General features: G+C 42.1%; 4 protein-coding genes across 8 annotated transcripts in view; 3 read left to right on the plus strand and 1 right to left on the minus strand.

Moving 5' to 3' along the window:
• The window catches only part of LOC138594640 (equilibrative nucleoside transporter 2-like), a 9624-nt gene extending 2332 nt beyond the window's left edge, over positions 1-7292 (plus strand). The window contains exons 3-13 of the mRNA XM_069665810.1: positions 1-65; positions 1115-1266; positions 1378-1517; positions 2000-2134; positions 2288-2385; positions 2777-2852; positions 3421-3530; positions 4100-4208; positions 4411-4496; positions 5226-5422; positions 5993-7292. The exon at positions 1-65 is cut by the window's left edge and continues 17 nt beyond it. Coding sequence (XP_069521911.1) covers positions 1-65; positions 1115-1266; positions 1378-1517; positions 2000-2134; positions 2288-2385; positions 2777-2852; positions 3421-3530; positions 4100-4208; positions 4411-4496; positions 5226-5422; positions 5993-6104 — 1280 coding nt within the window. The 3' untranslated portion in view covers positions 6105-7292. The remainder of the gene's footprint in view (positions 66-1114; positions 1267-1377; positions 1518-1999; positions 2135-2287; positions 2386-2776; positions 2853-3420; positions 3531-4099; positions 4209-4410; positions 4497-5225; positions 5423-5992) is intronic.
• Positions 7293-7871: 579 nt separating this feature from the next.
• LOC138594696 (galectin-related protein-like) lies at positions 7872-15118 on the plus strand. Its single transcript, XM_069665877.1, has 6 exons — positions 7872-7926; positions 9550-9700; positions 10746-10823; positions 11701-11789; positions 12331-12514; positions 12849-15118. The coding sequence occupies exons 2-6, from the start codon at positions 9659-9661 to the stop codon at positions 12990-12992; spliced, it is 537 nt and encodes a 178-aa protein (XP_069521978.1). The 5' UTR covers positions 7872-7926; positions 9550-9658; the 3' UTR covers positions 12993-15118.
• A 1258-nt stretch (positions 15119-16376) lies between these two features.
• Positions 16377-28895, plus strand: aftpha (aftiphilin a). Of its 5 annotated transcripts, none has more exons than XM_069665423.1 (10): positions 16377-16501; positions 18658-20364; positions 22536-22702; positions 23285-23414; positions 23724-23780; positions 24133-24255; positions 25298-25361; positions 26369-26452; positions 26979-27102; positions 27383-28895. In XM_069665423.1, the coding sequence occupies exons 2-10, from the start codon at positions 18694-18696 to the stop codon at positions 27522-27524; spliced, it is 2562 nt and encodes an 853-aa protein (XP_069521524.1). In that variant the 5' UTR covers positions 16377-16501; positions 18658-18693; the 3' UTR covers positions 27525-28895. The 5 variants fall into 5 exon arrangements, with proteins under 5 accessions (XP_069521524.1, XP_069521525.1, XP_069521526.1 ...); XM_069665424.1 differs by having other exon boundaries at positions 25301-25361; XM_069665425.1 differs by lacking the exon at positions 26369-26452.
• A 3689-nt stretch (positions 28896-32584) lies between these two features.
• On the minus strand, positions 32585-43985 carry LOC138594356 (SERTA domain-containing protein 2-like). The gene is made up of 2 exons (XM_069665428.1): positions 43794-43985; positions 32585-34859 (listed from the first exon to the last, which is right to left on the minus strand). Exon 2 carries the CDS (start codon positions 34853-34855, stop codon positions 33872-33874), a length of 984 nt encoding a protein of 327 aa, XP_069521529.1. The 5' UTR covers positions 34856-34859; positions 43794-43985; the 3' UTR covers positions 32585-33871.
• Positions 43986-53388: the final 9403 nt, after the last annotated feature.

Consider the following 53388-nt stretch of genomic DNA (forward strand, 5'->3'; position numbering starts at 1 on the left):
TCATCATCTTCGTGCTCGGAGTGGGAACTCTGCTGCCCTGGAACTTCTTCATGACAGCCTCTCAGGTTTACCTCCACACCTTCTTCTTCTTCTTCTTCTTCTTCTTCTTCTTCTTCTTCTTCTTCAAATAGTCCTTTAATTTTTAGTCTTCAGATGCTTTGTTTTAGAGAGCATTGCTGTAAACTGCTTAAAATGACACAAAGAGCGCGGTAACACTTGCTTTTAAAATGTTTTTCAGGAAAATAGAAGAAGTTTGCTATAGTGGTCATAGTGGTGATATTGGACAAAGACTGGACCTGTTTACACTTGTCGTGTCTATCATGCATCCCAAAGGTGTCGAAGGTTCTGCAGCTTGAATGTCATATCACTCCAAGCAAATGTATTATGTCCGACCGTCGCTAGACAATCTCTAAATGTGTTTTCCTAGCTGCTAGTTAGCTAACACAACAATATTCCTGAGCTAATACAGGCTGTTACAACTGCTGAGATTGGCAGAACAAAATCTGTTTGGACTTGCATAAGAGGGAAAGAGATATCTGTCCAGGTTGGGAATGCAGGCAGCGGGAACAGGCAATCATTAATTATCTCTGTTTACAGATTCTGCATGAAAATGTAGAATCCGTTGGCGCAAGTTAAATTATGTCATCAGATGTTAGCCGATGGGCTCTGAGAATGACGGGCAGGTGACATGAAGGCAAAACTCATAAATTCATAAAAGGACAAAGACACCTTGATTGAGCTGGCATTCAAACAAAGGAAACGGTTCGGCATGCAGATAAGAGATTTAGAGAAACATTAGACTCGTTAAAAGTGGTGAAGGGGACCGGAGGCGAAGTCCAAGGACACCCGGTGAAGAAAAAGGAGAATGCTGGAGGAACCGAAAGAAAGACTGAGCGTTTAAACCATGAAAGACATCGAGTCAAACTTCCCCCATCAACCTTGGCTCGTGGTTTGATTGATCCAATTAAAATATGTCTTCGTGGTTGTTTCACTTGTGATCTTTTAAATCTTCGTGTAAACAGGGTCAAATCTCCCCTCCACCAATGACACCATTTTTTTGTTATCTTATGTAAAGACGGTGAATGATTTTCCTTATTTTTCCTCTTTGTTAAAGTATTTCAACGGTCGCCTCAAAGCACCAAACAACGCCTCAAACGTCACATCGGAGGGTACGAGTAAAGACTACAACTACGACAGCTGGATGGCCTTGCTTTCCCAGCTGCCCCTGCTGCTGTTCACCCTGCTCAACTCTTTCCTGTATCAGTGGTGAGTTAAAGGCGTCACACAAAAGTAAACACGTTTAAAATTGATCTGATGGTCTGCAGTCGTGTTCTTGTGTGTGGTCGACGACATGATGATGATATTTTCTCTCTGCAGGGTGAAGGAGCGTTTCCGTGTGGCCTTCAGCCTCGTCGTCATCTTCCTCCTCTTCTCCCTCACGGCTGCTCTGGTCCAGGTCCCCATGGAGCCGGACACCTTCTTCTCGGTCACAATGGCAACCGTCTGGTTCATCAACAGTGAGTTTTAGGTTAAATAGACATTCGGGTTTGTCCCCATAAAAATCCACCAAAAAGCATAAAAATCAAACATAGAACATTTAATTTAAAGCAGCTGTGAGGAACTGTCATCGTGTGGATTTTGGCGCCCCCTGTGGACAAAATGTGTAGTGTTTAGTCTCATTCAGAGCTTGGCAATCTGGATTTGGTAATCCTGAAAAGTCTGTATCGGGATTATCCAGTTCCAGTTTTACTTTGAAAAACCAGGACAACAGGAAGAGGGATTATCTGATCCTGGATAGCAAAATAATTAGGATTTACGAATGTGGATCAGTCTGAAACTCTTTGAACAACTGGGCCCCGGTGATAAAATGAAGGGGAAGTCCACTCGACTGTCGTGCTATTACTCTACAAATAATATTGCTGTCCACAACTGTAATGTTATAAGTTTGTGTGTGTGTGTGTGCGCGCGTGTGTGCGCGTGTGTGCGCGTGTGTGCGCAGTGTTCGGCGCCGTGCTGCAGGGCAGTCTGTTCGGGGTGGTCGGTCTGTTACCCTCTCAGTACAGCACTCTGTTCATGAGCGGTCAGGGTCTGGCCGGGATCTTCGCTGCACTCGCGATGCTCTTCTCCATCTTAAGTAAGTTACAACCTTAAAGGTGCACATACTGATTATTTTCATCTTGGATTAATGTGTGCATTAAAATATATGAATATAAATGTCCTGCTCAATGTGAACTTGGTTAAATTCTACTTCACAGACGAGTGTTTACCTGTTTATTTTCCTCTGCAGGTGACACAGATGGAAGCTCAGACGCGTTGGGATACTTCATCACTCCCTGTGTGGCCACTCTGGTGACTCTGCTGTGTTACCTGCTGCTGCCACACCTGGTGAGGAGACAGACAGACAAAACAGCCGTCTTTAATCCAGCAGTACACCTTACTGAATATCTATAATACCTGAAGCATTACAAGTCTTTGAAATTATTTTTTATTATTTAGAAAATAAAATAACAAAATTGTTTATTTACAAGGAAAAATATTATAATACACACGTCGATGCTTCTGCTGCCAATGCTCAGAACGTAAATGATGAACATCTGCCTTCAGTTATTAGAGCCAGACCGATATTTCATATATAAGGACATGGATCAAAGAATCATTAGCATCATTGGAATCATAGACATTATATACATTTGTATTTTCTTATCATTTAAAATAATTATTTGTAATGAGGAATATTATTATCAGGTCTTCTTACAGTGTTGTTTCTCTCCTGCAGGAATTTGCTCGTTTTTACCTGAACAGAAGTCAGTCTGACAAAGTGGAGACGGTGCAGAAACTCCTCGGCAGAACAGGTATTTATAAATTAGCATCATGCTAACGTTATAGTTGTGATTTAGCTAATCTAGGTCAAAGGTTTCACCATTCAGAAATCCATTACTGAGTCTGAACCCACAGTCCTTCAAGAATTGCTCACAAAGGAACATCTTTAGCACTGTCCATTCAAGATTTAGCAGCTATGTAAACAGGAAGTTGGTAGCACTGTAGCATCAAAAGCTAGCAAAGCATCCATTAAGGTTTGAGGGGCACAAAAGATCTTTTGAAAACAGTAATATAACTTACATACATCATGGTGAAGTCAGCGTGTTTCAGAGATGGTGTGTTTCTGTCAAATGTAATTTACAATATTTAAACAACTTTTGTTACGTTTCAGGGCAGATATGTTCAGTTGTAGAGAGGTCATATGTTAGCGAGCTAGCATTACCTCTTTCAGTCAGCTACACCTGACAGTTAGTGGGCGTAAAAATTGTACTAATCTCAATTTAAGAACTTGTTTGTGATGTGCACCCTGTTTACAGTTTGAGCGATCATGTTATTAACTTATTCACTAAAACATTTTTACTTGTTTTTTTACTTTTAAAGACGAAAAAGTCTCACGCAACAACGCTAAAGACCTCGAGGCTAACGGGAAGCTCTTCAGTGTGCAAGAAGAGAATCAGGAGCGATCCTCAGTCTTTGCCGTCTTCAGAAAGGTGAAAAACTTTTAACCTGTTTTTCTATTTGGAGTATATTGTCCAGGTATTTATGACTCTAGCTGTGTCTCAATTCGGGGCTGCGTCTTTTGAAGGACGCGGTCTACAAAGGATGAGTCATACGTAGCTTGTGTAGACGCTAAGGCCGGACTGAAATGAGACGTCTGGTCTACGGAGGATTTCCTGTTTGCGTCACCAGCTGTTCCCGCCCTTACCTTTGCGTCACATAGTGCCGCTCTGTGACACCTAGCAACAGGTAGCTAGCTATCAAAACTAACGTCACATAACTTAATCTATTGTTTTAAAGATCATTGGTCTCAAGGCCCCCGTATCTCTAGCTATTAGAGTTGAAACCAAAAACTTTTACCTTTTAAAGTGCGAAAACCATCTCATACTTCTGTTTGAAAAGTTGTCTTCTCTTCTAATTCCTAACTTCTTTTCTTTCCTATAATCATTATTATTGCACTTTAGCATTTTAGCACCTCCTCTTGAGCATGCTGCACCCACATCTCACTGCACATATCCACATCATGAGTCTTAATCTTGAAAACTGTCTTTGTATCCTGCAGATCTGGCGGATGGCGCTGTGTGTGACGTGTGTGTTTGCGGTCACTCTGTCAGTGTTTCCTGTGATCACAGTCCGAGTTCAGACCATCTACACCGACAGCAAAGCCTGGAGTGAGACACCACATTATTTATTGTCTCGATATTTTATTGGGTTATCTTCATTATTATGCCATATTATTTGTAAGTGCTTGATAACCAAACAAACATGTCAGCAACAGTCTGATGTTCTATGTAAATAAAAAACAAGTTATTGTTTATTCACTGTATTTATCGTCTTAACTCTGTACTGAGTTCTGTTTTCTGTCTCCAACAGAAAAAATGTTCACCTGCGTCTGCTGCTTCATCGTTTTTAACACCATGGACTTAGTTGGTCGCTCCGCCCCGTCTCTCGCCCAATGGGTGAGTCTGCTGCCTCTTTGCAGTGACTGTATATAAAGATATGGCGTGTTGCAAGTTGGACCCCTTAGGTGTCCTTGGCGTGTTGGACCCCTTAGGTGTCCTTGGCGTGTTGGAGCCCTCAGGTGTCCTTGGCGTGTTGGACCCCTTAGGTGTCCTTGGCGTGTTGGAGCCCTCAGGTGTCCTTGGCGTGTTGGACCCCTCAGGTGTCCTTGGCGTGTTGGAGCCCTCAGGTGGGCTCAGTCTGCAGCAGAACAGCTTCTTGTGTCGGTCTGAAGCAGATATTCACGCTGATGGAAAGTTCAATGACTGTAGTGTTAGTGTTAGTTACGTCTCCTCTCGCCGTTCCTCCTCTACTCTGCTACTCGGGAACAGAACGCTGCAGGAGCCCCATTTGTCAACAGAGCTGTCAATCATGAGGCCACACCCCCTTTTTATAGCATCAAATAACGTGGACATAAATCAGCATGATAAGAACTAACTATAATGACAGAAACCATGTTTGAGAAAAATGTATTTGACGTGTATTTTGATTTTATAGTTTGACTCATGTCCCATCTGTTAACATGGAGGAGGCGGGCTTTATGAGCTATACTGCAGCCAGTCAGCAGGGGGCGATAGAGAGGGTTTGGCTTCACTTTGAGGGAGCTGTCATGTCGTCTGTGCCTCTTTGCTCTTTAAAAAGGTCTTCATGTTAATCATTCCTAACTGACTGTGTTGATGTCCGTGCAGCCTTCGAAGGAGAGCTGTCTGTTTCCTGTGGCCGTGTTGTCTCGTCTGGTCTTCATCCCTCTCTTCATGCTGTGTAACGTCCAAAACTCCAGACTCACCGTCCTCTTCAGTCACGACTGCGCCTTCGCCATCATCATGGCCCTCTTCTCCTTCTCTAACGGATACTTGGCGAGCCTCTGCATGGCCTACGCTCCACAGTGAGTCCTCAGCAGGAAGTGTGTGATAGCAGTGATAGCAGTAGAGCTCAGGCTGACCCAGAGCCCCGGTGTTTTTGCTTTAACAACTGTATAACTGTGCATTCTACCTTACATATTAACAACCATCTCCTCAGAGTGTCTTTTAGTACAAGCTTCAATGTCAAAATAACAATTAATTATGCACCTTCCCAACCAAGCCAGTGCTAGCGTTAGCTGATAACTTAGCATAACCTCTCGCTCCTCCAGCTCCAGCCTCTCGACAGAATATGGTCACTTCTGGCTCCAAAAAAAAAGATGGCGAAGACCAAACTCAAAGCTTAAAAATGTTAGTCAATAAACCAGTGTATGACGTCATCATGGCTACAGCCACTTCTTAGTCTAGTCTCTCCTCTGGATAAACGTACATTTATTGACCCTTAGTGGTAAAAATCAAAGAGTTACAGTGTCGTTTTTTTGTGGTGGTTGAAGTCGTTTAGTTCCAGCTTTGGATCGTAAAACTTTGTTCAAAAAGAGATCAATAAAGTCGTGTTGATGTGTGGCTGGTTGTAACTGTGTGTCTCCGTCCTTCAGGTTGGTGCGGTGTAAAGACTGTGAGACAGCCGGCTCTCTGATGACCTTCTTCCTGGTTCTGGGTCTGGCACTGGGAGCCTCATTCTCCTTCCTACTGGGCAAACTGGTTTAGCCAACTGGAATGGAGGAGTCTCAATGGATCAACAGGGCAGGACTAGGCCATAGTCTTTGATATATTATTTGCAGAGACCCAACATGAATCCACCATGAGCAAGAAAAACCTCCTTAAACAGGCAGAAACCGCGAGCAGAACCAGGCTCATGGTGAACACATCTAAAGAGACCGGATGGACCGAGGAAGAGAACGAGTGAAACTTCCTCGCAGGAAATCTGGCCACGTGATAAAATGTCAGTTTCATCTGAAGATCGAATAACACCAAGTAAAAGCACTTCGTATTTGTAGAAACAATTCTTCCATTTTGAGGCCATTAAAGATCCCTTTCAAACGCATACACAGAAAAACATATCTCCTGGGATGTATACTGTTTAGTACATGGATTATTAAAGTTTTATGTTATTATTATGAAATATAGGGTTTATTAAGGGATTATAAATCACTTCTCTACAGCTGAAAATATGATGAGATATAACTTTATTAAATAAGAGTAACACAAAAATACCAACTAAAATATAAAGTGTAATAGGGTTAAATGCAAAGGAACAATAGAAGGATAGAAGTACAATAAGTTAAGTACAAAATAATCTTTTAAATGCTTTTTAATTAAAGAAAATACAATTAATTTATGTTTCAGTGTGATGAAAAATTGTTGTGATGTCTAACTAATATTGTGGTCTCAGGTGTGTTTAAGGTGTGTGTGTGTGTGTGTGTGTGTGTGTGTGAAGGATCGTGTCTGGTGTGAAAACAGTCACGTGTGAAATATGCTTCACCATTGGACACCAGTACTTTACTTGCCTATTTTAATAGCCTATTTGCTTATTTACAATGGGATCCTGCAGCAAGCAAATATTCGCAATGTTGGGCACAACACAGTGATGACATCACAGCAACAGAGCGTTCCTATTGGTCGCTGATTACAGAGAGGTTTATGGTTTTACGGATTTAAAGGGACAGTGCAGTTGAAGTTAAACATTGAACTGTATAGTTTACTTTGTCTGTTCACTGAACTTAGTTTTTGTGTGTTTTAATTTATCTTTTTTATGTTCTGAATTTTTTATAAGGGATTAATGGGGCTCTTTTATTTTAGTGTTATGTTTTTACATGAATGTTTGTTTATGCCAAACTGCTGTAAAAAGGTTTTGTAAGCTGAAGACTTTCTTTTATTCTCTGTATTTATGTTCTTTTTGTACAATGTTCACTTTCTTGTTTCTTTCACAATAAAATGCTCTAAATCTTCTGTGTTGTGTTTTTAGTACCAGGCTGTAAACATGTTTATTTCTGCTGTGAAGTTTTAACATGGCGCTCTATGGGGACTGACTCACTGCTGCAGACAGCCTCAAGTGGACAAAAGAGGAACTGCAGGGTTTGACTCTTTTTACACTGACAGAAAATAATCACCTGAGGTATCTACGCAGCAGGAGGAAGACACAGCGCTACTACCACTACTACTCTTTATAGCCCTTCAGCTATAAGCACAGTTCATCCTGTCAAAGGTTCATATTTAAACTGACAGTTAAATGACACTAATATCTGCTCTGCCTGCTGCACAGCATGTAGAAACACCTGAACACTTCACACTGAGTGAACATGGAGCCTCTGTGGTTCTGCTGCTGCTGCGTGTTTCCTCTTCCTCCCGCTCGGCCCTTTTCCTTTGACCTCATGTCCTCCTGCTTCCTCCCATTCTTCCTCTCTCTCCACGGGAAAAGAAAAGGAAAGTTACAGCAAGAGGTTACTCACTGGTTTATAAATCAATTTAAAACATGGGAAAGCAGAACTAACGATGGAGCATTTTTAGACATAGCTGCAGACTTGTGAGGGTGAGTTCATTCTTTATTCTGTTTTTAATTTCTGGACTCCGTTTATATCCCCTTAAAGTCTGGTGATATTTAACGTTTATCCTGCTGTCAACGAACTTCATGAAAAGACCAAAACAAACAGTGAAGCCATATAAGCTTCTCTGTGAGGCTGTAATTAGAGAACATCAGCATGCTAACATTCTCACGCCAGCCTGATGCAAAGCTGGTATATTTAACAAGTTCACCACCTCGGTTTAGCGTGTTAGCATGCTAAAATGTTGCAAAACACGGAGTGCTAGAGAAATAAACTATTAATACTATAATACATCCTCAGGGGAACATTAGTGTGTGGATGAAATCTAAAGGCATCTAAAAACTGCTAATTTGAATCTACGGACGGTAAGTCACCGTATTGGAATGTCTGTAAGAAATGTTGTGCGCCAGTTGGTCACAAGTGTAAACCTGCTGGTGGAGCTATAAAAAAAGTCAGAGGATCACCAAAGTCTTCAGGATTCCTTCTCTGGGCATCATGAATATGGGAACCTAACCCACAGTTATGGAGATATTTCGGTCTGAACCAAAGGACATTGGCGCCAAAGCACTCTCTTTTATCTTTAGGCTGGTGGTCGCATGCGTGTGGCTGACTCACTGATCTTTTGAAGCCTCGATTATGGTGGTGGCCATCTTGTTTTTTTTCTTGCCTTTTCTGTCTGATCGGGCCCTTAGGCATCCGTCTCTGAGGTCCACGAAATTTCAGGGAAATCTATCCAACAGTTAAGAAGCTATTTCAGTCTGGACCAAAGTTACGGCACTAGCATAGCAGCTAAAAACAGCCTCTCTTTTATCCATGCATCAATGGTTGTATACCATTACTGACACATTTTGTCGCCATCTTGTTTATTTGGAGCCAGAAGTGACCATATTTGGAAGAGCTGGAGAGTGAGGGGTTTTCAAATGCTATGTTATCAGCTAGCACTAGAGCTAGCTTGGTTTGCAAGATGCATCCATAATTCATTATTTGTGTTTAGTGATTTTTATTTCAACCAAACACTGAACAAGACATTACTTTAGGTTTGCATTGTAGCAGGTGTCAGTCACAGGTAGCCCCGCCCTAACCCCTCCCCTCTTCCTGGTGTGTGTGACTCTCAATGGGAGCATCAGTGACTACATGAACATCATGCTGTGTTGAAGAAGACTTGAAACTAGAGACTGAGACCATAAACTCATTAGGAAGAGAGAACGATAACTATTTTCTCATAGACCTTTTTTTGCAACCAGTGGAAGACTACAGGTTTCAGACACTTACATATAAACTACACGTCCACTTTTTATACATAAATGAGAGAACTAAAGGTGAACATGACGCTTTAATGTGAGCTGTAAACGCTCCGTGTGGACTCTGCTCTCTTTTATCAAACATACAGGTAGATATACGGATTCTCTGTTAACTAAAAGGTTTTAAAAAGTCTGCTGGGAGAAAAGCTGAAGAGGATTTAATATTTGGGGTTTTGCCTGCAGCTACAGCCTCACAATAAGCTCTGTTGTTATTGACCTGAGAGAGCGAGGCATGCAGGGGCAGCTGATTATCAGAGCGGGGTGTGTGTGTGTGTGTGTGTGTGTGTGTGCGTGTGTGTAATGAACCAGGTTGAAGCTGTTACGTCAGCGTGGACTCAGTCGACAGGAGACGTTTGAAGCAGACAAACTGGCCGTGCAGCTCATTTCCCTGGAATTTGTTTGACTTCAGAAAAACAACATGGCTGAAACACACAGAGTGACAGCAGCACCGGGCAGGAAGGTGAGTCCACACACACACACACACCTGAGCACACAGGTCAGAGGTTATAAACCAATCAGAGAGCAGAGGGAGTTGATCAGTCTGACATGTCTCAGGGTCACTTTTGTCTTCTTACTTCAGGTGAATGTTTGGACTGAAAACTAGTTTATTCAAAGGACGCCAACTTTTTACTTGTGGGAAGCTGGCCAGAGTGAAACAATGCAACTTCCTGTCAGATTTAACAAAATAAAAGCTGTATTCTTCTATACAAATTGCAAGCAGTTTGACTCTGATTTTAAGTTGCTCTTAATGTTTGAATATTTTGACCATCAAAATAAAATCTCTCTTTTTAAGTAGAATATTTCTGTAACTCGTAAACAAACACATAAAGTAATAATTAAACACTAGATGTCATTGATTACTTAAAGATCGATATGATGTCTTAGAGCTGAAAGAATAAAACAGGTGTGTAGGAATAAAAAATAACTCATTACATCACTACATTAAAATGTCAGCTGCTTTTATTTTGAAGGCAAAACTAAACTCATTAAATGTCTAGTTTCAGTCGTACTTTTTACGCAGCACGTGCTGGTCACGGGGCGTGTGACGTCACGCTGTGAGCTGCGCAGCTCTGAGTTGTTGTGAGTGTCGATCCAACTTTTAGTCAACATTTAAGATCGTGAATATCTTTGACAGGAACGCGTTTATATCGTTTTACTGCTTCTGCGTGTTATTGGGGGATATTATGATTATATGATTTTTTTAAACTTTGAATATAGACAAAGAAAACTATTTATATATATATAAATATATGTAATCAATGTAAATGCAGTTTAAAGTGTGATTTCTTCTTTAAAGATTAAACAATCAGTTTGATGTGGTGACAAAGTGACAGATAACATTTTAAAATATGATCTGCTTTATTTTCTATTCTCAATATGCCACTTAAACTGAGCTACATTTCAGAGGGAACGTTGACATCCGGTTCATGATCCTGTAAATAAAGCTTCTATGTTTGCAGAGCTTCAGGATACAAATGCAGTAATGTTTCCTCTTCTTCTTGCAGAAATGGGTTTTTCCACAGAGAAGTGAAGAAAATAAACCGAGCGTCGGTTCTTCTGCCAGAGACGCTCACAGGAGTCTGGTAACATCGAGCAGTCAGAAACATTACACAGTGTAGAAAAACAACATTTCATATTGTTTCATTAACACTAAATGAACACAATCATGTTCATCACAAGCCAGATGGGAACAATTATGTTCATGGCATAAAAATGAGGTAAATTAGAAATGTACAAAACCCAAAGACTCAAGATTCTTGATAATAAGTATAAATAATAATATTAGTTTTTAAGTGTAATAAATAAAACAATGTCCTGCTTTCACTCTTTGTTTTAACTTTGCAATGTGACTGTGAATGTGCCTCTGGAGACAACTTTATTGTCAAATTATAAAAATGTGATTTTAACAATCAATGGAAAAATAAGACATTGATAATAAACTGTGACAACATTAGAGGAAAAAAGAAGATTACATGGAGAATAAAGTCAAAATGAAATATCAGATGCATTAGATGCATACTGTAGTCACAACTTATAAAATAATAAATCAGTATAGTACTAAAAAAAAGTTGTAATTTTAAGAGAAAAAAATTTGATATTTTAAAATAATTTAATTTCACAAGAAAAAGTTTAGCCTGATTTGGATCCAGTTTATTTTGAGGTCATTTTGCTGAAGCCTGACGGTGCATTCAATGACCCCAGAAAAATACAGAGGTAAGGAAACATAAATACAACATACAAATATTTACAATTCAAGATATGAAAAATAATAAAGAAAATAAAACACAAAAATATCTTAAAATCAACATTTAGTTTTTATTCTTATTTTTGTTTTCAACTCACCAAGCACTCAAATAAAAAAAAGTTTATGTTGATTACGTTTGTTCTTTCTGTTTATGTTAATGTGTGTGTGTGTGTGTGTGTGTGTGTGTGTGTGTGTGTGTGTGTGTGTACACACAGGCGGTTCCCTTCAGAGGTCACATCAGCGGTGGGATGTGTCCGGGGAAGAAGGTGGTGATGGTGGGCGTTGTGGACCCTCGTCCTGACAGGTGAGATTACCTTCAGGTGACATAAACTTTACTTTATGAATGAACCTTCCTCCTCCGCTCGGCATCAAAACATAACTATTGATTTATTCGATCGTCCTTCCTTTCATTTTCATTCCTTCTTTTCTATCACTGCCTCCAGTGTTGGAATGTAACTGTAATTACTAACGTACTGTACTTAAAGACACATTTGAGTGGCTTGTACTTGATGTTTGGTCAATTAAAGGGGAACTCAGGTATGTTTAAACCTTGGCCCTATTTTTACATATTTTGTCTAAATGATTAATAGGTAGAAAAAAGTGTTTGAATGTCTCCAGTAGATTTCTTTTTGTACATTTTACTTATTTAGACCCTAAAACATGTCAAAATACGACCAAGGATGAAAATACCAGACTTCCCCTTTAAGATTACATTTGAGGTACCTTTAAGGGAAATATTGTGTTTAAGGAATATGTTTTGTGATAAATCAAACTCCCAAACACTAACTTTCTATTCAGTCGGAAGAGTGCTGTCACATTCTGTCTGGTATTCGTCCCTTCTTTAGATTCTACGTCGCGCTGACTTGTGGTCGTGGAACATCCGGGGAGCCTCCGCCTAATGTGGCTCTGGAGCTCTGTGTTCGGTTCAGGGACCGACAAGTCGTGCGCAGGGCCTGTGTGTCCGGATCCTGGGGAGACATCGAGAGAGCCGTGCCTTTCTTCCCCTTCATCAAAGACCAGCCGTTCAAGGTACCAAGATCTGCTCACAAGCTGAGAGTCCTTCCAGTGAAGGCTGTTTGGACCGTAGACTGTATAAAAAGATGGCCAACATGACAGCTCCCTAAAGTGCTGCCAAACCCTCTCTGCCGCCCCCTGCTGACTGGCTGCAGTATAGCTCATAAAGCCCTTTATGTTCAGTCATTGATTTGTACCTTCAGGAAAAATACAGATTCATCTGATGTGGAAAATCAAACTGACACGGCTCTCCTGAAAAAACTAAATGTCTTTGTGGCATCTTTTCTGTCCGGTTTCACTTACATGTGAAATTAAATAACTTCCCTTTTTGCCTCTTCTCTCCTCCCAGATGGAGTTTCACTGTGAACAGAGTCGGCTCCGTGTGTTTGTGGACGGACAGAAGCTGTTTGATTTTTCCCACAGACTCACGTCACTCGACAAAGTGGACACGTTGTGGATCAAAGGAAGCATCACCATCACTAAACTGGCCTAAAAATCACCTGGACCTGGACTTTGTGGAGCTCAGACTACAGGACTGTGTATAAGACGTGATATTTTTCGAAGATATTTTTCAGGTAGCAGTAGTAGCAACCTGTAAATCACAAGTAGCCCCGCCCTAAACCCTCCCTCTCTCTGGTGTGTGTGACTCTCAATGGGAGCATCAGTAACTAAATGAACATCACGCTGTGTTGAAGAAGACTTGAAACTAGAGATTGAGACCATAAACTCATTAGGAACATGTTTACTGAGGGAATACATCAGGAGAGGAGGAGGAGCATGTTCTCATAGACTTCTTTTTGTCACCAATGGAGACGCCACCTGCTGGGGAGAGAAGGCAGGTTTAGGACACTTCGGAGGCCTTGTCTACTTCTTAAATACAGTCTGTAACAGTCTGATTCACTCGGGAGTTTGAGTTCTCAGAAGTTTAACATGAAGAGAAAGTAGTCTCCGTGTTGGTGACAGATGTGTGTTTCATTATTTCTGCCGTACAACAACGGAAACACAACTCCTTAATTTTTAGTCCAATTAAAATAAAAGATCTAAGACTTTTTACTTTGCATAAAAAAGGTTTAATTTCAGTCAAATGTAGTTCTTCTTTGCAAATATAATCCATTTATCTGGCAGGTGTGTCCTCTCAGTTGTTTTCTTGAGATCTCGACTTATTTATCTCGTTTTCTTGAGATAACACAGCTGCAATAGAGGAAATGTCAGATGATCGTTTCCCCTCAAAACAAACAGAAACAGGCTTAACTGACCTCATCAGGGTGGGCGATGGCAGCACGGCATGTCCTGCTCTGTAATATCACAGGGACCAGCCTGATGTTCTGTTTTCTACATCGACAGGAAATGATCCCGTCATCACGAGAAAACCAGCTTTGTTATCTCGAGATCCTTTTCACTGGAAAACAGAGTAAATAAAATGTAAGGATGCATGTCCACTTAGGGCTTCCGTAGTATCTGAAACATCCAAACTGACTCCTCGTCCTTTTACCTGCGCCATCTTCTGAGTCCATCTGTGGTCTTTCTATTATACAGATGAGCACAGGAAAATGTGTTATCCATCACACAGACTTGTGTAGATCTTAAGTTTAGTTGTGGATCATTACACACATATTTGTCACTCATATTAAAACTACAGTTTCAGACTGGATCTTAGAGGAGTTTAGCTGTTTCTTTTATAATGTGTCATCATGTTTGAGTAGCTGAAAAAACTCTCAGGAAATGTTTTATAATAACCTCTGCAGATTAAAGTGCAGCACTGTTCAGTCATTAATCATCACTGTAATTAACCGGTTATATGATGCTGAAAACTTCACTGTTTGTTATTTTTCTCGTCTTGTTTTTTTTTACTTTTCCTTTACAGAACTTTTATATTCTTACGTTTCAGACCTTTTTATTATGACACAGTTTGGTTCATTCATTGTTCCCAGATCGTCCCACATCACACTCTGTCATTGTTATGTAAATCAGTCAATGTTCATTAATGTTCAAACCTGCATTGTATTTTTAAAAACCCATTGTCACAGATTATCTGGGGAACATTCCTGTGCAGCTTGTGTTAGAAGAACCTTACAAGCTGAAATCTATACGTGTGTTTTTATAGCATTGTTTGATTAAACTGGTGACAGGAAATACGACAAACAAGGCAGGTTGAAAGATAGACAACAAAAGAATCAAACAGTGGGTGCTGTGAAGTTTGAGGGTTTAGCAAGTTAACTCTGTAACTAGAGTGGTTCAAGAAGTACTCAGATCCTTAACTTGTGTAAAATAAACAATATATCAAAAGTACTCACAATGTACCGTAGCAATGAGGTGAAATATGTGCGGACTACCTCACACCACATGATCCTGCTGCCTTTAACTACACACTCATGAAGGAAAAATACATCCTTCTGTTTGACCTTAATGACTGTGTGTTAACAGTGTTTAAAGATTTTCAAAATAAAGTGATTCATGACTGTGTTTCTTCTGGGTGAATCATGTTTTAAAAAATGTCTCTTAAAAGAAGTGAAATAAAGCAACAGTTATTGTCCTAACTGTTTTTATTATGAGATTATCTATTTATTTTTTATCATATATAAGTTTATAAAATGTCAAAAATAATGTATTTGTATGAAATGTCTACACAGTTAATACTGCTATTGCATTTGTATGCACATTAAAATGTATTCTGATATTGCAGCGGACTTATTTTAGTTGGATATTCAACAAACACTTTTTGGGATATTTTACTAAAAGCTTCCTGATATTAAAATTTTTGGGGATATTTAAGTTTTGTTTTTTTAAAACAGATATTTCCTGGATACTTTACCATTATTATTATTATTATTATTATTAATATCATCATCATTATTATTATTATTATTTTAGATATTAAACAAATGTGAAATGTTCAAATATTCTAATCATACTTCTTTAAAACATTTTTTTCATATATTTCAATAATCTTTTTGCATAAAATAATTTATTTTGGAAATTTCCTTTTGGAAGTCATGTCGAATTGTTGACAGATACTTTCTGTTTTTTCAAAGATATTTAACCAATATTTCCATTATTTTTTTAGCAGTGTTCACTGATTCATTTTCATTGTTTAGAATATTTTTGTTTGTGCATGTTAGTATAAACAAAATTCATTCTGGTATTACAGTATGCTAACGTTAGCTGGATATTTAACCACTATTTTTTTAGGATATATTAAAAAATGTTCCTGATGTTAATATTTTGTGGGATATTTGAGTTTTTTTTAAAGATATTTCCCGGATATTTTACCTTTTTTTTCTAGATCAAATCGTTTGCAGATAGTTTCTGTATTTTTTTAAAAACATATTTAACCAATATTTTTGGTTATTTAATTTTTAATTGCAGGGTTCACTGATTCATTTGCAGATATTTCCCTAATTTAACAAATTTATAGATATATTATAACATTTAGTCAGATAGGCCTTTATTTTCAAATGCTTTTGTGCTTGTTTCTATGATTAGTTTTTAGTTTATTAGTAATTATTTTATCCAATATGTCATTACTCATTTAATTCATTTGTTTTTTTGTTTTGTTTTTTACTGATAGATTGAATTAAATATAGCAGTCAGTTTTTATTTACAGTTGCAAGGTGGGTAGTAACCAGTCAATGTAGTCAGTAAAAAACAAATATGACGGTAAACGGTTTTTGGATGTCACTTAGCAGAGAATCAGTGCTGCAGTGGTCCTTGCCTTTAACACAGTCTCTGCTGGTAACGATGTTTTGTGTGTGATCTAAACCGGTGTACCTGTTAAACATGGAAAGTTTTGAAAGAACCAGCAGACGACCGACCTGCCACAGCGGTGCATGCTGGGTGATATTGAGGCAGGGTAGCAGCAGCAGCAGCAGCAGCAGCCGGCTGACTCAACCTTTAGTTTGTGCTTCAGTTTCAGCCGTCCTGCGCTGTTCAGCCGGTTTAATCTGACGTGAGGACAGCACTGTCTTTACCTGAGTCATGGAAGCCGATGGACAACATCTCACGGTTAGCTCAACTGTTTCTTCTGGTAACCAAGACACCTGCTGTCAAACCGAGCCGGATGATGAGGATAAGCTAATGCTAAAGCTAAAGCTAGCTTGACGTTCAGGGAAGATGCTTGTTGTTGACGTTAGCGTTAGCTAGCTGCGTAGTTAGCTTAGTAGTAGACTTCTCACTTACTTATATCTGCTGATGTTGCTTTGCTAGCCTTCATGTATCTCTGGTGACCTCATATTGTTGTTGTAAAACAATATAAACGACTCGGCAACGTGACAAGAAAGTTATGACACATTAGCAGGTAACACGGTTAATTTAGCTTGGCTTTTGAAATTCTTACTCCGGCTAACCAAGCTAGGCTAAGTTAGCTACTGTTACAACCCACCTAAGCGAAATGTCTCGGCCTTGTAGTCTAATTAGATGCCATCTAGTTAATGCTAACCTAGCTGTTAGCTTAATGTCAGCTCAATCCTAGTCGGGTCGTTTTCAGTTCTACATAAATATACGACTCAGCTGTGAAGTGTCTACTTAGCTAACGATAGCGCTACTAGCCTGCTAAGCTAGATGCTTAACGATTTAGCTACGTTAGCCTCCTAGCTTCCCTTCAATACCAACCTCAGACAAGTGAGGAAAATGTGTAGAACTTAGCTAACTCCAGAAATTGCCTCAACACGCAGAGCCCGAGTGTTTAGTTTAGAGAACAAACAGCTGTCAAAAGAGGCTAACCTTGTCATGAAGGTGACAGACAGTTCGTCTAAATAGATAACATATTAGCTGTGCTGGCTAATAAATTAACCCAGTTGGATGAGATGTTGGGCTTGTCCAAAACAGCTGCTTTCACTTAACACTCACTTTAAATGTATCTTTATTCAGATTAAGCCATTGGGATGGCTGTCGGCTGAGGAGTTCAGTGAGGTCAGCTCTCAGACACATCAAATGGTTTAGAGGGGATGGAGCCACAGATCCCAGTGCAGTTTCCTTGGGGACACATTATGGACAGGAAAAACATTAATGTTTTATAATAGAAATGTTCCTTCATGTTTGTTAACTTGTCTTTCTGGACTTGCATGTCCAAGTCAGCCACGCCTGGGTGGAGACTACCTGCTCCCAGGTATTCAGTCAGATAAGGCCAACAAAGCAAATACACGTTTCAGACGCCACCCACTGCTCTGGTTGGTGGAGGAGAATGCAAACAGAGTTTCCTCTTACAGTTGGCAAGAGACTCCAGTTAGTTTAGCATAATTTACACAACAGAAACTTTGGGGAAACACTTATATTCTTTTAGCAGGATTGCAACTTCCCAAAATAACTATTTGTCTTCAAATAATTTGTCTCCAATTATGGCAAAATGAGGCAACAAATGAGAGCAAAGTAGGGCTTCAACGACAGAGTTTTTAAAATCATTAGATGATATCTGATTATTTTAATAAATTGTTGATTTACAGGGACATATTTACAAGGTTTGTACAAATAACAGGCAACAGATCAGTAGAGAGGGGAAATGGATGTTTAATGAGAATGAAGGCAGATTAATGATGACAAGACACCTTTAATGAAGCCTTTATAAGCGGGCAGTGTTTCTGTGCACCATGTTGCCCTCAGGTTGATCCTTGCATCATTGTGCACATCACATGAACTGAAGCATCTGTAAATAGAACTAGTTGTGTCAGAGGATGCAGTCTGATCTCAGTCTCAGTTTTATATATCACAGCGCTGGTTTCTTATTATCACTCTATTACTGTCAATTTGACGCCAATCCGTCTCTTTTAGTGCCTCAGTAATTTGATTTCTGCTGTGGCTCAAACCACACATTACGCTAATTGGTCCTGGAGCTCCAATGAGAACAGCCCTTATTAACTTCTTGTGTTTATAAGGCCAGACTGATGTGTAAAGATGGATCGTAGGGTTTTTGCACCAAGGCCTTATTTACATGTCTTCATGTCTCAGGCTTCAGCTGGCAGAAAAGACAGGGCTGTAGTGGGTACAGCTTCCGTTTTCAAGGCAAATGGAGTCTGGTGTGTGTGCAGAGAGCGATGCAACGTCTGTCTGTGGTTAAAACTATCATCTTCCTCTGTAACAGGTTAAAAAATACAGCAATTCCCCTTTAAAAACATCTGTGTTTACCGATTGTTTGTTTCTGATGACGTCTTTTCTTGCTGTCTCAGGTGTAGCCAGGAGGATTCGTTGATTGGCAGAGAATCATGGAGCCAGATGTCATCCGCATGTACGCCTCCTCTCCGCCCCCGATGGAGGACGGAGCAGAGGAAGAGGACAACGAGTTTGGAGACTTCGGCACCTTCTCCAGCGTCCCAAGCAGCATCAGCTTCACAGAATTCGACACCCCGACCACTTTCAACCAGACCCAAGCTTTGACCGCCACCTCCCCACCTGAGCTCATCAACAACAGAGGGGTGGTGGGATTCAGCCACACTTCCTCCAACGGCACCCACAGCCCCGGTAATGAGCTATCCAAGGCTAATGGTGTTGTGCCAGCAGGCCACCTGGGCAGCACCCCCTCAGAAAGAACTGAGATGAAAAAGGTCCTCTCCAGCTCTCTGGATTTCTCAGTGAGCGACACAGCTGGAAGCGAGCCCGCTGACTGCAATGGAGGAGGTACAGAGGTGCTAACAAATGGGTTTGCAACCTTTGACATTCAGGGAAGCCCTTCCTTGCAGAATTCTGTCCACTCTCACATAAAAGGAACGTCCACTGGGGACAATAGCAGCGTCCCCGTCGAGAGCCCAGAGGACGATTTTGCAGACTTTGCTGCTTTTTCAAATGCTGAAGGATACCTCAGCCAGACGGCAAACGAGGACTTAGACAACTCCACAGGGGGCAGCTGGCCAGCAGAGGCTGCCTGCCATGAGGAGCACTGTAATATAGCACAGGGAAAGACTTCAGAGGACAATGTCAGGGACACAAACAGAACTGGACCCGACACATGCGGCTCTGATTCCATATCTGTTCCTGCTGAGGCCCCGGACGGCTCGTGCAACACGGACCGGGGCTCTCACACAGACGCTGACTCTCATCAAAGGGACGTAGCCTTTGCCTCAGAGGCAGTTTGCACTAACGAACCCCTCTCTCTGAACGGGGTGGATGTAGCGGACAGGGACGATTCCAAAGACGCCGCTGGCTGCAGCGAAAACGATCTCTCACCTGATGCAGCTGCCGATGGCGAGGTGGAACAGTCAGACTGGAAGGTCTCCGGTAACGAGACTGAGACAGAAACGGAGACGGAAACATCATTGGGCCGGCCGCTGTCCACAGACGCTCTGGAGGAGTACATAGACATGAGCACTACGGGCTCGGTGCCCTCGCCGCCCCTCCAGGGGGAGACCGCAACGCCCGCCGACCATAGCCAGCTGGCTGAGGACGACATGGATGAAGACTTTGGGGACTTTGGAGATGCCGGCTCGTTCAGCGGTCAGGGCTTTGCAGATTTTGATCAGCTGGACGTTCAGCAGGAGCAGAGCAGATCGCACAGCCCTGCCGCCGCACAGGAAGCTGAAGACACCAAGGAGGAGGACGACTTTGGCGACTTCAACTCCCCAAAATTCCAAGCAGGCGGAAACGAGGGGGAGGACGGAGGCAAGTTTGCAGACTTCCCTGTAAGCGACAGTTTTGGGAATTTCAGTTCGGCTGCAGAGGGAGCAGACGATGGGGCAGATGCAGGGTGGAGCGCCTTCGGGGAGCAGCAACAGCAGGTTGAGGGGGAGTCCTGGGCGGCATTCAGCACGGAGCCGAGTGTTGCTCCTCCTGCAGAAAGCAAAGAAGAGGAGGAGGAGCAGGAGGAGGAGGAGGAGGATGAGTGGCATGAAAGTGAAGCTCCAGCAGTCAGTGAGGACGCCAGCAGGACAGACAGACAGTCGGTAAGCACTGTGGGAGAGAAACTGGTCGCACTGGGAACCTTCATGCCTGCAGAGTTAATGAACCCACACCTTCATCTTTTATTATTTATGCAGAGCTTAATAGCACAGAAACGGTTTGTTTATGAAATGTGTAGTCAGTTAGGGAGTCGTTGCTTCATAGAAACGACACAAAAGCCCCTCACGACTGTAATGGATGTGTCAAAACTTTGCATATTCAAAACATTCATCAGCAACGTTTCTACAGAAACCTCGTCTCTGATACTCCAGATAATCCACCGATGCTGCTCAGAGCTTTTCTTTTTGTTTTGGGGGCTATTTCTGAGGAAGCAGAGGAATTCTCAAAGACAGACGTCTAAACATCCTGATAAATTGTACTGAAACTATCTGCGTGGAGAGATGCCACACACTTATGACTTATCACTAGGCAGATATTATCGACTGATCTTAGTCAGATTAATTTATGTTTTCATGCAGGTAAAATGAGCAGAACCAGAAGTAACGGTAGCAAAAGTTTCTGCTGTCCACAAACCAAAAGACAAAAATATCATTTATATCAGTTTGTTCTTATTCAGCTGAGTCACCGCCCTCACACCAACGTCCACCGTGTGTTGGAAACATTAACTGACCCGTTAATGAAAAGGTGAACTTCTGATTTGATCAGGTGGAACAGAGAAGGAAGGTGTTGGCTGTTCTTAAATGATCCGTGTGATCAGACGCTGTGTGCTGACGTCTGCAGCTGGAGAGCTGTGGAGTACAGTGTCACATCAGTGTGTGTGTGTGTGTGTGTGTGCGTGTGTGTCAGAGAGACTCCTGCAGGCTCCGCCCTCATGTGACTAAAACAGGTATTTAAACTGAAGTACATTCCTGTCAGATTAAGACACAGAATTGAGGTCCCAACTCTGCAGCTTAGTTACGCTGCGTCTTCCTGTTTCATCATGCAGTGTGTAATCTGTGTGACAGCTACAAGAACAGAATTAAAAGCACGGAAGTGTCTGAGGGCACCAGGATCCTCTCTGTCCTCGCCAAGATACAATTTTCCTGGACAGAAACATACGTTAGATTTCTGAAGATGTATAAACACAACCAACCCTGCACTGAAAGGCTTCTTCTGCTGCACCTTTGACGACACCCAGCAGCTGGGTTTGGTCTGTAGCGTCTGTTAAACTGTGATCACACCCAGGTTTACAAGCTGGCAGGGGAAGCTGGGTTAGGCGACTTTATAAGGACATTTAAAACAGTGTCTCCTGTTGTTGTACGGACAGGAAACAGCTTTAATAACACTCTGATGCTGCTCTCTGTCTCTGTCAAGCTGTTGTGCAAAGCTGAAGCATTAAGGGCACAAGTATGCGTGGCATGTACACCAGTGCAGAATGATAATGTCTTGCCAAGCCTACAAGAACTGGTTTCATGGACACGGTGTTTCCTATTCACATTCCTGCCTGAGTGAAGACGTGACTCATAAACATGCTGCTACTTATGGAGAGATAAAGCAAGCAATGTAAACATGTAAATATACGTTTAGAGTTATAATCTCAAAGATCTCAGTTTCTTTGGCGACACCTCATGGTGATCAGCGGTAACTGCGGGAGCACACGTCCCAGATATCCACACAGTGCTTTCGGTCGCTTTCCTTTTCAGACTGTTTGCTTCATCTGAGCGTCGAGTTTGTTTCTTCTTCTTTGGATTTTCACTTCTTGTTGAAGTTGTATCTGTAGTCATCCATCTTTTCTTTGTTTGTTCAGCCATAGTAGATTACTGTTTACTCGCGACACTTGCAGAGAGCGGAAAAGCAGCCGCTTAGCTCCGCCTACCCTCTCTGGCAGACCAACCACTGCTGGCTGATGGAAAACGCGTCACTAACTGGGCGCCGCCACAGACACCCAGCCCATAATAATACTATATACTGCAGATGCAAAGGCTTCCATCAGTGGGCCGTAGGCTCAGTCAGCATGTGTGACCTCCTACAGAGATAGATAGAGACCTAACAGACATTTTATTTTCACCACTAAATTGACACCAGTTAATCTGAGGGCGGCTGACAGCTGCTTGAGCTTCCTCTGAAAGGTGTGAAAGCACAGACATGACACCCAGCGCTCCATCCAAAAGGTGAAAGCTCGAGTTTCTTCTGTGTTTCGTTGGATGTGAGTAAACAGCAGCTTTCCTCTCTGCAGGCGTCGCTCTCGAGTCGCCTGGAGAAGCTGTTTCAGAGCAGCTTCCCTCAGACCTCCGCGGTCCCCCTGGTGGAGGACGTGGTGTCGTCCCTGAAGGACCTTCTGGAGCCTCCAGAGGAGAAACCACAGCCAGGAGGCGAGGAGGAGCAGAGGTCGCCGGGGAGCAGGTGAGTTTGAGCAGTAATGTAAAAGCAGTAACAGAAAGTGTGGAGCATCTTCTCTATTCAAAACCATGAGACATTTTCATCCCCCACCGCTGTGACCTGCCTCTCTGTTAGCCAACAGGTCCATGACTTCCTGCTGTGACTCAGCCATGACAGACCGCTTGTTGCTCCCCAAACATTGGAAGCAAATCTTTCCAAATCCTTTATTTATGAGACCAAATCAGAGGGGAATCTGGTCAGAGCGCCGCACATTTGTCAATCATAATACTGATATTTGGCGTCAGCATATCGATGATTGTACTGCAGGAGTCGGGGTCGTGATGTGTTGCCGTATCGATGTTTTGTCCCACCCCATCTTTATGAACAGTTGATGGTTTAAACAGTCGCCTCAGTGAAGTTGAGACTCTTTCTTTTCAGGCCTAAAAACACTCGACAGAAAACTGCAGAGAACAAACAGAAAAAGAGTCCTGGTGGTTTAAGCTGTTTACGTTTCGCTGTGTTTGTTTGCTCTTGTTTGTGTATGAACGTTTAGTCTCTTTGTCTATCCTGCTCTTTGACTCTGCTGCGTCTCGTGTCCCGGTGCAGGGCCGTGCGAGACGGCGTGTGGACGCAGCTTCAGGACATCCACGAGGCCATCGGCCTCAGATATCAGTGGGGGGGCTCTCACTGCAACAAGGCACTACTCTGCTGCCTGGGCATCGACACCAGGAACATCGTGAGTCCCTGCTGCACGCTCCGTCTCCTAACAGCTCACCTTTACTCCTTTAACTGTCGGAGAAGAGACATAAACAAGAAGTCTTTAGATTATAAATGAAGCTTCAGAGTAATGATCATTTTGACCCTTTCACTGTAGAGATGCACAGATCACCCTCTCTTTGCACAAAGTCATGTAATGATGCATCAAGTAATCTGACCTTTATTAACCTGGCAGATATCAGGGACTGCAACACAAGCTTGTGAGGCAGACAAATCCTGCAGCAGGATGTTTCCTGTTTTCTAACCTTTAATGTTTGAATGTTCTCAGCTGTTCACGGGGCAGAAGAAGCAACCGGTCATCGTGCCCATGTACGCCGCCAGCCTGGTGAGTCTCCGGTCTCTGTCTCCTTCACCTTAAAGCACACACCTTCATCCAACACTTCATATGCTCCCCGTTAGGCTGTGTGTCCACCAAAAGGTCTTTACTCAGCTCAAACTGACGTGATGTGTTCCGGAGCTCAGCCAACAGTCCGCAGGTCGCGACTCAGTGACGTCCTACTCTGGTGTTTTTTTAAATGACAGTCAATAAGACACAAAACAAGACCATCTGTATGAACCAACCCTTAGCAGTCTGTTAGAGTCACTGTAAAGTTAATGTCAGCAGATTGAATGTGTTTGTATGTACATATATTCAGCACAGCGAGTTTGTGATCTGTGTGTTTCTGTGCCGTGTTTAGGGGATGCTGGAACCAACCAAAGAGCCTGTGAAGCCCGTCTCTGCAGCAGAGATGATCGCTTCGATAGCCCAGGCGCCTCCAGTGGCTCCAGAGAAAAGCTCCTGTCCCCCAGACACAGTCCAGGTGGGACCTCCGTGCGGTGCCACTGCTGGTCTTTTTATGTAGTATTTATTAAGAAACCAACCAGCGAGTCAGAAATCTGCTTCCTGTTTGCATCAATGTGCATGCATTGTGCAGCTGATGTTCTTGTAATCTCAATTTACAGATTCTACATAAAAATGTGAAATGCACGACTGGATTTTAGTCCAGGAAGAGTTCTGGTTTCTGTTTGTAGTACGTTTGTAGTCCGAGTAGTATTGACCAATCACGTATCAGCAGGCTGCGGCGCATGCAGGAAAAACATTCGGTGTGGAGAGCCAATCAGACGCAACGTAATCCACCGTAACGACATCCCGGCTCCCACCAGCGCCTGACGACGTTTTATTAATCTCTATAAACAGACGTCTACATGCTAACAGCTAACAGCTAACAATCTGTTCTAGAGCTAACATTCAACTTCATTCGGCTTCATCCCGCTGCAGTAAGCCAGAGTGCAGCCTCTGTGTAACTTCCTGTTTACAGTGAGACTGAGACTCAGCACGGACAGATGAACGGGCGCTCCTCCGGGGAATGGGACGAACCGAGAGATGACAGCGTTTATTTAGCAGACACATCTGGAGGGAGAATGTACCTTTGATCTGAACACACGGTCGCTGCTCAAGCTGCTGACTGGACTGTAAACAAAGCAGCGCACGGAGGAGGACGTCTGGGCTGGAAGTTCGCCGTTGCTCCCAGAGAATATATCGTCGTCAGACTTTAGCCGAGGGTCCGAGATTGATGTTGTAGTCATGTGAGTTTTCAGGCATGTTAGAATGGACAGAGAATCTAAAACGCTCGTCTGGATGTCGATCATTTTAAATTTAAAGCGTAGCATCAAAAAAGCTCAATAAGAAGACGACGCATCACAAGCTACCTCAATGATAAACCGTGTTCACTTCCTGTCTCCTACATGGGCTCCGTCTCATTTTTCCCTCCCTAAAAATAGTTCAATAAAAAAAATGTAATCAAGCAAATACCAGCAGCTTTACTTAAGTTTTAACTTTAATCTCTCTCTATGCTCCTCCAGCAGGAGGCGCTCCCACCCGTCCAGTTCGACTGGAGCAGCAGTGGCCTTACCAACCCTCTGGACGGTAGGTGACCCCCACCACCTCCACCCTGAACCCCCTCCCTGCTCGCTCTCGTCTTCTTTTCCACACTCACACTTTACTAACCCTCGTGGAGTTTCCTGAAGGTCGGTCCAAAAATCCACCCGCCACTTCCTGTGATTCTCAACCAATCAGATTGTTAGGAGCAGAAACAGACTCCACGTGATGGACATGTTTGTGCAGAATTTGGCGGGTGGTGTTTTTACGTCCTGACTGAGCATGAAAACGTCTGATTTTTAACTTCTAACACTTTTCATTAAAGGAAAAATCCACCGTCAACATTCAGACACTGTTGTGAGTTTTCAGGGTTCCAGCGGCTCCTTCAGAAAGTCTTGAAAGGTCTTAAATTAAAATCAGGGAAATTAAACCGTAACGTCTCAGACACACTGCAAGCTTTACGTGTTTACGTGATGTTACAGCTACACACGGTGACGCCTGGCTGCGTGACATCGTCTCGTTGTCGTCAGTCGTGGTGTGTGGCTAAATACAGATGAGCTAAGATGTCCAGATGCAGGTTTAGCGTAAATGGTTGGAAGAAGAGAGGTTTTGGAGGTTGTTGGCGCTACAAGAAACCACAACACAAGGTGCATCTCATGCCGAAAGACATTCTCGTTCGGGTCATGGAGGAGAAAGCTGCAGCTGATACAAGAAGAAGAATTTACATTTGTTTTATTAGAGGGGAAAAGTTGACTCAGACAAACAGACATGCTGCTACACAGAGCATGAAGAGTGTGGAGAGAACAAACAGCATCTTTTAGACCCTCACACACTTAGACCCTCGCTGTGACTCGATGGTGGATTTTTCCTTTAAACCTCTTAAAACCAACATGGCTGCTCTGCATGAAGAAGTCTCATCAAACAGTAGAAACATGATCTAACGCTCATGTAGCTGACTCTCTGATCACTGACACTGCTGCATGTCTCTGGTCTCTCTCTCTCTCTCTCTCTCTCTCTCTCTGTGGTTGTTAACCTCGGTCGCCCCGCGCCTGCAGCGAGCGGGGGCTCGTCTCTGTTAAACCTGGATTTCTTTGGTCCTGTGGAGGATTCAGGCTCCACCAGCTCAACCTCCATCCCAGGTCAGCAGCTGCTCATGGCCTCCTGCTCCTCCTCCTCCTGCTCCTCCTCTGTCGTTCCCCTTCTTTAAATTAACCCCTTCATCCCCGACTCTCGCTTGTAAAACTCATAAAACTGGTCTGTGAGACGAAAGGACCGATCGCTTAATCGACCAGAATATTACTCCACTGTCTGTCGTGCACATTGACTCAGAAAGTACTTTGTTTACATTCAGCGAACAGAAAACAAACAGGTAATGTTTTATAGGGGGGGAAACGTCAGCCAGCGCCCTCTGGTGGCTCTTTTAAGAGTGTTTTTACCTAAAAGGGGGAATTACTCATCAGAAACTCTTGTAAGGTAAAAGAGTGTGGTGGCTTTGAAGAGAGCGATGTCACAAGCAACATGATTAAAAAAGCATCTTATCAAACAAAAGGTGAAAAGCGTAGAACATCAAAGGATAAATTACAGCGCTTTAATCCTCCTGAGGGAAACTGTGCAGCAGCTGCAGCTCAAAGAGTTCAAATAAATCCAACAAACTCTCCTCTTCAGGCGTCGACCCCGAGTTGTACGAGCTGACGACGGCCAAGCTGGACCCGGGCAGCTCCGGCAGCCGAGTGGCCGACGCCTTCGCCCGCCTGATGTCCACCATGGAGAAGACCAGCACCTCCACAAGGTCAGAGGTCAAACAGCTGCAGAATAAAAGAGGCCAACAGGCAGCAGACGAGTGTCAGGGGTCATGTGATGTTTTGTTCTCTCTAAGAGACAAAGAAGAGAACCTCAGGGCGGCTGGGTTTGCTTCAGTCCATCTGGAGATTTCAGCATTATAGACTGTGTTTGTTTGTTTGTTTGTTTGTTTGTTTGTTTGTTTGTAATTATGGAACTTTTCATGTTTTAATTTTGGATCATTTCAGTGACAACTTTGTGCTTTTATTTTGTCACTTCCTGTTTGACAGGAAGCCGAGGAGAGAGGAGAACCTGAGCGAGGAGGCGGCTAAGGTGATCTCAGGTCTGCCGGATCTTTCCTTCATGCAGGCCAAAGTGCTGATGTTTCCCGCCACGCTGACGCCGCTCGGCTCCGTGGCCACGCCGGACTGAATCCCCGCCCCCTTCTTTAACTGACATCGCCTCTCCCCTGACCGTTTGGCCCCGCCCACTGGATCAGTCCAAGTTGTCATCTTCTTTTTTCTTTGTTTTCTTGCTGCGGCTTAGCTCCTCCCTCCCTTACATGCTTTTTTTTTGTTTTGTTTTTTTGCGAATTTTGTTTTTTTAATTTTTAAAAAATGAAGCGAAGCATTTATCATGACGGGAAACAGCTGGGACGCTCGGCCCACCACCTGCACATTAACAGAATAGGAGATAATTAATTTATAGAGCTGATAATTTATAGAGGAAGGTTTTAGACGTGCGTGCTGTTCATATGTAGAAGAATCATCGTGTATATAATCAGGGATTAAACCGTTGTTTTCCTTTTGTTTTAACTCTGGATGATCTGTGGAGGATGATTTTACGTCTCTGTGGTGGGAGTGTGTTCGTGTCTGTGAAGGAAACACTGGCTGAATCAAACCGAAGTGGTATATATGTAAGTTTAAATTAATACATTTATATACATATATAAAATCTATATAAATATATATATATATTTATCAACTTGAAACCACACTGCCTGCAAAATCCAGCTGAATGTTTGTCCCCTCGTTGTGTTTAAAGGCCTTAGTTTTTACCTTCAGTCGTGCAGATTTTAACCTGATTTTCTGTCTTTTCTAATTTAAATCGCTTTTTAACATAAATTAAGTCCAAACCTCCCACCGTCTCTAGACTGTCCTTTGTTTATTTTATAGTTAGGAAAACCTCCAGCGACCGAGCGCTGCTGAATCTGTTTTCACTTTTATTTTAATTCCATGTTGAAATATTTGACAGATTTTCCGGCGGCTCCGGTCGGTGGATAAAAACACGTTTCCTTCCTCGTTTGTGTCCGCTCGCTCACTGTTCATTTTCCTTGTTTTTCGGGGGTAAAAACGGGACCTTTTTGGTTAAAACCACTGAAACTGGACGAACGTTTCTCGGCAGTGAAAGTCGACTCGCATCAGAAGGGAATTAAGGGACCAATTTCCGCTTCCATGTGTTTGTTCTGTACACTGTTCCTTATATGAAGTGCTTTTCGTTGTTGCCGCTCTTATTTGCGATTATTTTTTGTTTTGTTTTGCTCATACTACTGTCTGCCCGTCTCCCAGGAGGATTTTGCACATTGTAAAGATGAAATGGATGTAATCATAGTTCACTGTGGCTTTAGACTGTGTACAGTTAAACTATGGACTGTAAAATGTACGGGAAAATTCCTATGGAAAAAAACTGAATCACTTGAAGAGCCTGTCAAAAGGTTATCGTGCATGCCCAGGTTCTTTTGAGACTTTAAGTGTGTAAATTTTACTTTTAGTGTACACAAGAAATTAAAATAGTTATCTTCTCTGCTTGTTTCTGTTTCTTTACAGAACAAAAACTTCCTGTATCCATATTCACGTTTTGGGGACTAAATAACTTTTTGAATTGCTCCCGCTGGCAGCCAAGAAACGGGCTGTTCAGATGGTTATTCTAAGTGTGTGACAACATGACAGAAAGGATCCCTACAGAGATAGACCTTTTTGTTACAGAGGAAGATGATTGTTTTAACCACACACAGACGTTACATCGCTCTCTGCACACACACCAGACTCCATTCAGAAAAACACTGATTTTAGCTTGCAGTAAACAGGAGTTGCTGGTCTACATCTGCCTCGATCTGTTAGTTTGTTTTTGTTAATGTGTGTCTTTGGTGTTCAAACATTATTTTGGATCAACACAATATTTATGACAGAGGAATTAATACATTGTTACAGAGGAAGATCATGCTTTTAAACACAAACAGACGTTACATTGTTCTCTTCAATCACACCAGACTCCATTGAAAAAAGTGGTGATTTTACCTCATAGAACATCGTGTCTCTCCATCTCTCATCTCCCTGGCTCTGTAGCTGAGAGTGACGGCTGGCCCCAGACATGAGGGGTACACTCGCTTTACAGATGAGTGTGACGTCTGCTGTTGTGAGCGCATATTGCCATTTAAAAGTTTAGACCCGAAATATAACACGATCCGACTTTTTCATGTTTGTAAAGGAGAAAAAACACAAAGAGGACAAAGATGAGATCATTTTCATTTAATGTAGAAAATAAAGTTACTAAAGTCGGAGCTGAATCCTCTTTTTACACATCTGAAAATGTTCCTGAAGAAAAATGTGGTATTGCATAGGACAAGGCACAGATTCATTTAATAATAATTACATCCTTCTGTTAATGTCCAGTAAAAACAAGAGAAATAAAAGAAACCTGCCACAGTCGAGTTCGAACAAAGAACAAAAAGATCTTTTGGTTTGATGTAAAAAAAGTCCGTTTTAAGAAACAGTCTGAAACAAAAAGAAGGATGAACAGCCGGGAGCCAGTTTTTAAAACTTAACTTCAATTCATTTTTTACAGTAAATATGTTTAAACATTTTAGAATAAAAGGGCCAAATTTCAGATAATCCGGATGATAAAGTTGAAGTAGATTTAAAAAACCCTTTTTGATAAGGTCCTCGTGATGAGCGTCAGTTAACAGCTAAAAACAACCTTTTAATTAACCTTGTAACAGTTTATGATTCCGTACTAACATTACCATTAATGAAAGCATAATAAAGTATGTATTAGACAATCTCTTAACCGTTTCTTGTTGCTGTTATTAACATTCATGTAATCTTATTAGCACATGAAAATGTTAATAAGCATCATATAAAGGCCTTACTACCTATTAACTAACGCTTATTACAAAGAGCTTAATGTAAAGTAAATCTTAGTTTTTCCAGTGTACGTTTTGTGTTTTAGTTTAAATGTAGACGTCACAGTGCCCCAGTTCTGTACTCATTTTATATTCACAGCTGGCTTTTGGACTTTGTGTTAGAAAAGACATAAAATGATGTTGATTTTTTAAGCGTACCACAGCTGACATAAATGTATTCTAAGTGTACATAACAGTGATAAAAAATCAGATAAATCTGAGATGACAAATAAAATAACTTTTTTAAGGAGGACGTTTTGACTTTGTGAAGTTTAATTTGTTGTTTAAAGTATGAAAACTTGTTCCAACTGCAGGAGCTGTACTAGAAAGAAACGTGACAAATATAAAGAATATAATTAATATAGAACCAGTATGAAACTGGGACACTGTGACGGTTCTCACATCCGTCCAGCAGGGGGAGACAAAGATGCTAACAGGTAAAGAAACCAGATCTAGGTTCAGTTTTAATATTCTTGTATCAGACATGATGGATCAACGTGATCTATACTTAATTAGTCAAAAGCCCTGACAATCCACCTCCAGGTGTGGACAGGTAGATCAGATATCCAGGTACAGATTACAGGTGCAAACGGGACGGAAACGCTCAGTCAGGTTAAAAACCAAATTAAAAACTGGCTCAACGTTTATCCATTTATAACTTCTTCACGACGTACATCAGAGCTGTGGCAGACGTTTGCATTGCTAAAGTCCTAAAGATAAAACATATTAATAAAAGAAATCCAATCATCTATCAAATAACATTTAAATAAAGATATTTCCACCAAAAAAGACCTCAGAGTTATTTTACTTTGAAATAATCTTTTCCTTTTTCTTTTTTGTTGGATTTATCCTCAAAAAGAAATCATTTCATGTTCTGTACAAACTAAATAACAGAGTCCAGAGATATAATAAATATACAGGAGAGCCGAGAGAGAATAAATAATCCATGTTGTTACTCCAGCAGAAGGGAACGCTGCGTTTGAAAGTTTGTCACCACGTACCTGCGTTATTGCAATTGTAGCTTTATTTCCTGTCACATCAAAAACAATAAACATGATCTTTTTAAATCCTGATGTTTGATTTTCACTCCAGGTTAAAGTAGAAGCTCCTAAAACTTAGATTCTAGAGGAAAGTCATGTCACTGGTTGAGTTAAAGTGAGAGCTTGAAGTGAGAAATCAAATTGTACAAAGAAGCTTAAAGAAAGTAACTTCCTGCTGTAAAACATTTTCTATAGTTGGTATTCATTAAAGTGCTCAGCTCAAACACAAACAGAAGCTTTAGAGGCGTTTGTGTGTAGTTTTAAACTTTGGATAGAGCCAGGCTAACTGTTTCCCTCTTTATGCTAAGCTATGCTAACAACGTCCTGCCTGAAACACAAAAACTTCAAAGTTACTGAACATATTCCCAAAAACTAATTATCTGTCTAATTATATTTGTTGGCTTGTAAAGACCTGCTAGCAAAAATAAAAGAAACATGTTTAACTCTTTATTCCCGAAACGAAACGCTAACATGGCTAGCACCTTCTTAGCTGCCATAAGCTAGTAAAAAAATGTCTTGTTTAATTTAAACAGCAAACACACAGTTCATTTTCAGAACTTATACATGTTTAATTCCTGATATTTGAGGAAAGTGTTTCTTATCATTTTTCCCCAAAGATGTGCGCTAGTTAGCTTTGCTAATGCTCACAAGCTAGTACGGTTTCTTTGTTGGCTGAACCCAAGACGCTATCCGATTAATAATTCCTCTAAAATGTGTTTGAAAAAACAGGAATACATTTTTATTCAAATACATTACACGTTATGTGGCTGCGAGCTGAAAGCACTAAATGTCAAAGATTTTTCTTCGTATTGCACTTTGAGTCGTTGTAGCTAGCTATGTTTGCTTTTTGAAGTTCCAAATAGCTAAATTAGGCTATAGTTAATTATAGTTAAGCTGGTTATCTAAGACGCTAGCGCCCTAAATGTTAACAAAAATAAATAAATTATTACTTTTGTTTTTGTTACTTTTTTAAATGTTATTTCCAGTTAGCTAATCACAAGCTAGCAACGTTTCTTTGTTAGCCGAACCTGAGATACTATCTGATTAATAATTCCTATAAAATGTGTTTGAAAACAGTTCATTAATGTGGCTGCTAGCTGGAAACATTAAGTGTCAGTTTATTATTGTTTTTATTGCACTTCAAATAAAATAATTCAATGTTTTTGTTTTCTACAAAGTCTTGGTAGCTAGCTGTGTTTGCTAACTTTTAAAGTTCAAACAGCTATATTAGGCTACAGCAGACTGTAGTTAAGCTAAGATGCTAACGCCATGAATGTTAACAAAAAATGAAAGTAATAACCTTTTGTGTTTTCATTATTTAAAGCTCCTCATTTTTCATTGAAGTTCCAGTAAGTTAATTTGCACTCGCTAGCTTAGAACACTCCAAACAAGCTTTAACTCAACCAATTACATCTTCTTTCCCTGAAGCTACGAGCCGGTTTTTATCCAGCAACTTCTACAAACTTCACCGAAACACTGGAGATCAGAAACACAGTAAAGATGTGACGGATATATTTATCGACAAACAAGCTAAGGACGTCTTTGAAGTTTAAACTTGGAAACAGAAACTGGAACGTTGGTGAAGAACAAAAGAAACACTGAAAAGTTCCATCTTTGTTTTTGAAGCCTGACAGACTAACACATCGTCTGCGTTTCTTTTCATGGGATTTATAGACAAAACATCGCCAGCTCATCGTTGACACACGTTGTGTTACTTTAAAAAGACTTTTACATCATTTCTTTACAAAATAAAACTCGCAGACCGGATCCTCTAAACTTAAAAGATCTGACAACGAAACTGCTTTAAGGAATAAAACTTCCCTCAGCGTTCGGATCGCTACATAAACAGCATCAGAAAGACGGGACGTGAGATAGGAGGTTTAAAAGGCACTGAGTTGTTCTTATATAAATGATATAAAGATTTTCTCATCTGTAAAAACATGCACGGACAGTAGAAAAAGTCTCTGCAGAGTTTGTTTCTTACAATTCTCGGACGGGCCGTAGAAACAAGGCGGGGCTTCACACTGGCGTTATTGAACCTGGAGCTCAGCTGGAAGACGAGGACGCAGCTTCTGTTCACACTGTGGGTCCTCAGAGTGTGTGTGTGTGTGTGTGTGTGTGTGTGTGTGTGTGTGTGTGTGTGTGTGTGTGTGTGTGTGTGTGTGTGTGTGTGTGTGTGTGTGCTCCCAATACTTTAACTCAGTGGTTAAAGGTGCTGTGGAGATATCTTGTCAAACATTAGTGAATCTTTTGAAGATTTGATCGGTCGTCTGTGCCTCACACATTAAAGGCCTGATCACGCCTGCATTTAAAAGGGTCAAATTTAAGGGCACAGAGTGTGTGTGTGTCAAATACAACTTCTGTTGAACGACTTGGCCTTACAACGTCTGTTTTCTTGCTGTGACCCTTGAACCCTGACATTCAACATTCAGTAAACTAAAGACCTTAAAATCTCTAAACTCCACCACTGCACCGCGACGCTCCAGAATGAGGCCAGTGTGACGTCTGCTGCGTCTTTAAAAATGTACAAAAGTGATAAAAAGTCTCGGGGCTTCGTCTCAGCTGCCCACCAGAACCTCCATGATGTGGTCCAGCTCTGCCAGGTCCATTTTAAAGGGCTGGCTCTGAGCCCCGCCCCCCGCCGCCGCGCCGTACCCAGACAGCACGACGGGGGCCATCTTTGTGGGCGGAGCTCCTGACGGGGGCGGGCACGGGCTGAGGTCGTACATGGAGGTGTCAATGTCTGTGAAGAGGACGTCGTCGAGCGCAAAGTCTGTGAGGAAGGAGCCCGGGGAGGACGGAGCAGGAGGAGGAGGAGGAGGAGGAGGAGGTGGTGGAGGAGGAGATTTCTCCAGCCTGTTCTCTGCCTCCTGAAAGTCTGGCCTCTCCTCCTCCTCCTCCTCCTCCTTCATGACAACGTCGAATGTGACCCGAGCAGGAGGAGGTGACGTCGGCCTCGAGGAGGAGGAGGAAGACGAGGAGGAGGGGCAGAGCTCCTCGATCTCCTCCAGGGCGGAGGAGAAGCTGTCTTTGGGCGACGGCGAGGGAGGCGGCGGCCTCGGGGAGTGGTGCACGAGGTGGTGCTGGGAGGAGGAAGAGGAGGGCGGCAGGGTGAAGAACATGGGCAGGTCCTCCTCCAGCAGGGAGGCGGGCGTCAGGCAGGAGTCCAGCGCCGTCAGGCCGGACAGCGACGAGGAGAGGATGCTGAAGGAGGACGGAGGAGGCGGAGCTTGTCTGTAGCTGTTGTCCTGTCTGGCAGCAGCAACGACAGGAGGTGCAGCGGAGAAGAAGAGAGCGCCAACGCCTCCTTCCTGTCGGAGGTCGTCGTGGATTCGGCGGATGATGTTGTTGATATGGACGCGGCGCTGCAGGCGGAGGTCTGCGCCGAGCCGCGGGCCGTACAGCTTCATGAGCGACATGTTGAGGACGGTCTGACGCTGCAGCGTGAAGGACGCCTGAGACACGACGGCCAGAGGACGCCCGCCGTCCTCCAAACCATCCTCATCCTCGTCCAGTTTCCGCTTCACCCCGTTACCCAACATAAATCTGTGGAGGACAGACGGAACCAGAGAGAGAAGACAGAACGTTTGTGTTAAACAACAAGGTTCAAAAGAGGACGTAGATCTTTGATTATTGTCAGAAGCTGAAGCACGGCTGAGCCCGAGTATTTCAGGTCAGGATTATTTGTCTTTATAAAACTACACGTCAGTTATTTGTTCCTTCTTTCAGTTCAGACGTGTTGGAGCGACCACGAAACTGTCTTCTGTTTTTATTGACCAGTTTCCAGAGGAGACCCCGGAGATAGCTGGCTCTTGTGAACAGTGACGGGTCATTTTGATGTTGGGTCTACAGCAGGGTGTCGTCCCCGCCTTCCTGTGTTGCTCATCTCACTGACACAGATAAACAAAACATGACCAAGTGAGGTGACCTGGGGTCTTCCCAACGTTTAGGGGGAAGCCCTCAATGAATCAAACACAAGCCAAAGATAAAACCTTCCTCACTCTAAGCCACGCTTCTTGTCTTTTCATTCAAGTGTAATTAAACAAAAGGAAAACAAGAACTGTTGTTTTATTTGGCTAAAAAAATCTGTTTCAACGATTTTTTATCAAAACTGTAAAAAGTGTATTTTTCAGCAGAATTGATACAAACAACAACAACAACAACAACAACAACAACAACAACAACACAGCAGAGCAGAGGTGCTCAAGTGATCCAGGTGGTCCAGTCAGTTTTATTCATCTTCATTATAATGTTGTTCACCTTGTTGTAGTTTCAGCTTGTGACACGTTCTGTCTTCAGATACAAATACTCCCTTTAAAGGGGAATAAACGTATGAACCAGACTCTGAATAAAAACTGAAACTGAAAGATGGCGCGACAGCAAGGTCGCGAAACAGACGGAAACAAACTGAAAGTAAAAGTTTGGAAAGATCCCGAGTCACATGACTGACGACGCGTTTCTGTGATGGACGAGTCACAGGCTTGCTGGAAGCTGAGCGGCTTCCCCACAAACTGTGATGAGAAGTGTGTGTGTGTGTGCGTGTGTGTGTTTGCGTGTCAGCTGACCTGCTCCCATGTGAGCTGCAGTCAGCTGGTCGGGTGGGAGTCCGACACCTTCTGACTCCCTGAGCAACAAAACACAGGAAACAGACGACTTCCGTCCTGACGACCACACACTGAACACACACAAACACACCTTCGACACCCGCACTGCTCCTAAAATCTGCCTCACGTTGCTTTCCCTCAGAGTCCTACAAGATGTTTGTTTTTATCTTGTGATAGAAATCAGTAAAAGTGTCATTCTGGCTGTTTTTAAACCTGGAGCCTGTTTTTACAGATTTTTGGGTCTAAATGAGTCACAGGAAAAAGTAGAGAAAGGATCCCTACAGAGACACACCTGTTAGTGAAAGAGTCAGAACCTTTTATTAACCAGAAACACGTTAGATGGCTCCCTTCAGAGCCGCCAGACTCCACTGACAAAAACGGTCATTTTAGTTGCAGAACACACGAGTTACACACTGCCCGTTAGTTTGTTCATGTTAGTGTGTGTTCCAGAAATATTGTGTGGATCCAAAATAACCGTTAAACACCAAAGTGACACAGTAACACAAACAAACCAACAGATCGAGGCAGAAGTAGACCAGCAGCTTAAATCAGTGTTTTTCTGAATGGAGTCTGGTGTGTGTGCAGAGAGCGATGTAACGTCTGTGTGTGGTTAAAACAATCATCTTCCTCTGTAACACAAAGGTCTATCTCTGTAGGGATCCTTTCTGTCATGTTGTCACACACTTAGAAGAACAACCTGAGCCTGTCAGTCCCGTCACGGCCCAGGTAGAAATACCAGAATTCCCCTTTAAATGTAGAACATGAGAAATGTATTTAATTACTTTAGATATGTATCTTGATGATGCATGTGTGTGTGTGTGTGTGTGTGTGTGTGTGTGTGTGTGTGTGTGTGTGTGCGTGTGTGTGTGCGTGTGTGTGTGTAGGCAGCTGTTGGGTTGGTGGTTTGTGTTGGAGGGGATTTGAACCGGTGAACTCTCGATTACGTGGCCAACAGGCGGCCGAGAGTGCTGACAAGGACACACACAATCTCACACACACACACACACACACACACACACACACTCACACACTTATATATGATTATTCATCAGCTCTCCCTCCTCCTCACTACTTTAAAGTCATGTGTGGGGCCCCTCAGAGGATCCATCTGCTGCGACCCCCCCAGAGGACGAGGTGAAGAGGTGACAGACAGACAGACAGACAGACAGACAGAGAGAGAGAGACGGGTGGGGTGGGATATTTTTCTGATCATACTTTAAAACCTGAATGTACACTGTCATCGCGAATCTGAACTGCATCTTGTGATAAAGACTGACTCTGGATCAGCTGGCTGAGGGTCAAATATATCACCCAACCCCCTTCCTCCCCCTTCCTCCCCCTTCCTCCCCCTCTGGCAGCTGTCTGTCCGTCTGACGAGCTAAAAGTCCACAAATAGTTTCAGAAATTGTTTTTGTGTAAAGAAAGAGTTTGTCATGGACTGTAAAGGCAAAGGTTGTTGTGTGTGTGAAAACTTACAGCAGGGGTACAGACCGTAGACTGTGTAAAAAGATGGCCGACGTGACAGCTCCCTAAAAGTGAGTCCAAACCCTCTCTATCGCCCCCTGCTGACTTAAGTATTTGATGCTATAAAAAAGGGGGTGTGGCCTCATGATTGACAGCTCTGTGGACAAATGGGGCTCCTGCAGCGTTCTGTTCCCGAGTAGCAGAGTAGAGGAGGAACGGCGAGAGGAGACGTAACTAACACTAACACTACAGTCATTGAACTTTCCATCAGCGTGAATATCTGCTTCAGACCGACACAAGAAGCTGTTCTGCTGCAGACTGAGCCCACCTGAGGGCTCCAACACGCCAAGGACACCTGAGGGCTCCAACACGCCAAGGACACCTGAGGGCTCCAACACGCCAAGGACACCTGAGGGCTCCAACACGTCAAGGACACCTGAGGGCTCCAACACGCCAAGGACACCTGAGGGCTCCGACACGCCAAGGACACCTGAGGGCTCCAACACGCCAAGGACACAAGGTGAAGGTGTGTGTCAGGTAGAGGAAGGTGTGGGACGTCGATACTGCGGCTCCACCAGCCGATCTCTCCTGCACACACTCTGGATACAGATGAGCAAGATGGCAGCGCCCGCTCGGGGGGGTTTAGGCTTCTTTATTGTACAACGAGAGGAGGAGGAGACGTCGTCCGTCTGTATATACAGTCACTGGTACAGCCCCACATCGATAATTTAAACTAACAAATATCTGATAAAACGTTGTAAACAAGGCAAGAATGGGACCAAACATTCTACTTGACAGTCTTTAAAAGTACAAACGGGCCATTCAGGATTTAAAGGTTTTCACCTGGAGTCACAATAAAGTGACGAATGTCCTCAAAATGATGCTACAGATGATTTCACAAAAATCTGAAGCTAAATGAAGCGCGTTTATAATCAAACACGACACAGACAAGCAGCAGATCTTGTTATTACTGCTTGTAAAGGACACACCTGCACGTCTTCAAAGAAGCGACCAGCAGCGTGACAAGAATAATTACAGCGTCTGCTATTGAGGTTACTGACAGCGGCCCATCCTCACACACTGCACGCTGTGTAAACACACAGGCTCCCAGCTGGCAGGACAACAACACTGATAAACTTCGGATAAGTCATGTGACTTCTCGTCTGTTAATCAGCTGTCTGAGTGGAAATGAAACAAAAACAAACAGCGGAGGTTTTTCGTTTCAAACACTGCAGGTGGGACTCTTCAGGTATCACACGTGTGACTCGTCAGGGCTGTGTTTCACAGAGCAGGAAGTTGCCCTCCATCTTTCTTCTTTTTCTTTCTGTGTTTTTATAAACCGACTCCAGATCATGAAGAGCAGCACACTGTGTTCATTCACTCTCCGTCTCGCTCATGACCGGATGAATCCGGGCGTGTGTGGACGTGTAGGGATCAGATCTAGATACCTGACCAAAGATCTTATCCTGGTGTTTCCTACATAAACTGAGATAAACATCGTGTAAACACTTGTTTCCATGTTTCTGATGCCGTCCGCTCACCGTGCAGGTTCGACTCGCGGCTGCAAATCTGAAAGTGAAAAAACTGCAACTTTCAGAGCTGAATGTGTTCTTCAGGATTTTCTCTCTTCTGCAAACGGCTTTTTGAAAATGTTCAGAAGCTCTGGAGCTGCAACATGACGTCAACTAGTAATGAAACGATGAATGATCTGCAAGTGTTCACCGATCACTACTCGTCACCGGTTTCTAACACAGAGCGCTGAATCTTCTGCATATTAAGCCTCTCATGTGAAACGTTGTCTTTGTCACACAGGAAAGAAGAGCTGCACGATTGTGACCAAAAACACTCACGATTGTTTTGATCAATATGGAGATCACCATTATTAATCATGATTACACAGATCGACTCTTTCAGTTCCATCTGTGCTGCATTCAGGCTCATGTTCAAATTTAGCATCAAACTAAGTCAGGTTCTTTACCTGCATGTGGTGCATCATGGGTAATGTCAGTGTGTCTGTGGGAGCTGGGTGATAGGGTGTCTCTGTGCAGCGTCTCTGTTCTGGATGTCTGACGTGACGCTGGAGGACGGGGAGCAGCTCGTTCTCCCTCTCGGCCTTCACACACTCATCATGCTGCACTTTGTTCTTTCAGCTGCTTCAACAAGTTAGTCGTGTTGCTTTGCGGCGCAGACGCAGGGGTCATGACCTCTCTGCTGATTATTGTTTCTTCTGAACATCACTTAAACCTGAAACGCCTCCAAACAAGTGCTGACGAGCCGCTTCAGGGGACCAGCTCTTCCTCTTCAGACGTTTGACTTAGGGCGCTCATCACATGACCTGCCAGCTCCCCCACAAGTGAAGCCCAAACCTCTCCATCGCCCCCTGGGGGAGGGGCTGTTAGTTTAGGGAGCGCTTGATTTGATGTGCAGCAGAGTTTCTACGGGCGGAGCGTTTTAAACGTCAGTTTATTTATTGAAAGGGACAAAATCGTGATCAGATTAATATTCGATTACTCGTGCAGCCCTACAAGAGTAAACTGACTCTGTCTGTTGGACTGTTGGTCGTATAAATCACTGTGCTGTGGGAAACTATAACAGACACTAACTCCACTAACTTTCTCTGTGTTAACTCCAATCATTCTAACAGCTGCTGTTATCTAACTACTCACCCTCCTACAGCTCACTGATATTATACCACTTAAAACTATGATCTTAAATAACAGGAGATATGTAGTGTCAGACATCGATATCTCCACAATGGCTGCATTGATTTTCGTCATTCAAGCCGAATTAAAAACATCCATCTTCTTTCATTATTTTGCCATCTGAACAGCAGAGACAGCTCTTACTAAGCTCTTAATAATATGTAAGGGAACGTAGGACATGGGATGACCTCTGAGCCTAATCAAAAACTGTTTCTGATGGTGAACTTGCATCTTTATCCATCTGTGAATGGACGGACGAAGCAGGTAATAAGATGAACGTTTTTCAAGTTTAACTGCAAGAGTTTGAATGTCGTCTGTTTTTCTAAAGATAGTAAGAAAATGTGTTGGATATTTAAAGTAAAGAGGGTTCAGTCTGTTTCAGTTTCAAACTATTTCTCTTGCTCTCTTACAGTCGGTGTGTCTGCTCTCGCTGCTCAGCCGGACATGCAGGAACATGTTTCTGCTGACTGTCTAAAGTGAAGCTTTTATTCACAGCACTCAGTCAGAGGAAAAGACAAATAATGGCTTTTAGTTTTAATACTCTGTAACCTTCAGGTCTGGCTTTTCCTTTAAGAATAAACGTCTTTTCTAAATTGTCTCATGTGAAAAACACTAAAATAAAAGCTTTGCATGAGTAAAACTTTGGAAAAACGTTGTAATGTTGTTCTTTGTGTTTTATTGGAAATAAATCAGCTATAAAAGGTGACGGGTCTGTTCCTCATTGCTGCTGGTAACTGATCTGTGTGTTGGAAGGGAAACTGAGACTCCAGGAAGTGAAGGTGGACTGAACTCACAGAGAAGAAATCCTGTCTGTTTGCTGCAGCGAGTCGCCTTCTCAGCACTGTGCAGGATATTCCCCGCTGCGTGTGTGTGTGTGCGTGTGTGCGTGTGTGTGTGCGTGTGTGCGTGTGTGTGGGAGTCACTTTAGCGTAAAGAGGAAACACAAACAAAACATCAGCATCATTTCGCTCCTGTTTTTATCTGTGTCATCGCGTTGTTATGTTACAGTTTCTTGGCAGAGCCGCAGCACGAGTCACTGATGAGTCAGTCAGCTTGTCTGTTTTTGACACCAAACTTTTCAGTGTCATGTTACAGTAAATTTATGTAACTGAACTTATGGGAAACTGACGTGTTATTTAGTTTGAATGTTAAACTTGACAGCAGAAATAAACATGTTTACAGCCTGGTACAAAAAACAGTTTGGGTCTCTATAGCTCATTTCTCTCTTCATGACGACTGTACGGGGAGAATCTTTATACAGCTCACCTGTTTACATTATATTAAGGCTTACAGTGATGCAGCATTAGGGGCGTGGCCTCTTTGAGTGACAGCTGGGAGCTGCTAGCTGTCTGCTAGGTGTCCCCTCAGCTAACTCAGTCACTGAACGTAACCTCTGGGCCGTGTTTGTGCTGTTGGAGCCTTTTGGAGATTTGTTCATGTAAATATCAGACAAATAATCTGTGTGTGCGCTTTGTTGGACGAACAGACCGTCCAACACGTCTCACACACTGTTTTACACCCAGTCACGTTATGCTATTATTTATGTTAGCACTAATTAGCAGCTATCTGTGTCTGTGCTCACCACACCTGGCTTGGTAGCTAGCCAGCTAATGAACTAGCCTTGGTCACAGACTATGACAGGTTTGGACGGCTTTGATGTTTGCTAACCCCGCTGATCCTCTCAAACTCCACCCTCTCTTCCAAATATGGTCACTTCTGGCTTAAAAGAACAACATGGTGACAGCCAAAATGCTTTCATGTTCGACTGATAGACTAAGCATGAGAAACAAGAAACCTAGCTCTCTACCCTGCAGCACACAGAGAGTAAAAACAGCTTCCCTTCCTCTCCCTGTGTGTCTTTAACATCTTATTCTTGACTCTCAGCTCTCTCATATCAGCGCTGAGTGTAACTGGCTTCATGCAGAGTGTGTGAGTCCAATGTTGAAGCCTTACATAATACACACAAAGTGCTGATTGTACTGAGAGCAGAGCGAACGTCTGTCAGTCTGCTGTAACCCTCCCCGACTCCGCCTGCTCCACTTTTTATACTGCTGCTGCTGCTCGACCACATTCTTCTTCTTCCCTTTAAACTCCACTCCACACCAGGAAACATACAGCACACCGACCTTTGACCCCTCCAGCTGCCTGTCTGTCACCACAACCAGAGCAAACACAACTCAGGACACTTTAACTCTCACAAGTTTACACTTTCTAAACATTTCTACTCGGCTTCATATGGCACCTTTTTAAAGTGTTGGTGATCAAATTGAAACCTTTGAACGGTGGATAACTTTTATCAGTTTAACACCTGATCTGTATCTATAACAAACTTTAGACAAGGTAACTAAATACGAGAAATTCCTTTGAACTTAAATAACCTGCACTGGGCATTTATCATTACTTTTGGCCATTTACAGACAAAAATTATTGCCATTTATTAAAAAGAAAAAGGTTAAAAATGCCTCAATCAATTATAAAACCTGTCACATAATCATATAACTTGCCTACACTCATAATACGGAATACAGAAAGGTAAAATATCACAGCTAAATGAAAACCTTATACATAAAGATGAAAGTCAGTTGTGAAAGACAAAAAAATAAAGTACAGGTAGTACAGGTAACTGTACTTTATTTTTTCCTTTAAATGAGTTAAACGTTTATTTAAAGTTCATACTGATTTTAATGTAATCTTCCTCTATGGTGCATGTCCTGTTTACCACATGTTTAACATGTATAAGACTATTTAATCCTGTATCTTCCTCAGGCTTCAATCAATTCTTAAATTATCCATTACTACAATTTACAACTTCTACAATGGCAGGACAGTGAAATAAGAAGTACAACAAGAGGACTGTTAGGTTCAAAAAGTGACCTATAAGTATATTTGAGAATATTAAAGTGTATTTTAAGTTACAACAAAAGAGGATAAACACATCTCCCTGTTTATGTTTGTTTCAGCACATGTCTGAACCAACTAGCTTTAGATTTTTCTCAAACTCATATATAATTTGGGCCTTAAACAAGAGATAAAATATTCATTACTTATCTTAAAGTAGGAAGTCCAATAAAAAGTACAATAAGATGACTATGTTGAGCACCAAAACTCCCAAACTAAGCCACTAAAGGTTTCATTAAGTGTATTTAAAGTTACACCACAGTGGATTAACAGGATAAAAAGCCACTACTATCCATCATAAACTCCCAATAACAAACTAAGAGAACATTATTTTGTATTACAAAGCAAATTTTCATCGTCTCGGACAGTCAGTTCACTGTAGTGTGTATAAATCACCGCGGGTGACCCTGTGAGCTCAGTGCAAGCTGTCAGAGCAGCAGCTGGTTTCCAGATCCTCCGGGACCTCCAGGCCACCGGCTGCTCCCCGCCACCTGCCCGGCCACCAGGCACCCATACACGGCCACCGTTTTCACGCACAACCAAGAGGGAAAACTGTTGTTTTTATTACGTATTAGTATAGAAACTTCCCTCTTTCTTATTGTTGAGCTGTTTACATGTGTACAGAGAGGAGGTGAACTAATTATTAGTGACACTGTAGTAACAACAGAGCAGCTCTTCTTCTACTCTTCATTAAGTCAAAATACAAACCGCTCTCTCTCTCCGGGCTAATAACGTCTGCCCGGTTAGAAACCGCGAAGAAGAAGTTTCGGTGTTTTAAAGTATGGCTTTAAAGGTGTCGGTCTGTCACTCACCACATGTAGCTAGTCCCATCCAGGGTCTCCTCTGCTGCATGGGTGTCGTCGGTCTGTGAGGCCGGGAGCGGAGCTGCGGACGGTCAGGAGGAAGGAGCCGTAGAAGAAGAAGAACATGGAAGAGAAACGAGCCGTTAGTCCGTTTTGTTTGTTTGTACTCCGCCGTCTTCCCCGCGGCTGCCTCGACCTCAACACTCACCGAGCTACACACACAATGGCGAAGCGTAGCAGCAGCGGCGGAGGAGGCGGTGAAGGAGGAGATGTGTCACTGAAGCACGCACGCGAGTCAAGACAGCCAGAACCGCCGTTAACAAAACTTCCGGCAGTCTACTTCAAAATAAAATCGGTTTCCGGTATGTGAATACAACTATTTTGAAATATTAAACATTAATAAAGTATCGTATTTATTTTGTTATCAATGTTTAATTGCAAATGAATGCTTAAAAAATGTTTTTTTATTGTCTAGGGTATATTGTCTACTTTGAATAGAAATAAAAGTAGTAAAACTTAGTTTAAAGTAGTCATGTAAAATAAGACACACAAACTATATATGAATAAATTAATCAACAAATAAGATACTGAGTGCATTGCTTACCAACATTAATAAAGTACATGTATAAATGAAAATCAATATGTATTTGATTTTTTTTAAATAAATTAATAATAATGAAATAAAATGTGCAACTTTTAGGATTTTTCTGTTTTGAATAAAATATTTCGGAAATTATATGATAAAATTAAAGTTACCTGTGATTTGTTTGTCGTCATTTTTTTAAGTGTACCAAATAATATTTATTTAGTTGAGCTAATTGTCACTTGAAACAAACAAACAAACAAACAAACTTTACACTGATAAAATAAAGGTCCTTCACAACTACTCTATATCATTACAAATACATTCAAACTATTCAAAGTAAAAGCAGCTAATTCTCATATTTGGAACCTCGAAATGTTTCTACTAAAAAATGTGTAATTTTTAAATTTAATTTAAATTAATTTTCTATCAGTTGACAAACGTTTTCATCAACTGATCATTTCAGATTTACATTTAACTGTTGGGTTTGATTTATAAGAAAACACAAATATTATGAAGTTTACATATGCTTTGTGTGTAAAACTCTTTATTTTTAAAGCAAGTAAGCTCCCAGATAAATGTGTTGATTAGTTTTTAAGATGCTCTGTAGGCTCAGCGTGGAAGAACAAAAAAAGACAAATCTAAATGAAAGCTAAAGCTCAGGTCGCACACTGAAATAATTATTCCAACTTCTGAGTCGGCCATAAGCGCTTTAAATCTTCACACAAAGTTTTCGATTGTTTAAAGAGAGTTTTCTGAGTGACTGAAGTCATAAAGCTGTGTTTTTATTTAAATGAAGCAGAGCCTGATTGCTGTCAGCTGTGGGCTTTTTATTTATTCAGACAGTTTGGAGACGGAGCAGAGACAGTTGTGTCTGAGTCTGATGTTTCCTCGCAACGCTCGGCTCCAGGCGACTTTCACTGCTTCACTATGATTTCACACAAACACTTGAAATGTTACACAAGCAAAATGCAAATCAGGTGTTTCTCTCCTTCTGCAGCTGAAGCGAGACCAACAAATCAATGGAAACTGTTCACAGTGTGTGTTTGGACATTTTCCTCCTGAGCTCAGACGATTACCAAGAAATGATTCAAAGTGTTCACACTGAAGTTGTGAGCTGCTGCTGGTGTCTATTTTTATTAAACATAGTTCATGTTTGTTCTGGGATGTAGCACTTGTATGAAAACGATCTGTGATGCATCTGATTTTGTCTTTACTTTTCTGCAAATTTGTTCTTGTCGTGAAAAGGAACTACAAGATCCAACATCAAAAAACCACATTCATGTTGCCAGTCTGTCAAAGTAATGACGGTTAGCTGTGGTCAGATTAACATGCAATGGAGGAAGAAATACTCCAGTGTTTTCCTTTAAGGGCATTTTGGCCAAGCTTTATGTAGAGGTCATTCAGTGTTTGTGGGAAATGTAGTCAATGGAAACAAAAGGTCCCTGCTTTTTTTTTTTTGCTAGCAAAAATTAGCATCCCAATAATTATCACAGAAAATGTGAATGCACCTGGCTTGTAAAGCTAATGCTAACGTTAACATGATAACTTGGCGTTGCTAACCCCTAGCTCCTTCCCAGTTCCACCCTCTCATCTAAATGTGTCACTTCTATCTTCAAAAAACACAAAGATTGAAAACAAAGATTGCAGCTGCCAAAAAGTCGGCCTTAAAAACGGCAGTCTATCCAACCAATTCGGCAAAGAATCCCTCTCAGTAAAAGTAGTAGCAGTGTTGTAATACTCAGTGACAGTCCTGCATTTAAACACTAACTTAAAACTACTGTGGTGTGTAAGTTTTACCCTTTCTTAACTTATAATGATATATCATAAAATACCCGGATTTATATGTTAATTATATTTTGCATTATCAGTTTAAGTCAGTAAAATGTCAAAGTGTACATTTGCCTCTGAGGTGTTGTTGAAAGTAGCATGAAAATGAACGACACAACTAAGACACTTACAGTGTTTGAGTAAATGTACATTTTACCAGTGAGCTTTTGTTTGAATGAAATTGCACAGTATGTTGGCATTAAAGTGGTTGTATAATCCAGTAATGTGATGCTAAACATAATTAATAAGATGGAAAATAATCTTCCATCAGCATGTCGGGTTTTCCCTCAGCGCTGTCTGCGGGTCGCACAGAGTTTAGAGAAAGAGCTCTGCAGTAATGGAGACCTGCTGCAGCCTGAACGTCCGTCTGTTTGTCTGTACGACTGTCGTCTTTCTGCTCCTGCTGAGCGAACAACCACAAATATGTGAAGCATCCCAGTTATTCAGCATCGGACATCACAGTGAGATCAGGCAGAGCAGCTCCTTTACTGTTAGCTGTGCGCAGATTAAACTCTGCTGCTTATTTTTAAAGCTAACTTTATACTGCGGGCTCTGAACCTTGTTTATGTTATTATCGATCTTAATGAGCTGTTATGTGTTTGTTAGCTTGGTTGTTGTCTTGCTAATGTGTTAGCATGCTTTATTTCTCATTAATCTGATCACTGTATCGAGGACTGTAGCCTCTGTATAAGAGATGTGCGATTTAACTGCTGATCTAAACCAGCGCCCCAAATTCACTTTTCTTTTTTATTATCATTATTATTATTATTATTATTCCTTTTACCACATCTCTCATAGTTTTTGCTTTAACGTGGTGTTTAAATCACTTTGTGTGGAGTCATATTTGTGAGTTTTCAACTGGTGCTAGAAAAGAGCAGAATTGTGCCCTTCAGATAAAAACAATATAATATCACTGATAAGATGGGGACTTTGTAAAGCGAAATCAGGCCCCAACAAAAATAGGTTACTGCTCCTCTAAAAATGACAGTGCGTCTGTGTACACGTTTGTGTCTTTGCTGTGTATAAAGATGCAAACATGGACAAGTTTGCAAGTCACAAAACTTTGTGTTTAAGTCATTACGAAGTTCTCTGCACTAGTTGCAATGCTAATTCGAAAGATAAATAGCAAACTTACAGACATAAATAATGCTTCTTATTAGCATCAGTGCGGTATTTTGGCTTTTTAAGGATATCTAATCGAGCTGTTAGAGTTTGAATCTTTTGTTTCTTGTTTTTTCTTCCATATTTCTGAAACTCAAGTAAAATCTGAAGATTCAAGTCCGACTTCAGTTAAAGTCTGTGACTCTGCTCCATACTTCTGCAAACACTCTTGCTGCTGCACAGTTTTCAAAGGTTTTGCACTTAAGGAAACTCTGATGATCTAACTGTAAAGTGTGACTTCAGTTTAACTTGAAATGTAGGTTATGGACGTCTGCCAGCAGCTCGTCTCGTCATCACAGCCGACTCAGAGCAATTTGTGACCGAGGAAAGTTAAACCGGTCCAACGAGTCCGACCAAACCAGCAGCTGTTTCTTCTCCTCCTGCCAGAAACAAACACTGAGCTTCATCTTTGAGCTGAACTTCCCTCAGAGCCTCACAGCGTTAGATGTGATGGTCGGGGAGCTGCTCCCTCTGCAGATGTTCGGTGATGAGCTGGTTGGTCCTGAGTGAGGCAGAGCGGGACAGAATTGAAGCCAGATGGTCCAAATAAAAAGCAGAAGCAGCAGCTGAATCCTTCATGAACATGTGAGTAAAGATATGGAAATCCCATCTGACCCCCGACCATTAAACAAAGATGGATTGGAGGCTGATCATGCTCATGCTTTCTGGTCTTGTCCCCCCAGTTCAGACTCTCTGGAAGGTCATTGTAACAATAACCTCTAAGGCCCTGGGATTTAATGTCGGTTCAACATCTGACGACGATTTAGCTTTTATTTATCTCTATAAACAAATTCACATCAAGTGCAGCGAGCAATCCGTTCTTAGACGTCGTCTCTCAACTCTATCGCTCGCTTCTGAAGTTTCCCGTCGGACTGTAAACAATGCATCGCACCGAAAAGTCTTATCCTGAAGTCCATTACTGCTAACCGCTGGCTACAAGGGCTGCAACGATTAGTGGATATTTTTAGCCAAAAATCGATGAGAAAATTAGACACCAACGAATTTAACTGTTGATCATAGTTGGACATAACGTGGTTCTCTGGAGCTGAGTTTACTGAGGGGTGAGCCATCTCACGTCCTTCTCTGCTGAGACTTCTTCATGCGAAGCAGAGACCGGGAAGCGACAGGTAACAGAACATAGCAGAACGTCGGCGGCCGATGAAACACCATCACGTCCTAAACTCGTAAAGTCTGGGAGCATTTCAGCCTCAACGCTGCAGAGAGAAGGACCGCCTGTAAGGTTTGTGAAGCGGAGCTCATTTGTCACGGGAGCACGTCGGTGATGAGCGAGCGTCTGAAGAGAAGGAACGACGGACACGTTTTGGATGAAGAACTCATATTTATTGTTTATTGTTAGTGAGCACATTTAAAGCTGAGAGCTAAATAAGAGCCATTGTGCGATTCATCATCTGATTAGTCGACGACTAGTCCTACTGGCTGGCTGCACAGGAAGCCCTGAAGTTCCCAGAGGATGTGTCATCGTCAGACGTGAGCCGACAGGTTCTGACGTTGCTCCTTCAACAGAAAACGTTCAAATGTGACGGATCTCCGTCCCTGAAACGTCTTTTGTTTATGTTAATTAAATACATCCCAACCTCTGCTTATATGTAAATTCATTATATAATGAGTAGAGAGTATGTAGGTTTCTGTACGGCCAGTTTTTGTCCATTTTATATTAAAGTTTGTGGCGATTATTTGACTCTGCAAAGTATTTTTTTTAACCAAAAGTTAGATTCAGGTAAGTTCATGACAGTGTTTTAAACATAATATTAAAGATAGATACTTTATTAAATCCTGAGGGGACATTAGGTCACCAGCAGAGTGATATTTGACCTTTTATTGATCTGTTCTTATGTCGCTTTGTCGTCTGTATTTTAATTACTTGAGTTGATTGCAAATGAAGGGTTGCCACCAATGTTCTCTTAAGTGTAACTAAAGGTTAATTGACTGATGTTGATTGTTAATACCTGTGTGTATATGTAATGTGTATCTCACATGCAGTGCTGACCGTATAAACACCTGTGTTTCCAAATAAAGACTTAATTTGATGTTTTACGTCCAGGTTCATGTGACGTATGGCAAGCCGTTTTAACATTTAATCGAACCACGCTCCTATCTGTAATTACATTTTAGATAGCCATAATAGCATTTCTCCTAGTCAAAATTGTATTCTCACTAGTCAGAATGGTAATTAAAGATACCCGCAATAACATTCTTACTAGTAGAAATTGTATTTCAAGATATCTACAACTTTGATTGTACTAGTCAAAACTAAATTTAAGATATCTAAAAATCCTTAAAAAGTATAAGTGGCCGTTTTAACATTTAATAGCTAGACTGGATATGTATTGCAGATATCTGTAATTCAATTCCTCCTAGTCAAAAAGAACATTTCAGATATCCACAACGCCATTCTTCCTAGGACAAATGACGTCACTTTTGCCATTCATGTGTATTGGGCTTTCAATTTCAGATATCCACAATTACATTCTGGATATCTAGAATGAACATTCTGGATATCTGCAATAGAATTCTTACTAGGAAAAACTCCCATTTCAGATATCTTCAATCCAATTGTTACTAGTCATAATTTTCATTTCAGATATCCAAAATTAAAAACTATTCCAGATATCCAGAATGTAATTTTGAATATCCAAAATACATTGTGACTAGTAAAAATGTCATTATGGATATCCACAATTCGTATTATGACTAGTAAAAATGTAATTTCAGATATCTACGATTAGGATTATGACTAGAAACAATACAATTGCAGATATCCATAAAAGTATTGTTGATATCTGTTGACGGGTAGACAGGACGCCATTTTATGAAATGAAAATTATGACTAGTAACAATTGGATTGAAGATATCTGAAATGGGAGTTTTTCCTAGTAAGAATTCTATTGCAGATATCCAGAATGTTCATTCTAGATATCCAGAATGTAATTGTGGATATCTGAAATTGAAAGCCCAATACACATGAATGGCAAAAGTGACGTCATTTGTCCTAGGAAGAATGTCATTGTGGATATCTGAAATGTTGTTTTTGACTAGGAGGAATTGAATTACAGATATCTGCAATACATATCCAGTCTAGCTATTAAATGTTAAAACGGCTTGCTATATGTGACGTGTTCCTCTCCTCCTTTATTCACTCATTAAACAGTTTGTGTGTTTGACCTCGGAGGCTCCACAAACACCAACACTCAACACTTCATGTTTACGCCTTAGCCATGGACCGAATAACCCTCCTCTCTGCAGAGGCCCGGCGTCAACCAGGAAGTAACAGGCTGTGGTTTTAGAGAGTGGGCGTCCGTCCATCAGACACACTCACAGGAGAGGACAGTTTAAAGGGTGATAGAACAGCTGGATGAAAGAGGAGTTTAACTTACACATGGACAGTTCTGCTTCTAAGCTGGAGACAGGAACTCAAAAGAGAATCCACATTTTACTACGACTCAATGTTCAAGTCCCGAGCAAAGTTATACACAGAGCAAAAGTTCCCAACAGGCCTCGCTCTGTTTGTGCTCGACCTGAGCGACACCAGCGGACAGACAGAGTACGATGATCGGTGCAAACACAAAGAGGTCGTGTGAGGAGACATTCAGGAGTCTGTCAGAGGGCTGCAGAGGCTAAACAGGAACTATAGGAGGAGTTTATATTGCATATTACTGTGTAGAACGCATGCTTTCATCTACCAGTGAACACAAGGTACAGCTGAAGATGATGGAAATCTTACTTCATACACTAGTGGTGGAATGCATCGTTCATTTAAAGGTGGCGTTTAAACAGCAGTTTGTTGCGTGTTTGTGTTTGGTCACACAGATCAGCTGGTGACTGTGGGACTGAACTTCACACATGGACTCATAATAACCTCCCCCCACCCTGCAGCAGCAGCAGCAGCAGCACGGTGAAAGGCCTCTGCAGCTGTCACAGACGCCCTCCCCCCACCGCCGTCACCCCGCAACCAACTACAAACGAAGCCGGCAAACAGACCCAGCCACTCAGACACTCCTCCCATTCCTTCAGAAGCAAAACATCTCTCTCTCCTCTGTCTGCTCGTGGCTCGCTCGCCCACTGTGTGTTTTTGTTTTGCAGCTGAAAGCGAATTGGGGGCTCAGCCTCAGAGAAGGAGGAGGAGGGGCTGACCTCATACTCCCTGCTTCTTTTATACTTTTACGATGCTTAATATAATCAGAGCGTGCTGCTGGCTGAGGGAGGAGGGGCTCAAACACACAACCCCTGTTGATGAACACAGAGTTGAGCACTCAGTCCAGGATCAGAAGTCTTTACACCCTTTACTTCAGTAAAAGTACTGAACACCACTATAAAAAGACTCTGGTGATTTTAAACCTCAGCTCTATGTTTACTTAGTTTAAGGTCTAAATGACTAAAAGGTACAACAAGTTTTGGACTCATCCTGCAGCAGTGAAACAGGCTGTAATGGCTGCAACATAATCCTTGATGGGTCAAAGGTCGTCCACTAAAAGTTCTTGTTGTTTCCACTGACAGGCTCAGATTGTTATTCTAAGTGTGTGACAACATGACAGAAAGGATCCCTACAGAGATAGACCTTTTTGTTACAGAGGAAGATGATTGTTTTAACCACACACAGACGTTACATCGCTCTCTGCACACACACCAGACTCCATTCAGAAAAACACTGATTTAACCTCACAGGACACAGGAGCTGCTGCTCTACTTCTCCTCAATTTGTTAGTTACTGTGTTTAAAATGTTTTTTATTTTTTAGATCAAACACAATATTTGTAAGAGAAAAAATTATAGAAACTCCACGAGGCAGCAGTAGACCCGCAGCTCCTGAGTTCTGTGAGGTAAAATTACTGTTTTTGTCAATGGAGTCTGGTGTCTCTGAAGAGAATGCTGGACTTTCACTTGTAGCACATTATTTCTACATTGTGGTAATTCTACTTTCATGTTATTAAAACACCTGGAAACTTCCACCACAGTTTACTGGCTTTTTCAGTCATTTCGAACACATCACATGCGCCTCATCAGCTGCAGTCACTCGCACTTTGACAATGTGCTGGAGGCTGAGGAGCAGCTGGACTCATTGTGCTTCTGTTATGTAAAGAATTTAGTCTTTCTTCATCATGTGGAGACCATCAGCTTCATATTTAACGTCCCATCACAGTGCAGGGAGCAAGGACACGTTTGTGACCATCAGCTGATGCTGTATTTACAACGCTGCCCTCGGCTGGAGGGAAACAGTAACTGCACTTTGTTGTATGTGTGAGGAACGAAGATTTCATCCTCAGGAGCCATTAATGGTTCATGTTCTTGTTTTTAAATCTACTCTAATAAAAAATACTCACATGCTGCTGTGTGTGGACACTGAAAGTCACTGTGAGGTGGTTCCTTCATTGCCTGCAAAGCCGCAACCTGCGGTGATGAAAAATGAAGTGTGGTCAAACCACACAACTGCAGTTCCTCTGGTGTCCACTTGAGGCTGCCTCCAGCAGTGAGTCAGTCCCCATAGAGCCCCATGTTAAACTTTACAGCAGAAATAAACATGTTTACAGCCTGGTACAAAAAACAGTTTGGGTCTCTATAGCTCATTTCTCTCTTCATGACAACTGTACGGGGAGAATCTTTATACAGCTCACCTGTTTACATTATACAGTATTTAGGCTTAATATGTTAGGGGCTATCCCAGCTGTCATTGGGTGAGCGGTTACACCTGGACAGGTCGCCTGTCAGTCACAGGGCTGACACATAGGGTCCTTCTCATTACATTATTGGCGGATCCTGTGTCCCTCGCTTGCGTCATTTCCGATGATCCTGTTTCTAGTTATGTAGTTGTCATGTGAGATAATATATTTCGCCATCACGGCACATTAAACTGTTACATTATCTGTAGATCTGCACTGTGAGAATAAAGAGTGAGCTGTGTGGAGGTGCGGCATTCGCCGAAATGCCGTGCCTCTGCACCAATCACGTCACGTCTTCGGTTATAACACTTCCACGTAGGATCCACCTGTGTATCCTCGCTCCTCGCTCCTCCTCT

Source organism: Semicossyphus pulcher, unplaced genomic scaffold (genome assembly GCF_022749685.1).
Source record: "Semicossyphus pulcher isolate SPU_LCO1_2020_fin unplaced genomic scaffold, fSemPul1.0.p SCAF_17, whole genome shotgun sequence".
Taxonomy (NCBI): domain Eukaryota; kingdom Metazoa; phylum Chordata; class Actinopteri; order Labriformes; family Labridae; genus Semicossyphus; species Semicossyphus pulcher.

Coding starts and splice junctions, on each gene's coding strand:
- LOC138594696 (XM_069665877.1), top strand. CDS start 9,659: ATGGCTGAAACACACAGAGTGACAGCAGCACCGGGCAGGAAG. Junction 10,824..11,700: donor GAGACGCTCACAGGAGTCTG/GTAACATCGAGC, acceptor GTGTACACACAG/GCGGTTCCCTTCAGAGGTCA. Junction 11,790..12,330: donor GTGGACCCTCGTCCTGACAG/GTGAGATTACCT, acceptor TCCCTTCTTTAG/ATTCTACGTCGCGCTGACTT.
- aftpha (XM_069665423.1), top strand. CDS start 18,694: ATGGAGCCAGATGTCATCCGCATGTACGCCTCCTCTCCGCCCCCGATG. Junction 24,256..25,297: donor GTCCCCCAGACACAGTCCAG/GTGGGACCTCCG, acceptor ATGCTCCTCCAG/CAGGAGGCGCTCCCACCCGT. Junction 26,453..26,978: donor CAGCTCAACCTCCATCCCAG/GTCAGCAGCTGC, acceptor TCTCCTCTTCAG/GCGTCGACCCCGAGTTGTAC.
- LOC138594356 (XM_069665428.1), bottom strand. CDS start 34,855: ATGTTGGGTAACGGGGTGAAGCGGAAACTGGACGAGGATGAGGATGGT.